General features: G+C 40.6%; 2 protein-coding genes and 1 long non-coding RNA gene across 3 annotated transcripts; 2 read left to right on the plus strand and 1 right to left on the minus strand.

The window, feature by feature from the left end:
- Window positions 1-24,592: 24,592 nt before the first annotated feature.
- On the minus strand, window positions 24,593-28,472 carry LOC113273903. Its single transcript, XR_003322662.1, has 8 exons — window positions 28,339-28,472; window positions 28,142-28,215; window positions 26,920-26,997; window positions 26,153-26,311; window positions 25,652-25,775; window positions 25,219-25,535; window positions 24,921-25,032; window positions 24,593-24,800 (listed from the first exon to the last, which is right to left on the minus strand). It is a non-coding gene; the product is annotated as an uncharacterized LOC113273903 (long non-coding RNA).
- Window positions 28,473-48,180: 19,708 nt separating this feature from the next.
- On the plus strand, window positions 48,181-53,253 carry LOC113275606 (serine/threonine-protein kinase prpf4B-like). The gene is made up of 12 exons (XM_026525143.1): window positions 48,181-48,663; window positions 49,065-50,386; window positions 50,478-50,653; window positions 50,768-51,021; window positions 51,113-51,181; window positions 51,270-51,342; window positions 51,503-51,659; window positions 51,754-52,045; window positions 52,215-52,329; window positions 52,432-52,595; window positions 52,814-52,888; window positions 53,020-53,253. The coding sequence occupies exons 1-12, from the start codon at window positions 48,319-48,321 to the stop codon at window positions 53,206-53,208; spliced, it is 3,231 nt and encodes a 1,076-aa protein (XP_026380928.1). The 5' UTR covers window positions 48,181-48,318; the 3' UTR covers window positions 53,209-53,253.
- Window positions 53,254-60,667: 7,414 nt separating this feature from the next.
- On the plus strand, window positions 60,668-62,699 carry LOC113274520 (the record flags this gene model as incomplete). The annotated part of the gene is made up of 4 exons (XM_026523885.1): window positions 60,668-60,760; window positions 61,485-61,693; window positions 61,892-62,226; window positions 62,473-62,699. Coding segments are annotated over 4 exons (864 nt in total), but the record flags the coding sequence as incomplete, so codon positions are not given.
- Window positions 62,700-72,089: the final 9,390 nt, after the last annotated feature.

Below are 72,089 nucleotides of genomic sequence, written 5' to 3' on the forward strand. Positions count from 1 at the left end.
TTGGAATTGAAATTTCGCGTACTCGTTTGCGTATTGGCGAAACCCAATTTTGGTCCGGGTATTTCAAGTATGCGCACCCGTTTGCATACTTGAAGGTTAAAGTTCTAAAATCGGTTATGCTCATGAACTTAAACATTTATAAAATAAGGAATGCAGTCTTTGCAAACCGTGGCTATAATGTTCATGAATTGACTCGAGTGAATCAAATCGATTTTTCTACAATTGTGTTCTTGTATAATTCCATGACAATATAGTAATTGAACAACTTTTTAACTAGTTTCATTTGAGTCATTTGAAGTAGTTATGGTTAAGATGAACAAGGTTGATGTGAGAGTGATCATATGGCTAACGTCGATTAACTATTATTGAGTCAACATGGTGTACACGTTTAGGTACGGTTACAAGATAAGTTCTTGTACGGTTACAACAACCTAAATGAGGGTACATTTCATTTGTGTGTAACAAGATAAGTTCGATCTAAAGGTTGAAAGATATTAGCTTGGTTGAATCAGGTTTTTCATCTAACGGTGAATTTTGAATGCTTTGTTACCAAGGTAACTTGGATTGCAAACCCTGATTTGAAAACTATATAAAGGAGAATTTTAGCAACTAGGAAACCTAATCCTCACACTTCTGTGTGTCACTAGTTGCATAACTAGAGTCAATTCTCCTTTAAACTTAGGATTCTCTCGAGACCCTATAGGTTAACGAATTGAAGACTTCATTGGGACTGTGAAGCCAGACCCAACTATTTTCTCTGTAGTTGCGTGATCTGATTATGTTGTTTCTATCGTGTTGAGTACAATTGAAATAATTGGCTCGAGATTAATATCTCCGATAGGCAAGATAAAAAGTAATCACAAACATCTTCGTCTCATCGTTTATGATTCCACAATATCTTGTTTCGCTAGTCGATTAATATTATTGTGAGGTGATTGCTAATACTAGGATGTTCTTCAAGAATATAAGACCGGTTTATCAATTGTTTCCTGTTCACCTTGATTTATCAAAAGACGGAACAAAAACTCTTGGTTATTTCTGTGGGAGACGGGTTTATTCATTTTATAGACTTTTCTGTGTGAGACAGGTTTGTTTATCAAGTCTTCGACTTTGGGTCGTAGCAACTCTTGGTTGTGGGTGAGATCAGCTAAGAGAATCAAGTGTGTAGTATCCTGCTGGGATCAGAGATGTAAGGAACGCAACTGTACCTTGAATCAGTGTGAGATTGATTAGGGTTCAACTGCAGTCCAGTCCGAAGTTCATTGGTAGTAGGCTAGTGTCTGTAGCGCCTTAATACCGAGTGGTGTTCAAAGCTGGACTAGGTCCCAGGGTTTTTCTGCATTTGCGGTTTTCCTCGTTAACAAAATTCTGGTGTCTGTGTTGTTTATTTTCCGCATTATATTTTGTTATATAATTGAAATATCACAGGTTGTGCGTTGTATCGATCAATTAAGAAATCCAACCTTTGGTTGTTGATTGTGATTGATTGATCCTTGAACATTGATTTTTGGTACCGTTCAAGTTTACTCCTCTTATATTCAATCGGGCTCGCAAATTCCTATTTGATGATTGCAGATTGAAGTGAGAGTTAGAGATATAAAATCTTGTATATACTTTTCTCTAGATTGAGTATGACTGTCTAGTTGATTCTCTAGAAAGTATATTGGAGTAAGTCCTCTCAGATTGCCAAACGAATTGTTGGATGTGGTTGTTGTACCCCCGCATTTTCAATGTGAACTCCGGAACTTGTTATTGTCTTAAGGTATCCACACCAGTACACGTACTGAAAAAGTTATGTGAACTACGGAACTCAGTCATGCTATAAAGTGTATATACCGGTACACGTACTTTAACTTAACTGTTCAAGAACTTGTTAATTATTTGTACCTTGTTGTTTGTGGGTGAAAACCGTTTCTGATGTTTGGTAATTTTGGGTGTGTGGATGAGAAACGAATCTAAACCCTAAACAATGCACTGCACGGGAGTACTTTTGATTTGAGAGATCAATCTGTACAATTCTGTCATAAACCAAGAAATGGTCGTTCCAGGCTTGCTTCGGTCACAAAGTGTAGGAGAAGGGTTGGTCTTAGGAAGGGAAGCGAAGAGAGTGTTGAGACCAGAATAGTTGATTCTGAAGGTGTGGTTGTTTATGACTTGTATCTGAAAGTAGAACTGGCTGGCAGAGTGGAAAGCTACCAGGTGATTTCTAGATACTGTGTTGTTGTCGACCAAAACTTGTTGATTGGTGAAAATAGGTGAAACCTATTTATACAAGTCATATTGAAACATACCCTGGTCTTGTAGGAAGTGGAAACGATTGAGTGGTGGAAGAATATAGTAACGTGTAACCGTCAGACGTTATGTTTCCATGATGAAGGAAGTGAATTCATGTAACCGTCAGACGTTACGCTTCCATGATGAAGGAAATGAATTATTTACACCGTTACTTTTCACCACCACTAATTGTCCCACTTCATGACACTTTCTTGTAACGGGCGCATTGCACGCCGCAGACTGTAAACCGCCAGACCAATACCCTGATGAGCATCCCCCAGTTTGTGACATGTTTGATGTCTCGAGTGTTTTTGTGGAAAACATGTAGTACTTTGATACGTGTGGAAAGTCAAAGTCAAGGGACTTACCGCAGGAAAATAGCATGTAAGGCTATTAGGCTCGTTTTGACTGGTCGCCTAAAACCTGCCACAAGTTTGTCAGTTCGGTGGCGAACTTCGGTGGCTGAGATCGCATCTCATGAAGAGGCTAGCCGTTGATTATGGATACCTTGTATTGGCGCCTGATAATGGCGCAGTGGAATTTTGGTGTACGCCAGTGGCAATGTGGCATGGCTGGCATGGCTCGTGCATGCCAGTAGCACGTTGATGGCGCCTTGCGTAGCCATGGCCACTAAATTTAGGCAGCTGGTCGCCTGAAACTCGCCACGAGTCTGTCAGTTCAGTGGAGAACTTGGATGGCTGAGATTGCATCTCATGAGGAATGATGGCCATTGATTATGGCCATATCACATTGTATAGCAAAGTGGCGTCGTTAGCATAGTGGCGCCTGGCGTATCCATGGCATGGCGGCATGGCCAGGGCTGGGATTTGGCGACGTGTGCAAGATTAAGGCTTGGCGGCGTGGCCAAGGCTAGGTGTGACGGACCGGAAAATTACGCCTTTGGCGCGTTGCCCCGCAGGCCGTAACTCCCCCGGTGCGCCATTTTGAATCTACGATCCGGGCCTTAAAGCTAGGAAAATGCAAGTCCATTTTCCCTTGCAAGCATGCTCGTGGAGCATGATGCATCTAACTTAGCTTCCACACCGTTCCAACTTACCCTTGTTCCGCGAAGGGTTTATTAAGAAAACAAAAACTTTCCTAAAACGGCAAAAACGACCTTTTGAGGCCCTAAACGATGGAATTTGGCTAAATTTTGGTGACAATGTGGATCTAGATCAACATGTCTTGATATTTGGGTCGTTTCCCATCAAAATGGACTCCTATTTAGCTAAATTACGACACTCGGGTTTTAGCCTATGTCGAACGCCTTGATAGGAAGTATGAGCATTCAGTGAATGGAATGCAACTTGCTTCATCAAGTCTGGACACAATCATCCATTGCGTCGAGCTACCGGTCCAGATGATATGAGAGGCCAGAATATCGCAATCATCTCACAATTAGATGATATGAGCGACAAAGTGCTCGACCCGCAATGCTGCAACTCATTGTGGATGCCTACATACCCTTTCCTACTCTAAAGGGACCAAGCACAGACCGTAGTTCATCCACGAAGGGACAGAATCTTAACCAACTCGTTTGCAAGGCCGTAGCCCAGCAAAAATGGTAATGTTCTGGTCCGTAGGCCATTCCGTCAAGATGCACAATGATTATGCATCATCGGGTCCGCGGCATATGGCATAGTGATGCCTAAGCATCAAATGCCCTCTTCGCAAGGCTACGCAACTATAAATGAGCCTTAGGTATCATTAATACACTTTCGGCTAAGCTATGAAGCTTACTTGGTACATAGTCCGCATATGCACCTTCAACCAAGTACCCTTCCCTATATATGTCTTAATGGAATTTCTACAAGTATGTTTTAGGGACCAAAATGACATGCCCGCTTCATTGTTCATCGCAATGATTGCGTTACTTTGCAATGATTGTGTTCATTCGCAATGATTGCGTTACTTCACTGTGATTGTGTTCATTCGCAATGATTGTGTTCATTCGCAGTCATTGCGTACAATGATTGCGCAAAACTCCTTCGGCCAGCCCTCTCTAGCCTGATGATCAATGATTGTGCGATATTGGCTCTAGGCTAATAGCATCCATAATGCGCAATGATTACACTGCAAGCTCAAGGCCATCTACCAACCTGGTCTAATGTATCATGATGATGCGAGATTTGGCACCTGGCCAAATGCCAAGCATAATGCGCCATTTTTGCGTGATATTGACCTTAAGAAAATCTACCTCTTACTGAGCATCGGAAGCTTTGAATGAAGCTTCATATCAGGCCATGGTGCATCATTTAGCATGCGTCATGCTAAAAACACTGGGTGTTACACTAGTATTTGGCGTCGTGGCCAAAATTAGGGCTTGGCGGCGTGGCCAAGGCTAGGATTTGGCGTCGTGGCCAAAATTAGGGCTTGGCGGCGTGGCCAAGGCTAGGATTTGGCGTCGTGGCCAAAATTAGGGCTTGGCGGCGTGGCCAATGCTAGGATTTGGCGCCGTGGAAAAAATTAGGGCCTGGCGGCATGGCCAAGGCTAGGATTTGGCGTCGTGCCCAAAATTAGGGTCTGGCAGCATGGCCAAGGCTAGGATTTGGCTTCGTTCCCAAAATTAGGGCTTGGCGGCGTGGCCAAGCCTAGGATTTGGCGTCGTGGCCAAAATTAGGGCTTGGCGGCGTGGCCAAGGATAGGATTTGGTGCCGTGGCCAAAATTAGGGCTTGGCGGCGTGGCCAAGGCTAGGATTTAGCGTCGTGGTCCAAATTAGGGCTTTGCGACGTGTCCAAGGCTAGGATTTGGCACCATGGCCAAAATTAGGGCTTGGCGGCATGGCCAAAGCTAGATTTGGCGCTGTGACTAAAATTAAGGCTTGGCGGCGTGGCCAAGGCTAGGATTTGGCGGCGTGGCCAAAATTAGGTCTTGGCGGCGTGACCAAGGCTAGGATTTGTCGTCGTTTCCAAAGTTAGGGATTGGCGGCATGCCAAGGCTAAAGTGGCTCGTCGCATGTTACTACGGCAGAGTGGCATGTTGGCATGCCGATTAATATGTTGTTGTGGCAGGGCACGCTTGGCTTGCCAGTTAGTATGGTGGCGCGGCAGGGAACGTTTGGCCTTTAATGTATGGTGGCGAGTTTAGAGCGACTTGATTGGTCAAGAATAGGGGTCGACCAAACATAAGGCGCGGCCACATCTCTAATGCTTGTGGCGCATTTTAAAGTGGTCTGATTGGTCGGTAGGAAGGAGAGGGGCCGGATAAGCATGGGCATGGCTACACTTCTGGTGTGAGGGTGAAGGCTTTAGAGCGACCTTATTGGTCGATGGGAAATGGGGCCGGCAAGTATGGGCCCAGTCATAACTTATGTGCGTGTGGCGAGTTTAAAGCGACCTGATTGGTGTAGGGAAATATGTTCGGTTTAGGATAGGGAGTGGGCAATGAGAAGTGGCGCCAGCTGTCCTAACGCGTGGCCACACCTCCCTTGGCTGCTGCGGCTCCCTGTTTTCTGTTTCTTGGCACGGTTTTGTACCTACTAATCCATGGCGGATTAATTTCCTAGTTTTCCTAGGCTTACTTACGACAAGCAAGGTCTGGTATACTGCGCAAGGCGCAAAAGTAATTGATTAAATTCTATGTGTTAACACAGAGTTCTTTAAGTTCATTGCCAGAGAGCATCATGCTTTCTGATTGAATACCTTATGCAAAGACCTTATCCTTGATATTTGGGATTTCGTGCTACTCTGCTGCCAGCGGACACAAATTTTCATGACATATCAACATTAAGGGTTCAGCCGGGGAGCATAGAAAGCATTCAAAGAAACTTATATTAATCGAATATAGGCAAGGCGCCGAAATTTACAGAACGTCTGGGATGGTTGCTACATGCGCCAGTCTGGATAAATTTCATGTAAATATTTTGAATGGCTCAATAAATGTGCCAGTGGAGAGATTGACACTCATGGTTTCTTTTCCTCGCAGAGTGATGTCACGTCAGGTGCAAGGTTTTACAAATTTAACCCTGAGATAAAAACCACCATCAACATTAAGTCCCCTGCTTAGCTCGTTACAATGGCATTGTTACGGGGTAAGCATGATATGGTGACAGACGAGGATAAAAATCTAAAAGGCAAGACATGAGAATATTACCAGGAAAATTCGATTGACCTTTGGCAAGAGGCATGGGCAGTCTACAATCTGTGTGTTGGCGTGCTTCTGTCTTGGCCACGGAGTATAGGTGCCACGTAGTGTTGGTGCAACGAGCCTTGAATACAAAGACGAGTGTTGAGGTGGTGGAGTCGTCAACACTATAATGTATTGAAACAGTATGCATGGCAACACAGTGGTGAGTGTTGAGAAAATTTCACGTCTCAACACTAATAGGAAAAAATGTCGAGGCAGTTTGCCTGGCAACATGGTGGTGAGTGTTGAGGAAATTTCACGTCTCAACACTAAGAGAAAAAATATGTTGAGGCAGTTTGTCTGGCAATACAGCGGTCAGTGTTGAGGAAATTTCACGTCTCAACACTAAGAGAAAAAATGTGTCGAGGCAGTTTATCTGGAAACACAACGGTGAGTGTTGAGGAAATTTGACGTCTCAACACTAAGAGGAAAAATATGTGGAGGCAGTTTGCCTGGAAACACAGCAGTGAGTGTTGAGGAAATTTCACGTCTCAACACTAAAAGGAAAAATGTGTTGAAGAAGTTTGCTTGGCAACACGACGGTGAGTGTTGAGGAAATTTCACGTCTCAACACTAAGAGGAAAAATGTGTTGAGGCAGTTTTCCTTGCAATAGAGCGGTGGGTGTTGAGGAAATTTCACGTCTCAACACTAAGAGGAAAAATGTGTCGAGGCAGTTTGCCTGGCAACATAGTAGTGACTGTTGAGGAAATTTCACGTCTCAACACTAAGAGGAAAAATGTGTTGAGGCATTTTGCCTGGAAACACAGTGGTGAGTGTTGAGGAAATTTCACGTCTCAACACTAAGAGGAAAAATGTGTTGAGGCAGTTTGCCTGGCAACACAGCGGTGAGTGTTGAGGGAATTTTACGTCTCAACACTAAGAGGAAAAATGTGTTGAGGCAGTTTTCCTGGAAACATAATGGTGGGTTTTAGGAAATTTCACGTCTCAACACTAACAGGAAAAATGTGTCGAGGAAGTTTGCCTGGCAACACAGTGGTGGGTGTTGAGGAAATTTCACGTCTCAACACTAAAAGGAAAAATGTGTCGAGGCAGTTTGTCTGGCAACACAGTGGTGAGTGTTGAGGAAATTTCACGTCTCAACACTAAGAGGAAAAACGTGTTGAGGCAGTTTTCCTGGCAACACAGTGGTGAGTGTTGAGGAAATTTCACGTCTCAACACTAATAGGAAAAATGTGTTGAGGAAGTTTGCCTGAGAACACAATAATGACTGTTGAGGAATTTTCACGTCTCAACACTAAGAGGAAGGATGTGTTGAGGAAGCAATACAATAGTGAGTGTTGAGGAATTTACACGTCTCAACACTAAGAGGAAAAATATGTTGAGGCAGCTTTCCTGGCAACACAACGGTGAGTGTTGAGGAAATTTCACGTCTCAACACTAAGAGGAAAAATGTGTTGAGGTAGTTTTCCTAGCAATATAGTGGTGGGTGTTGAGGAAATTTCACGTCTCAACACTAAGAGGAAAGATGTGTTGAGGAAGCATGCCTAGCAACACAGTAGTGAGTGTTGAGGAATTTATAGTTTTATACGTCTCAACACTAAGAGGAAGGATGTGTTGAGGAAGCGTGCCTAGCAACACAGTAGTGAGTGTTGAGGAATTTATACGTCTCAACACTAAGAGGAAATGACGTGTTGAGGAAGCATGACTAGCAACACAGTAGCGAGTGTCGAGGAATTTACACGTCTCAACACTAAGAGGAAAAAAAGTGTTGAGGAAGTTTGCCTGGAAACACAGTGGTGAGTGTTGAGGAATCTTCACGTCTCAACACTAAGAGATTTAAAATTTATTTGACATGCCTAATAGATATAAAATATTTAGTTTAAGGATAGTTACTTAGCTCTGTTTCCGGTAGGCATGTCCTTCGCGCATGATTGGGATTTAGGTGTATCAGGCTCTCCCGTGAGTAAGCAGCGTGACAAAAGTCCCCATGTGTAATTATCCTGAGCTTATTTTCTCGTGGAAGATGTGCTTCCGTTGCATTCACTGGTGAGGCGGTGACTGCGTTTAAACTTCTAAGCCTGAAGAAGGCTTCAGTCCCGAAGTGTAGCTTACTTCAGTCCCCTTTCACAGGAGGCATGAGGGATTCATTATCTTTGCACTGGTGGCTTGACATACTTCTGGCTTGGACCCGTAGTGCCGTTCTTGGCGCTGCAACTTCTTCCATGCACCGTTGATGCTGACGTTGCTACCTTAGTCATGGAACGGTAATGATAACGTTGTTGGCTGGCCCAAACACAGAATTGGAAAGAGGGCGCCAGTGGCTTTGGTTCGTGGAACAATGGAATGCGTTGCAACCCTGGCAGAGATGGCGCTTTAATCTTGGCTGTGCGGAGATGGCGTTGCTGACCTCGGAATAGTGCTGCTCGCTCGGAATGGTGGAAGTTATCTTCAGTTCGTGGAATGGTGGAAACTGGATTCAATCCATGGAATGGTGGAAAATAGCTTTAGTCCGTGGAATGGTGAAAATATGCCGCTGGAACTTTGGCTACCAAACAGTGATGATGGCGCTGGAATTTTGGCTACCAAATGGTGATGATGGAGCTGATGGATTCAGTGGTGGAAATGACACTTGGAAGGCTTGCTGGATGGATCACGGAATGCTGGAGCGTTGACGCTAACTTAACCATAGAGTGCTAGAGCCATGGAGAGTTGGCTTGACCACGGAGTGCTGGAGCCATGGAGAATTGTAGGGTGAGCGACTGGTGTTCCTCGTGCTTTCATCTGCAGCATCTGGCTCCTCTTCGTCATTTGTTAGCGGTTGTGGAGCGAGCACTAATGGCAACAAAGCAATCTCCAATAGCTATAATAAATAGCAAGGAAATCCAGGAGAACTCAAGGTAGGTGCTCTCGCATGTATCCACCCAACAGTATCATCGATCTTCTCCAGAATGTGTAATAAGGTTCTGACTCCAGAAGAATGAGTATCTAACCTCTCCAATGGATTCCAAAATTTACCAAACTGTATTGTGCTCTTGGTATGGATGGATGGATGGATGAAATAATGTCAGGGCTAATCTTGGAGATTGTGGTTGCATTGTTGGTTTGTAAAGACCCTCAAGCTCGTCAACGCTATTAGACCAGTCAAGAGACGTTTTAGCCGATAATAACTCGATTAGTTTAACGCGAACATTAATTAATATGAATTAATCTAACAATGAACTACATACGAAACTAGCATCATTGAAAAGGTCTCGGAAAGTTATGCGGGATGGACTAATCGAACGTGTCATTCAGATACCGGACGAATAAGATATCAACGGATACGTATGAAGGGAAGAATAATAACTTTGTAACTTAGCTGTGTGGCTGCCCTTATCTTCAACGAGTGTCGTGGAATTTTGGTGTGGTCGTGTCAATACCAGACCGAGGAGATAAACTCGTGTCTTCTTTTCTTCTTCTTTCATTATTCTTCTTATTTCTTCTTCTTCTCATCTTCTTCTCTTTCCTACTCTTTCTGTTTTTCTTCTTCTACAAATTTGAGAGACGAGTTTGAGAATCAGTTAGAGAGAATCGTTTGATGAGCGAGATGTTGAGGGTTTGAATCATTAAGGAGAACAAGTAGGGATTGTTAGGGTTCCTGTTTGAAGTGTTGAATCAGTGAAGAATTGAAGAAATTGGAGTTTATTGATTCAATTGAAGTTCTGAAATTGTCTTAGAGATGAACTGAGAACTAGGGTTTCTGAATCTGGGTTGAGATTCGATTAAAGATTAATTATAAGATTAACTATATATCTGGAAGGTTGATTTGATATGGGTTTATGTCTAGTTATGAAGTTGATGCAGTGAAGAATCAAGGGGTTAGGGTTTCTTCATGTTGTGTTGGAATTCGATTTGAGCAAGAATTAAGAAGATATAGACGGAATTACAAGATGGGTTTTACTGAACTAGAGTTTGAGATTGAAGAACATCTTGAAATTGGTAGTTAGGGTTGGATCTGTTTTAATGAAGATTTGGGGTTATATTGAGAACTGATGCTGTTAATGAGGGTTGTGGAGATGGTTAGCTGAATTATGTGATAAAGAGGATTTGATCTCAATTTCCTGAGATAGATAAATCAAAGGTAATTGTTTTCTTATTCAATTTAGCGGATTTGTTCATTGTTGAGTTTATGTGTTAATTTATGAAGTTGTCGATGATGATTTGAGTTTATGAAAAAGTATCTTTTGGGTTATGGTTAGTTTATGTGTAGTTGAGTTTTGAATGGATTGTAACTCATAGATGAATGTTTGGATTATTGCAGAGAGAATGAGTTTGCAGGTTTGTGATACTGTGTTATTACAGCTGGTATTAAGATCATCAATTCAGTGGTGAGGCTATAGATACTGTATTTGTGTGTGTGTTGATGTTGAAGTTATAGAACTGGCAGAGATTCAACTGGTTCTGTGGCAGTGATGAAGGATGGTTGTGTACAAATGTTGAATATGACTTGCAGTTAGTGCATTGAATGATGAATAAGTAATGGAGTTGTAGATATTTAGATACAAGAATTGAGGTGCAGGGCTGGATGGTGTTGTAGTTGATGGAGTTCGATTGTGAAATCCAGGGAAGAGCTCGTAGTGGTTCTAGGATTGAATGTGTTGAGCCGAGATAATGTTATAGATGATTGATAAGTTCAATTGTTATGGTTGTGAAGGATTAAGTTGATGGTGAACTATAGATGTTGCTGGTGGATATGCAAAGCGAAGATACATTGGTAATTATAGGTGCATAGTCTGTAAAGAAGTGCTGGTTGGTTAAATATGTGTATGGAATGTTAGTATTGATAGTAAGTGGATGATTTGTTTAATGGTATGGCAAGGTTGAGTGAAATATAACTGAAGTGAAGTTGAAATAAGTGTGGGAGTTACATGGTTCATCCTTGACTTTAGGTTATTTGGTACCTAGACTTTCTGATTGCAATGATGATATGATGTGGATGCTTGTATGGTCGAAATCTTCAGGAGCCATTGGGTGAACTAGATGAGTTGAGAGACGTTTTGTTGCCGATGTGTTGCTATCAAGTCTTCAAGGACTTCATTCCAAGCGACGTCCTTTGAACCATCCTATGAATCTTGGACTATTGCATGGAACGGGACGTGGTGAGCAGTCCCCAGTTATACTTCTGTTAGATCCAATGGCGTGGCTGGATATGTGAATGTATCTCTATGACTTGATTTTGGAGTCTTTGATGGTTGTCAGGATGGACTGCAATGAGCAGTCCCCAGTCGCACTTCTCTTTAGTTTCTGAAATTATTTTCTCCGAGCAGGCTTGGGATCCTCCGCGGCCTCATAAAGTGTTGCAAGCGCCTTTTAGACAGAGAGGTGATGATATTCTTACACTACACCCTTGAAGAGTAGATGACCTTGTTGTGGTTATGACTTTGGGTTGACCGTGTCTCCTTTGTAGTGGTTGTTGTTACGGTAAACCTCTGGATGGTATCACCAAACGAGCAGCAACAGTTCTTGGCAGTAGACGTGATCCGAAGAGACTACATTGTCGTGGAAACAAAATAGGTTGGCAGGAATTGCATGGGCGTCCATGGAAGCAAAGGGATTGGCTGGATGCGTAAGCGAGTAAACTGCCCACGGCCACGAGGCTTGGCGGGATGGATGAAAAAGTGGTCACAACTACGAACCTTTGCTGGCTGTGATCACGATCCTTGACAGGGAGGAGTGTCGACTTCTGGATAAAACGTTGAAGCGTAGCGGCTCTTGGAGAGAAACGTTGAAGCGACTTCTGGAGTGAAACGTTGAAGAGGAGCGGCTTCTGGAGGTGAGATGTTGAAGAGGAGCGGCTTCTGGAGGGAACGTTGAAGCGGAGCGGCTTCTGGAGTGAAAAGTAGAAGCGGCTCTTGGAGCGAAGTTCGAAGCGCCAACGCAACACGGCTGAGAGCTTGAAAATATATCTCGGCGCTGCACCTTGGAGAAATAAAAAGTCTCACACACATGCTCCGTCATAGATTACATGGTTTTATGAACAGACTCCACAGAAATCATTAATGCATAACTCCACCAATTGATGTTCGGTCACATTTGGTTTATGACAATCTAACGCCCGAATTCTGAATCCCTTGACTAATCATTCAGATTTTTATTGTTCCGCTCTTTTTGAGTTGTGGCCATGTCCGTCTGAGCCTTAGCAAAACTTCTTGTATTTACATCAAATCAGCAATAGTAATAAGGGGTTGGCCTCCTTTGGCTATGGTGGTCGGAGGTGTAACGCCTGAGGGAACGTTTTCCACGTCGTTGGTGTTGGTGGTATAGTCTGCAGCGCCGCGGGTGTTGATCATGCTGACAGGTGGTACATTAATGTCACTGGAAGGAACGTTGATATCATGGGTGTTTTCAGCGCCGGTGGCATCAGAGTTTGTTGCTGACCCGGACCTGAGCTCTACCATATTGAAAAATGAAATTGGAAATTGGTATTGCAACCGAGAGATTAATCTCCCACTGTGGTCTCCAATTGTTTGTGGGTGAAAACCGTTTCTGCTGATTTTGGTAATTTTGGGTGTGTGGATGAGAAACGAATCTAAACCCTAAACAATCCACTGCACGGGAGTACTTTTGATTCGAGATATCAATCTGTACAATCCTGGCCTAAACCAAGAAATGGACGTTCCAGGCTTGCTTCGCCACAAAGTGAAGGAGAAGGGTTGGTCTTAGGGAGGGAAGCGAAGAGAGTGTTGAGACCAGAATAGTTGATTCTGAAGGTGTGGTTGTTTATGACTTGTATCTGAAAGTATAACTAGCTGGAAGAGTGGAAAGCTACCAGGTGATTTCTAGATATTGTGTTTTTGTCGACCAAAACCTGTTGTTTGGTGAAAATAGGTGAAGACTATTTATAAAAGTCATATTGAAACGTACCCTGGTCTCGTAGGAAGTGGAAACGATTGAGTGGTGGAAGAATAGAGTAACGTGTAACCGTCAGACGTTATGTTTCCATGATGAAGGAAGTGAATTCGTGTAACCGTCAGACATTACACTTCCATGATGAAGGAAATGAATTTTTTACACCGTTACTTTTCACCACCACTAATTGTCCCACTTCATGACACTTTTTTGTAACAGGCGCATTGCACGCCGCACGCTGTAAACCGCCAGACCAATACCCTGATGAGCATCCCCCAGTTTGTGACATGTTTGATGTCTCGATTGTTTTCGTGGAAAACATGTAGCACTTTGCTACGTGTGTCAAGTCAAAGTAAAGGGGCTTACCGCAGGAAAATAGCATGTAAGGCTATTAGGCTCGTTTTGGCAGGTTGCCTAAAACCTGCCACAAATTTGTCAGTTCGGTGGCGAACTTCGGTGGTTGAGATCACATCTCATGAAGGATAGTAGCCGTTGATTATGACTACCTTGTATTGGCGCCTGATAATGGCGCAGTGACGTTTTGGTGTACGCCAGTGGCAATGTGGCATGGTTGGCGTGGCTCGTGCATGCCAGTGGAACGTTGATGCAAGTGGCGCCTGGCGTAGCCATGGCCACTAGATTTAGGCAGCTGGTCGCCTAAAACTCGCCACGAGTCTGTCAGTTGGGTGGAGAACTTGGATGGCTGAGATTGCATCTCATGAGGAAGGATGGCCATATCTCGTTGTATAGCAAAGTGGCGTCGTTAGCATAGTGGCGCTTGGCGTAGCCAAAACATGGCGGCATGGCCAAGGCTGGGATTTGGCGCCGTGGCCAAAATCAGGGCTTGGCGGCATGGCCAAGGCTAGGATTTGGCATCGTGGCCAAAATAAGGGCTTGGCGGTGTGGCCAAGGCTAGGATTTGGCGCTGTGGCCAAAACTAGGGCTTGGCGGCGTGGCCAAAGATAGGATTTGGCGTTGTAGCCAAAACTAGGGCTTGGCGGCGTGGCCAAGGCTAGGATTTGGCGACGTGGCCAAAATTAGGGCTTGGCGGCGTGGCCAAGGCTGGGATTTGGCGTTGTGGCCAAAATTAGGGCTTGATGGCGTGGTCAAGGCTAGGATTTGGCGTCCTGGCCAAAGTTAGGGCTTGGCAGCATGCCAAGGCTAAAGTGGTTCGTGGCATGTTACTGCGGCAGAGTGGCATGTTGGCATGCCGATTAATATTTTGTTGTGGCAGGGCACGCTTGGATTTCCAGTTAGTATGGTGGCGCGGCAGGGCGCGTTTGGCCTTTAATGTATGGTAGCGAGTTTAGAGCGACTTAATTGGTCAAGAACAGGGGCCGGCCAAACATAAGGCGTGACCACATCTCTAATGCTTGTGGCGTATTTTAAAGTGACCTGATTGGTCGGTAGGAAGGAGAGGGGCCGGCCAAGCATGGGCATGGATACACTTCTGGTGTGAGTGTGGCGGCTTTAGAGCGATCTGATTGGTCGATGGGAAATGGGGCCGACAAGTATGGGCCCAGCCACAACTTATGTGCGTGTGGAGAGTTTAAAGCGACCTGATTGGTCGAGGGAAATAGGGCCGGTTTAGGATGGAGCGTGTCCAATGGAAAGTGGGTCCAGCTGGCCTAAGGCGTGGCCACGCCTCTCTTTGCTCTCTGTTTTCTATTTCTGGGCAAGGTTTTGTACCTACTAATCCATGGCGGATTAATTTCCTAGTTTTCCTGGGCTTACTTACGACAAGCAAGGTCTGGTATACTGCGCAAGGCGCAAAAGTAATTGATTGAATTCTATGTGTTGACATAGAGTTCTTTATGTTCATTACCAAAGAGCAGCATGTTTTCTGATTGAATATCTTATGCAAAGACCTTATCCTTGATATTTGGAATTTCGTGCTACTCTGCTGCGAGTGAACACAAATTGTCATGCCATATCAACATTAAGGGTTCAGCCGGGGAGCATAGAAAGCATTCAAAGAAAATTATATTAAGCGAATATAGGCGCCGAAATTTACAGAATATCTGGGATGGTTGCTACATGCGCCAGTCTGGATAAATTTCATGTAAATATTTTGAACGGCTCAATAAATGTGCCAGTGGAGAGATTGACACTCATGGTTTCGTTTCCTCGCAGAGTGACGTCACGTTAGATGTAAGGTTTTATAAATTTACCCTGAACTAAAAACCACCATCAACACTTGTACATCAACTTACCATGCCGATTATCTTCGTATGCACATGAATTATTTCTCCGAAATAATTTTCATTTTAATAATCTCTAGAAACACCATAAACATATTTGATCACTTGTTTGTGACTCGAGTTAAGTCTTAAGAGTTTTTATGAAAATGCTCAAGCTTATTTTTCAGTTGGCTAGTTTCGACTAACCATTCATGAGCGTGTCTTTTGTACACGGTTCGGTTACAGTTCATCCTTTCCAGAGTGTATATCTTGTTATGTTAATCAGATTCAAAGATTCATCTAACGGTGGATATTGTTTGTTTGGTTCCAAGCTATCTTAGCTTAAACCTATAGCAAAATATGTTTTGAATGTCTACAAAAGGGGAACCTCAAACAACTGGGATCTTTGAATCCCGACACTACTTTTCTTGGTGTATCCTAGTTGTAAAACTAGAGTCGTCCTCTTCTTAAAACCCTTATAGGGTTTAGCGACTACAAAGACTTCATAGCGATTCGTAAAGTCAGGTCCAGCTATTGTTTATCTGATAGCTCGAGTATCCTGATCTCGTTCAGTTATTGAGCTGCTCGCTTGAACAAGATAGATAGTAATCTTCAAAGTTTTCTTCTTCTCAGACTTTGTTGATTCCACAAGTTTAATACTTGTGAGGTGAATAATAATTGCATAAGTCCGGATTTTAAGGTTAGCTAGACTTTGTCTATTGCCATATATTTCCAATACCATGATCTACGATCAAAAAGTAAATCACTTATATAGGCTTATCCGTGAGAGGCAAATTGGTTTAAAGTCTTCAATTGAGTTGAAGCAACTCTTAGGCTGTAAAGGACGTCAGCTAAGGGAATCAACTGCGCGGAGTCCTGCTAGGATTCAAGAGGTGTAAGGAGCGCGAGTGTACCTTAATCGGTAGATACTTGGTTAGGGATCAACTATATTCCAGTCTGAAGTTAATTGGTAGTAGGCCAGTGTCTGTAGCGGCTTAATACAGTTTGATGTTCAATCTGGACTAGGTCCCGAGGTTTTTTCCGCATTTGCGGTTTTCTTGTTGACAAATTTTTGGTGTGTGTTAATTCTTTTCCGCATTATATTGGTTGTGCGTTACTTAGTCATAGTAAATACATCCATCCTTGTTTGTTGGATACGACTTGATTGATTACTTGGGAAATAAATCTTTGGAGTCACCCAAGTACTCACACACGTAAATCATGTTTACGGACTAGTTTCTGTAAACTTTCTGATTATGAGAGAAAGAGATATAACTCTAGATACTATTCCTTGATTGAGATTCATTAAGTTGAACTCTCAAAATTGTGTTTAAGTTTGTCCATATAGATTGCCTAAGAAAAAGATGGTGGTTGGCACCCGCATTTTCAGTAACGTATATTTTATTATGGTTTAATAAAATTGATTCAAGGTGAAATCAAAATACCCATTAAATACCCGGAACCGGTAGATACCCGACTGTTTTAATGGGTCCGGTTCTTGATCCAATAATTTTAGTACCAGACTCGGAACCGTTAGGACACAGAACCGGCAAAAATAATAGGGTCTGATTCCGGGTAGTATGATATCCGGAGGTACCCAAACCCATTGGAAGCCCTAGAGGGTCTTGACAAGCTAATTGGGTTTGCCCATTTTTTGACACTGGGTATAGCCTATATGATAGACGTATTTTATCAGCTAACTTACAATAGGTAGTAAAAAAATATTTTTTGGGGCCTCTGGGCAAGGTGTTAATAATATGGGTCGGGTTCCGTGTAGGACCTTAGATATTTATCTGAAATTATTTAGTTAATAAAATTATATTTTCGTTATCATTGGCGATTCATATTACATATAAAAGATATAGGGCTGAACATGGTGTCGGTTAACCGTGGGAAACCAACCGAACCAGACCAATAAGCAAGAAACCGAACCAAACCATTTAGATTTGGATTGGTTTGGTAAAAAATGTTGAAAAACCGACATTACTGGTTTGGTTTTGGTTTGACCTGAAAACCGAACCAAAAACCATTGGGGAACGATTAATTTTTAAACTTAATTTCTACCGTCGATTTAAAAGTATTAGATTCTACCCATTAATTTAGAGGATAAATAGAAACCCTAAATCTAATATTTCATTATGATACTCTCCCTCTTTCTCTTTCTCCTTCTCTCAGCCGCCTCCCTTCTCCACCCCCAACTACAGCTGCTGCAACTCGACTTTTTTCTTCCCGTCTTCCTTCTTTTTTATTTGTCAATATCTAAATTAAGATATATTATATATCTTCATTTGATCTCTAGAATTAGAGTAAGCTTTAACTATTCTTGATTTTTTTTTTGTCTGTATATTTGTGTAAACCAATACTATCGGCAACTACGATTTTTTTATCTGTAAATTTGTGTATTTTTTTTGGTTTGACATAAATATTGGTTAACCAAAAACCACTGGGACAAACCGAAACCAACTGAAACCATTTGGAAACCGAACCAATGGTTAATGGATTGGTTTGGTTTAGATTTTTAGAAACCAATAATATTGGTTTCGGTTTTGGTTTGGCTAGAAACCGAACCAAAACCGACCATGAACAGCCCTAATAAGATATATTGGAATCCTATTGAGGATTAATTGTGTTCACTGCCTACAAACTGATTGATTGATGTGTCAATGAGATTGATGTGTCAATGAGATCAAAATCATTAAACTTCTGGAAAGGAAAATATAGTTCACAGTCAACGATGAATATGGACAATTCATCTGCAAGATTGTAATATTTTATTTTCTATTATAGAATGATATGTCTCAGTCATTAGATTGTAAAACTGAATAGAATATTAGTGTATTTGGAATAAATTGAACAAGATTACCTGGATAAAAGTATAATTAAAGTGTCACATCATTATGTGTGGATGACTATTATTAGCACGAGTTTTTAATCCAAAGTGAGTAATGAACTCAGGCAGTCAGGCTCACTGATGCTATGTGCTTTGATTAGTCAACATGTGAGACCATGTATGGTGAATAACCTGACTATTTGGGTCATCCCGTGTATAGTCTAGAAAACATGTATCCACATGATGAAATCTTTCATTTCTTATAATAAAGATAATCAATCCCTTCAGATACTCGACAAGTTGATCACCTAAAACTATTATATAGATATTGTTTTAAAATTTATGCAGATTATTTTGAGTTAAGTAATTATGATTATTAAGTGTCAAGTAGGTGTGACTTAAGGAGAAGATGGATTCATGGATATAGACTTTGGTGGTGATATTTACATCCAACGGGATACGTGATTGATTTGGCAAGAAGAGCTATGGTGCAATTAGCCAATTAATAATAAGTAAAGACTTTATTCTAAAGTTTCTATTTGGTGGTAATTCTATTTTTCTGGTGGACTGAAATATAATTTATTTGATTGAATCTAAGCTATTGATCCTAACCCTAGTATCTAAAATATGACTATATATACTTTAAAGGAAAAGGGCTTTGTACGTTTTGGGGAGACCAAATAGAATACCTAGATTTTTACATTTTAGGAAGTAGAACGAAAATTTACCATTAGCCTCTAGTCTCTTGTCTTTTATATATCTAGAGGTAAAGAAAATGAGGAGCTTAAAAGTTCGGAGAAAGATTTGTCAAAATATTTTTGGAAGTATTGCGCTTGGAGTTCTCAAGATCCATTTAATCAGATTTAATATTATTTCGATATTCAAAACCAACAGAGAGATTAGATAAGTAAGTTTGATCATGGTTCCCCCTCTCCCCCCACCCCGCTCGTGAAAAAGCCTAGCCTTAATCGAAGTCCAATATTTTATGGATCTTGATCAAAATATCTGTGATGCTTCATACATGAACTCCTGCTTAGACATCCATAAACTAAATCCGAGAACTCGTAAACCAGGACTAACTCATGTCAGACCTGATCTTAACAAAAGATACAAAAAACTCTTTTACATGCAAGCCCAATCTATGCACTTATTGTTTTTCAATACTTTTAAACCATTAGCTCGTCGCTCGGGTTAAACCAACTGGTACAAGATCAGTCCATTATCACCCATGGACTAGATAATCAACAACTATCGTCCGAAGCCTTTTACAATCAACAAGAAAAACTTAAGAGGCATGATGATCTAAAAATAAATAAATAGAAGATCTTCTCCAATCCAGTTATACTAAATTGATAACACTTATATTTCAATTTTTTCAATCACATGTGCATGTAGCATCGACTTTTCTGGTTTATCTTTAAACTTAGTTGGGGAAGAATTTAACCAGTTGGGATCAAACTCTATCTTCAAAAACTTGTCATCTAACCCAACCCTTTAAATAACTAGATTTTACCCGGGCGTCTAAATATTTGTAGAGAAAAGTATGTTTTGGTGCTAGTGGACTCTTAGGGATTCAAAATTCGAAGCATGAATACAGGACTAGATATTTTGTAGAGAAAAGTATATTTTGGTGCTAGTGAATTCATAGGGATTCAAAATTTGAAATATGAAATAGGAAAATAGGCAATGAAATATTAAATCACTAAAATTGGTAATATCAAAGTAATCAATTAGTAAAATTTAAAACAGGGAATTGTAAAATTAATTGTAAATAATAATTATTTTGTTGGTTGAACTTGGAAATCTAGTGTCATTAACCAAATTAGAAGGTTTGCAAGAGAATTGTGTTACAATTGGAATCATCCTAAGACAAGCCGTGAGAAGAGTTTTTTCTTCCAAGATGAAAAGTAAGTAACATACTCACGAGGTAGGAAAAGAAAAATAATACGAATCAAAACTGAATACAAAGAATACAAACATTAGATCAAGTGGATCATTGATTTCATAGCACTTTTAAGAACCCCACAAATCAAAACAAAAATTCATCGTGAGGAGTATGAACATGTTAGTAATTAATAACTAAGATTCTAAGTTTTTAGGAGTTACTTACTCCCTTTTATCATGTTTTACCATTTGTCCTCTTTATTGGTTGTTTGCTCGATCGAATAATGACTGGGTTAATCCCCTGCAAGCATATCCAGACTATGAGTCATGATGCCAATCGGCGTGCATAAAATCTACGTCGAAATAGAAGATTTTAAACAAATAGAGATGGCGGATGATGTCTCTATCCATGACTTTACTTGATTTGTTGGTGTTGTGTGAAGATTAGGGCTACGAAACAAATAAGAGAAATTGGAATCAGTAACAAAAGAACAAAGAAACGTCATTAAAACAATATAACAAAAAAAAAACATTCCAACATCGAGCAGCAAACTGTTCGCGGGTGAAAACTGTTTCTATCGGTTTTGGTAAATTCGTGTGTGGATGAGAAATGAGTCTAGACCCTAAACAACGTACTGCACGGGAGTACTTTTAATTCGAGAGATCAATCTGGACTAAAACAAGAAATGGTCGTTCCAGGCTTGCTTCGGTCACAAAGTGAAGGAGACGGGTTGGTCTTAGGGGGGGAAGCGAAGAAAGTATTGAGACAAGAATAGTTGATTCTGAAGGTGTGGTTTTTTACGACTTGTGTCAGAAAGTAGAACTGGCTAGCAGGATGGAAAGCTAGCAGGTGATTTCTGGATACTGTGTTGTTCTCTGACCAAAACTCGTTGCCTGGTAGAAATAGGTGAGACCTATTTATACGAGTCGCAACAAAACGTACCTTGGTCTCGTATGAAATGGAAACGATTGAGTGGTGGAAGAGTAACGTGTAACATTGGGATTTATGTATCCATAATGAAGGAGGTGGATCCGCTCACGCCATTACTCTTTGTCATTACTAACCGCCCTGTTTTATGACACTTTCTTGTAACGGGAGTATTGCACGCCGCACGCTGTAAACCGCCAGACCAATACCCTGATGAGTATCCTCCAGTTCATGACATGTTTTGATGTATCGAGTGTTTTCGTGGAAAACATGTAGCACTTTGCTACGTGTGGCAAGTTAAAATTGAGAGGCTTGCCGCAGGTAAATAACATGTGATGCTATTAGGCTCGTCTTGGTTGGTCACCTAAAACTTTCCACAAGCCTGCCGGCTTGGTGGAGAACTTCGATGGCTGAGATTGCATCTTATGAAGAAGGGTAGTCGTTGATTGTGGCTACCTTGTGTTGGCGCCTGATAATGGCGTAATGTCACCTTTAGGGAATGCCAGCGGCATTGCGGCATGGCTTATGCATGCCAGTGACACGGTGGTGTAAGTGACGCCTGGCGTAGCCATGGTCACTGGATTTAGGCGGCTGGTCGCCTGAAAGTTGCCACAAGTCTGTCAGTTTGGTGACGAACTTGGATGGCTGAGATTGCATCTCATGAGGAAGGGCAGCCGTTGATTGTGGCTACCTTTTGTTGGCGTTTGGCGATGGCGCAATGGCATTTTGGTGTATGCCAGTGGTAAGGTGGAAGGGATGGCATGGCTCGTGCATGCCAGTGGCACGATGGTGTAAGTAGCGCCTGGCGTAGCCATGGCCACTAGATTTAGGTGGCTGGTCGCCTGAAACTTTCCACAAGTCCGTCAGTTCATTGCCGAACTTGGATGGCTGAGATTTATAATTCAGGAGAGAGGGTGGCCGTTGATTATGGCCATATCTCGTTGTATAGCGAAGTGACGCCTGGCGTAGCGGCATGCCAGTGGCGTAGCCGTGGCGTGGCCACGCCTGTTGCGTTGTAGCATGGCCAAAACTAGGATTTGGCTCCGTGGCCAAAGTTAGGGCTTGGCGGCATGGCCAAGGCTAGGGTTTGGCGTCGTGGCCAAAGTTAGGGCTTGGCGGCATGCCCAAGGCTAAGATTTAGCGTCGTGGCCAAATTTATGGCTTGGCGGCGTGGCCAAGGCTAAGATTTGGCACCGTGGCCAAAGTTAGGGCTTGGCGGCATAGCCAAGGCTAAGATTTGGCGCCTTGGCCAAAGTTAGGGCTTGTAGGCATGGCCAAGGCTAAGATTTGGCGTCGTGGCCAAAGTTATGGCTTGGCGGCGTGGCCAAGGCTAAGATTTGGCGCCGTGGCCAAAGTTATGGCTTGGCGGCGTGGCCAAGGCTAAGATTTGGCGTCGTGGCCAAAGTTAAGGATTGGCGGCATGGCCAAGGATAAGATTTGGCGGCGTTGCCAAGGCTAAGATTTGGCGCCGTGTCCAAAGTTAGGGCTTGGCGGAATGGCCAAGGCTAAAGTTTGGTGTCATGGACAACGTTATGGCTTGGCGGCGTGGCCAAGGCTAAGATTTGGCGTCGTGGACAAAGTTAGGGTTTGGCGGCATGGCCAAGGCTAAAGTTTGGCGTCGTGGCAAAAGTTAGGGCTTGGAGGCATGGCCAAGGCTAAAGTGGCTCGTGGCATGTTATAGTTTAGAGCGACTTGATTGGTCAAGAAAAGGGGCCGGCCAAACATAAGGCGCGACCACACCTCTAGTTCTTGCGGCGCATTTAAAGTGACTGGATTGGTCGGTAGGAAGGAGAGGGGACGACCAAGCATGGGCGTGACTACACTTGGTGTGAGTGTGGCGGCTTAAAGCAGCCTGGTTGGTTGATGGAAAATGGGGCCGGCTAGTATGGGCCCAACCACGACTTATAGGAGCGTGGCAGATTTAAGGCGACCTGATTGGTCGACAAAGGAGTAGGGCCGGTTCAGGTAAAATGGGGGCGTGGCCAAGTGACATGGCCACACTTTTGCTCATTCTCCGCGGCTCCGTTACTCTTTGTTTTCTGATTTTGGGAAGGACTCTGCGCCTATTAATACGTGTCGGATCAATTGCTTAGTTGCTTAAGCGTAATTTTGACCAATGGGGTCTAATATACTACGCAGGGGGCAAAACCCTAATTTCTGCAAATTAGTGAGGTTCATGAGTTTTTTGTGAGTTATCATAATTATTGATTGCATTTTGTGTGCTGTCACCAAATTCCTTTTTTACAGAGTGCAGTGTGCTTTCTGTTTGAGCATTTCGTGCAATGGCCTTAACTTTGGTTCTTGGAGATCCGTGCTACTATGTTGCGAGTGAACATAAATCCGTCATGCCATACCGACATTAAGGGTTCTTCCGGGGAACGTAGCACAGGAAAAGTACTCAGTGAGTCTTATGTAGGCGAAGTGCCGAAATTTACAGAGTGTTTGGGATGGTTGCTACATCCGCTAGTCTGGGTAAATTTCATGTAGATATATTGAACGGCTCAATAAGTATGCCAGTGGAGAGGTTGACACTCATGGCTCTGTTTCCTTGCAGAGTGACGTCGCATCAGATGCAAGATTTTACAATTTCAACCCTAAGCTAAAAACCACCATCAACATTAAGTCCCCTGCTTAGCTCGGAACAGTGGCATTGTTGCGGGGTAAGCATGAGATGGTGACAGGCGAGGATAAAATCAAAACGGCAAGTCATGAAGAGATTGTCAGGAAGATTTGGCTAACCGTTGTCGGAAGGTATGAAGAAGTTGTTATCCTTGCATTGCCGGCTTTGCATAAATTCGGCTTGGCCTTGGGGTGTTGGCATCAACGTTGCCACTTTGGCTACTGATCGATAGAAGTGGCAGTGCGAGCTAGCCGTCTATGGAAAGGTGGCTGGCGCTGCTTTCACTACACCAAATTTTGGGATTAGAAACAGAATAAAACCGTTACGAATCGGGGTTGTAACGGCCTTCGCCTGTTTCAAAAGGGCGTATTACAATTTTTTCGCAACGACAACGGGGTCGTTACGAATTTTGTGTCACAACGGCGTTTGTAACAGAGATGAGCCGTTACGAAATGCCAGGTGGTAACAGCTGAGAGCCGTTACGACTTTTTTGTAACAACCCAGTCGAAACATGTAGAAGACGTGGCAGTTTAGTAACAGACCAGACCTTGACGACTCAGAAACTTGAAACAGGTTTTAGACGTTACGAACTTTTTTGTAACACCAAAAAATTACTGCCAGGCAACATTGACCTGGTCAAAATAGGTCAATATTGACCAATTTTGACCAGGTCAAGGCTAACTGGCAGTTCATTTTCCACCGGAAATAAGCCCAAATTCTAAATGCAATACCCTGCATACACCTTTCAATACATCATCATCCACACTCAACAATCTATTCATATCACATTCATATAAAAAAATAATTGAAATTTTTGTAAGTACCAAATTTTACTGAAATTTCTCTAAGTACCAATTTTTTTTTTGTTAAGTATCAGATTTCTAAGGGAATACATGGAAGGTTCCAAATTTCTAATGGAAAACAGAAACTAACTGCCTACAAAACTTGAATAACTGCAACTTACAAATCTTGAAGCTGCTTTGTTCTCCACCCTTTCTGATCAAATAGAGCATCATTCGATTAACCACAACTAAGCTATATATCCTTTGCAGGCTTGGTTTGTTGAAAGCTTGGGCATCAAAAAACTCGATGTAGGCAGTAGGCAATCCTGCATAATACAACAAGTTGCATTATTATGACAAGTAAACTGGAAGAAATAATGTTCAAAATACGCAGCAAGTAAATGCAAACAAGCATAGGTGTAACAGCAGATAGAAAATTTACTAACCACTGGAAAAGGTTGGAAACAAGATTCTCATTCTAGCCCATCCACTTTGAGACCAGATATTAGAAGCTTCTCATAAAAATTATCGTCAGCTGAGCCAGGCAACTCGCAAAGTCTGCAATTACAAAGTCAATTACAAATAAAATGCAGACAATGAGTGCTAAAACTACAGGACAATGAGTCAATAACATAAATATAGTAAATAATTGCACAGGACAATTCCAACATCTCTGAAGGTCGCTGCATACTTGTTAGCTCTCACAGTGTTTGCATCTGGCTTAAGAATATCATCGATACATACCTTGGCAAGATGTATAGGTATAGGATCTCCATGAAACTGATTAGATAAATAACCAGTACATAGCTCACCAGTTGCAACTACTTCACCCTCGTAGTCCAGTAACGAACAAAGAGGAAAACCACGTACTCTTGATGAAGCTGGTGATTGAGTACTCCCAACAGGTGAACTTGACGCAGCTGGTGATATAATATTCCCAACAGGTGAACTTGTCGCAGCATGTGAACCTATTTGAGGTGAAGCGGAAACACCGCATGGAGTATGCGAGGCTACATCTCTTGAGGTGTTGGGCACGTTCGAGCCAACTGATAAATGCAATCCTGCAAAATGTAACACCAATTTATTTTGTATCTTAGATTTTTAGATATATAATGATAATGATGCAATAAGAGAGACAGACAGTGCGAGAGGAACAGCATAAGAGAGAAAGACTTACGAGAACCATCCAATCCCACAGCCAAAACACGGAAGCGGTTTATCATAAAATCCTAGAGGGTGGTCATCTGAATCTTTGATCAAGGTATATCTACCTTTTTCACGATCACTAAAATCGCCAGCATCTGCTGCATCCAATATGATAGACATTGCTCAAAAATCTAATATACACTTTTCTGAAAGTATCAATGCCTATAGAGTGATAGCACTATAAGATTAGTTGTCATGCAAACAAGTATAAAAACATTAAGGTAAGACTTGGTTGTTGCTCCAAGTCCAGATCAGTTTTCTATTCTAAAGCTGGCACTGTTTTGAACTGTCCACACTTCTAACAGACACGGCGCATGGAACATAGACAACCTCAATTAAAAACACGTATTGAAATGATCTATGCTCATCCAAAAGTTTGTTTTCAAGAAAGCAGCGTGGTCAGAACTAAGGGATTCGCACTGCCCAAACTCGGATGAAGGGGATGAAAACAAACACAGATACATCAACATACCTTTTGACACTGTATATCTAGTAGATGGTCTCAGAAGCTCCAAAACTTCTGAGGATATAGAACAACAAGATAGTATGTAAACATCTATCAAGTGAAGCTAATGATGTCCATCAAAGAAAATCAACGCACGCAAATGCAGCCATGTATATGGAGTAAGACCTGCACAATGCAGTTTGATTATAACTCACTTCACTTTCAATCTCTAACGCTCTTGTAAACAGCACGAGGGTCTAGGTTTCGGGGTGTATAAAACAATCACCCTTGATTCAGATTAAACACCCAATAGCTCTTTAGAAAGATAGCAAACTCCTCTATAATTTTCGTTAAGACAACATGTACTAAGTCAAGCTCTAGCATACCTATAAAAGACCATAAAGATGCCTACTCACTGGAGTTACGAGTAAATTCCAGATTTCATGATAGACTCTAAAATCAAACAAAAATCTCTATAGATTGGTAATTCAATGTGCTGTAAACCCTACATAATAAACTAAGGCCAAAACAAGTTGTAAGTTGTCATACTCCTTGAAAACAAAACTTCCAAAGTGCAGGACATTTGATACACAAGCTGGCACACTTCAAATTACATAATCTTAACTGCGAAATCGAATATCGTGCTGGAATTCTTGTTCAAAAGATAACTGATACTTGACAGTAACAGTCCTAAGCTAGATTAAGAGACATATATGACAAAATCTCTGAAAAGCATAAACGTAATTTTGTAAAAGAGACATTAATGGTTGCAAAAGAGTAATATAAATTCCCACCTCAACTCCAGCTACTCAAACCTCAATCTTCGTAGTCCGCCAACTGAAATCCTGGGACACCTAATCATACAAGACAACCTGCACAGTGCAGTTTGATTAAAACTTGCTTCATTTTCTACTTCTAACATTCTTGAAAACAGCACGAGGGTCTAAGTTTCAGGGTGCATAAAACATTCATCGTTGACACAAAATAAATACCCAAAAGTTCCTTAGAAAGATAACAGTCTCCTCTACAATTTTCGTTAAAGCGCCATGAACTAAAACGATCTCTAACCTATCTATAAATGTTCATAAAGATGTCTACTCACCGCAGGTACAAGAAAATTTCCAGATATGATATTAAACACTAAAATCATCATAATTTAATCAACTCAACTCCAATTCAAGCAAGATCAGTCTCTGGAGATTAGTAGTTTCTAATTCAAGTTGTAAGTTGTCAAAATCTTTGAGAAAAAGAACCGCCAAGAGTGCCAGACAGTTGCTATACAAGCTGGTACCTTTCAAAATTGCATAGTTTTAACTGCAATATCAATTGTCGTGTTGGACTTCTTGTTCAAAAGATAGGCTAACACTTATCAGTAGAATCTTAGGCTAGTTTAAGATGTATAATGTCAAGATTTCTGGAAGAAAAAAAAAGAATTGGCTAAGAGTATTGAACAACAGATATTGTAATAGGTATGTCTTACATTAGTAGCTCAGAACAGTACACTTAATAACCCAATTGGTTCATCTTTCAAAGAACTGAATTTCACGAGAAGAACCTTATATCAGTTCATTACTTTAAGTGCCCTAGAATCGTGTCGAAATGTCACCTGACACAGTTCATTATCTGAAGTATTGCTGCGAATTTCAGTTCAATCAATTCTCATATCAATCTAAAAATTACAGTATCATGTGGTATCACAACAAATTTAATTCCAACACTTAGCATAGTTCCATTCGAACCAGCAACAAAAAATTATAAAAAAAAAAAATTCAAAAGAAATCTAAGATTCTTGGTGTTCAACCATTTCTAAGGATTCTCTAATCACATCAATATTTAGAGTTCCATTTCTATCATGATTCAGAGTCAGGCAGAGATGAAATCAAATTCTACAGAAACCCTAAAATCTCAATACTTGATCAAACAACAAAATTGATAACGCTTTAGGGACATAATCGTTGAGCAAGTTATATACTTTTCAACTGTTTGAGAATATGAATAATCAAGGTTGAATCTTACTTCCAATCTTCAATCAGTAAGAACATAAGAAATCTATTTCTCTCACCCTTAAACTCCCTATCGATCGACAAGTTCTGCACACCCAAAAACCTCACTTTCAATCACTTAGGTTCATAGAAATGAAGCCCTAAAAAACAGATCGATTAAAAAATAAAAAAAACCTAAAAATCGAAAAACTTGTAACGATTAACACTTACACAGATCGATGATTGAAAGGTATTGAGAAGATTAAAGAGATTTATGTGATGTTTCTCGGCTAATACGATCGATGATTGAAAGTTATCTAAACCCTAGTTTTATCGCCTGAACATACGCAGAGCAGAAGAGAGAAAAAAGTTGGATGAAAGTCAAACTCGATTTATGTCCACTGCTAGCTTATCCATGGAATTCACGCATGTGAATGGCACACTCGTGGGAGGAAATATCCTCTCGTATAACCAAGCGTGGGTGCAAATATAATGCAAGGCGTGTGAGTCGCACACGCACATACTCATGGTGTGACGACCCAAGTGTGACCAAGCGTGTGAGTCGCACGCCTGTAAAAAAATTCGTAATGGCTTGACTTGTTACGAATTTTCAAAAATTTAGTAACGGCTACCCCCTGTTACGAAACTTTTGTAACGGCCATTTGTAACGTCTTCGTAGCCGTTACGAATTCCTGTTACTAATCCAGGAATTTGGTGTAGTGTTTGGTAGGCTGATTGATGGCGCGAGTTTGGCCGCGTTCTGTTGGCCGGCTATGGAGCAGAAAGGTGGCGCTGGCTATGGAGCGGCGAAGATGGCGCTGACGCGGAGCGGAGAAGATGGCGTTGTTGGCCTGCTATGAAGTGGAGAAGATGGCGTTGGCTGTGGAGCGGATTATTGGCGCTAGCTAGGTCAATGCCGTTGTTGGATAGCTGTGGAGAAGAGAAGATGGCGTTGGTCGTGGAGCGGGAAGATGGCGCTGCTTTGAACGACTAAGAGGCGCTGCTTTGGCTGGTGAAGATGGTGCTGCTTTTAACGGCTAAGATGGTGCTGCTTTAGGCTGGCGGAAACTGGCTTCAGCCCATAGAATGGTGGAAACTGGCTTCAGTCCGTGGAATAGTGGAAACTGGCTTCAACCCATAGAATGGTGGAAACTGGCTTCAGTCCGTGGGATGGTGGAAACTGGCTTCATTCTGTGAAATGCTGGAAATGGCGTTGCAACTTTGGCCACAGACTATTGATGCTGGCACTCGGGGCGTTGGCGCTGGCTTGACCACGGAGTGCTGGAGCCACGGAGCATAGATATTAACAAACGTCTTGTTTGGATATGGAGCATGAGTGTGGTGCGCCCAGTCATCTATTCTCGTTCATGGAGCAAATGGAAATCCTTCTTCTATTCAAACCCTTGAAACTCTGTTCTTATGAAAAGGGGTATCGACCCTCTTATGTTTTCTTTTTGTTGCTCATCTGGCTCTGTGCTTTCATCTGCAGCGTCTGTCTCCTCTTCGTCGTTTGTTAACGGTGGTAGAGCGAGCATTAACGGCAACAAAGCAATCTTCAATATCTATACTCAGCAGCAAGGCGATCCAGGAGAACTCAAGGTAGTTGCTCTCGCATGTAGCCACCCAACAGTACCATCAATCTTCTCCAGAATGTGCACTAAGGTTCTAGCTCCAGAAGAATGAGTATCTAACCTCTCCAATGGATTTTAAAATTTACCAAACTCCATTACGCTCTTGGGATGGATGGATGAAATATATGCTCAACAATGATCATGTCAGGGCTAATCTTGGAGATTGTGGTTGCGTTGTTGGTCAAAATCTTTTGGAACCATTGGGCGCGGAATAAATGAGTTAAGAGGCGCTCCGTCGCCGATGTGCTTCTACCAGGACTTCATTCCGAGAAATATCCTGTGAACCATCTTCTGAATCTTGGATTATTGTATGGAACGGGATGTTGTGAGCAGTCCCTAGTTATACTTCTGTTAGATCCGATGGCGTGGCTGGATATGTGAATGTATCTCTGTGGCGTGCTTTTGGGGTTTTTGATGCACGTGTACGGCTTCATGTTGAGAAATTCTTGCAGCTCGTAAAACTTCGACGGTGACGATGTTGAAATCGGAAATAACCTGGTTAAGGGCAGTGAAGGCATCCCATTCTGGTATTCTCCATGTGTAATTATCCTGAGCCTATTTTCTCGTGGAAGATGTGATTCTGCTGCATTCACTGGTAAGGTGGTGACTGCGTTTAAGCTTCTAAACATGAAGGAGGCTTCAGTCCCCAAGTGTAGCCTACTTTAATTGCGTCTCCTTGAATCCACGCCTATGGGATTTGATAACTTATCATACTCCCCTGGATGTGATGCTGGGATGCTTGGAATATCACATGGACGAAACATTCTGGATAACGAAGAGGTAGAAGTGAGAGAGTTATGTCGTTAATTGTGGCTCCCTATGTATCTTCAAGAAAAATGTTTCAGCCGCGTCCCTGAAGCTATCTCATGAATGCTTGATTGTTGTCGGGGATGAACCGTGATGAGCAGTCTCCAGTCGCACTTCTCTTTGGTTACTGAAGTTGCTTTCTATGAGTAGGCTTGGGATCCGTCGCGGCCTCATAAAGTGTTGCAGGCGCCTTCTAGACATAGAGGTGATGATATTATTACGCTACACCTTTGAAGGGTGGATGACCTTGTCGTAGCCATGACTTTTTGGTTGACCGTACGTGTCTTCTGAGCTTTGACAGTGAACGGATCTCGTGTAGAGCCTCAGCCCCCAAGTGTGGTTTACATGTTTCCATCTTGTATGGTCGGTGAGTTGACCATGACAAAGACACCATCTTGCATCCGTACTGGCGACTCTATTACTTCTTCCACGTGAAACCAAAATATGGAGAAGTATGGATTACCTTTGTAGTGGTTGTTGATATGGTAAATCTTTGGCTAGTATCGACAAATGAGCAGCAACAGTTCTTGGCAGCAGATGTGATCAGAAGAGACCACATCGTGGTGGGAACCAAAATAGGTTGGATGGAATTTCATGGGCATCCATGGAAGCAAAGGAATTGGATGGATGCGTAAGCGAGTAAACTATCCATGACCACGAGGTTTGCCGAGAAAAATATGGCCAAAACTACGAACCTTGGCTGGATGTGATCAGGATCCTTGACAAGGAGGGGTGTGGCGGATACAACACGATTCTTGGAAGAAAAGAGGCGTTGAAGCGGCTTCGGCTCTTGGAGAGGACGTTGAAGCTTATGGAGCAAAACGCTGAAGCTTCGTCTTCGGATCCTGGAGCAGCTTATGGAGAGAACGCTGAAGCGGAGCGGCTGCTGGAACGATCATTAAAGCGGAGCGACTTCCGGAGAGAATGTTGAAGCGGCTCCTGAAGGGAAATATCGAAGCGGCTGCTGGAGAACACTCCAGTGAGGGCGCGATTAACCCTTGACCTCAAAAAATGACTTGATACGATATGTCATATGGGAAGACGGCACAAATAGTGCTGGTCGACAAGTCATGTTTTTCTCCTCATGGGAAAGAATACGCTTCTTCTGTTTGATTTTCCCTTGCAACTCTCAGAGCCTTGACAGTTACAATGTTGAAGCCGGAGGCCGCGTCAACTAGCGTGCTGTCAAACTCGACATCCTTCAAGTGAACAGTGGTTGGAAGTCCCCAGTTCCATCTATCAATCGTGCTTTCCAGGAGATGTTGGGGTTTGGGAACGGCTTCCCTGGCTGGAAACAGCTGCTTTCCTGATGTAGTGCGGTTGAGGGTGCCAATATGTCTTGAAACTGCACCTTGGAGAAAATACAGAATCTCACATAAATGTTTCATCATAGACTACACGATTTTGTGGGCGAAGTCCCAGAAATCATGCAAACGGGAAGAGGGTCTCTGTGAACTCAAGAGGGTTGCTGATTTTCTTTGCCTCGATTTTGGAGAAGTCATTCCTGATCTTCGCGTGTGATGAAATTGGATTGCTGATTCCTTTTTACTGGGCGTTCAAGAGCAACGCGAGCCTCTTCATCTATAAACGTGCATCCTGCTGAAGTGTCTGCGCCGTATGTTAAAAGTATTCCTTGTCAGCTCCATCTGGGGCTGACGTGACTCTTGTGGTAGCCACTCCTTTAGTGTCTTGAGGAAAATAGGTATCTCTTTCTGAGTTGTAGCCATGTCTGTCCGAGCCTTACGAGAACCTTTTGTCTTTCCATCAAATCAACAGTGGTAAGAAGAGATCGGTTTCTTCTGGTTCTTCCAGTCTCTCGTCCTGATGGTGGAGTAGCAGCGACTCTGGTGACGGTTGAAGCTGTCACACTTGAAGAAACGTTGAGGGTGGCGGCAGCGGCTCTGGCTCTGGTGATCGGAGGTGTAACACCTGAAGGAACATTTTTTGCCCCGCTGGTGTTGGCAGGTGGCGTATTAATGCCACTGGAAGGAGCCTTAGTGCCGGGGATGATTTCAGCGCTAGTGTTCTCAGGGTTTGTTGCTGATCCGGACTTGAGTTCTACTATCTTGAGATTGGGGTTGAAAAAAAGAAATTGGAAATTGATATTGTAACCGAGAGATTAATCTCCCACTGTGGTCTCCAATTGTTTGCGGGTGAAAACTGTTTCTGCCGGTTTTGGTAAATTCGTGTGTGTGGATGAGAAACGAGTCTAGACCCTAAACAAAGTATTGCACGGTAATACTTTTGATTCGAGAGATCAATCTGTACAATCCTGGCCTAAACCAAGAAATGGTCGTTCCAGGCTTGTGTTGGTCACAAAGTGAAAGAGACAGGTTGGTCTTAGGGAGGGAAGCGAAGAAAGTGTTGAGACCAGAATAGTTGATTCTAAAGGTGTGGTTGTTTACGACTTGTATCAGAAAGTAGAACTGGCTAGTAGGATGGAAAGCTAGCAGGTGATTTCTGGATACTGTGTTGTTCTCTGACCAAAACTTGTTGTCTGGTGGAAATAGGTGAGACCTATTTATACAAGTCGCAACAAAACGTACCCTGGTCTCGTAGGAAGTGGAAACGATTGAGTGGTGGAAGAGTAACGCGTAACGTTGGGATTTATGTTTCCATAATGATGGAGGTGGATCCTCTCACGCCATTACTCTTTGACATTACTAACCGCCCCGCTTTATGACACTTTCTTGTAACGAGCGTATTGCACGCCGCACGCTGTAAACCACCAGACCAATACCCTGATGAGTATCCCCCAGTTTGTGATATGTTTTGATGTCTCGAGTGTTTCGTGGAAAACATGTAGCACTTTTCTACGCGTGGCAAGTTAAAATTGAGAGGCTTTCCGCAGGTAAATAGCATGTGATGCTATTAGGCTCGTCTTGGCTGGTCGCCTAAAACTTGCCACAAGCATGCCGGCTTGGTGGCGAACTTTGATGGCTGAGATCGCATCTTATAAAGAAGGGTAGCCGTTGATTGTAGCTACCTTGTATTGGCGCCTGATAATGGCACAATGGCACCTTTAGGGCATGCCAACGGCATTGCAGCATGGCTCGTGCATGCCAGTGGCACGGTCACTGGATTTAGGCGGCTGGTCGCCTGAAAGTTGCCACAAGTCTGTCAGTTTGGTGACGAACCTGGATGGATGAGATTGCATCTCATGAGGAAGGGAAGTCGTTGATTGTGGCTACCTTTTATTGGTGCTTGGCGATGACGCAGTGGCGTTTTGGTGTATGCCAGTAGTAAGGTGGTAGGGCTGGCATGGCTCGTGCATGCCAGTGGCACGATGGTGTAAGTGGCGCCTGGCGTAGCCATGGCCACTAGATTTAGGTGGATGGTCGCCTGAAACTTGCCACAAGTCCGTCAGTTCGTTGACGAACTTGGATAGCTGAGATTTGTAATTCAGGAGATAGGGTGGCCATTGATTATGGCCATATCTCGTTGTATCGCAAAGTGGCGCCATTGGCATAGTGGCGCCTGGCGTAGCCATAACATAGCGGCATGCCAGTGGCGTAGCCGTGGCGTTGTGGCGTGGCCACGCCTGTTGCGTTGTAGCATGTCCAAAACTAGGATTTGGCTCTGTGACCAAAGTTAGGGCTTGGCGGCATGGCCAAGGCTAGGGTTTGGCGTTGTGGCCAAAGTTAGGGCTTGGCGGCATGGCCAAGGCTAGGGTTTGGCGTTGTGGCCAAAGTTAGGGCTTGACGACGTGGCCTAGGCTAGGATTTGGCATCGTGGCCAAAGTTAGGGTTTGGCGGCATGGCCAAGGCTAAAGTTTGGCGTGGTGGCCAAAGTTATGGATTGGCGGCGTAGCCAAGGCTAAGATTTGGCGTCGTGGCCAAAGTTAGGGCTTGGCGGCATGGCCAAGGCTAAAGTGGCTCGTGGCATGTTATTGCAGCAGAGTGGCGTGTTGGCATGCCGACTAATATGTTGTTTTGGCAGGGTGCGTTTGGCCCGTCGATTAACATGGAAGCGCGGCAGGGTGCGTTTGGACTTTAATGTATGGAGGCAAGTTTAGAACGACTTGATTGGTCAAGAAAAGGGGTCGGCCAAACATAAGGCGCGACCACACCTCTAGTGCTTGTGGTGCATTTAAAGTGACCTGATTGGTCGGCTGGAAGGAGAGGGGCCGACCAAGCATGGGTGTGGCCACACTTGGTGTGAGTGTGGCGGCTTTAGAGCAACCTGATTGGTTGATGAAAAATGGGGCCGGCTAGTATGGGCCCAACCACGACTTGTAGGAGCGTGGCAGATTTAAGGCGACCTGATTGGTCGACAAAGGAGTAGGGCCGGTTTAGGTAAAATGGGGGCGTGTCCAAGTGGCATGACCATGATTTTGCTCCTTCTCCGCGGCTCCGTTACTCTTTGTATCTGATTTTGGGCAGGACTCTACACCTATTAATCCGCGACGGATCAATTGCTTAGTTGCTTAAGCGTAATTTCGACCAATGGGGTCTAATATACTGCGCAGGGTGCAAGACCCTAATTTCTGAAAATTAGTGAGGTTCATGAGTTTGTTGTGAGTTATCATAATTATTGATTGGATTTTGTGTGTTGTCACAAAATTCCTTTTTTACAGGGTGCAGTGTGCTTTCTGTCTGAGCATTTCGTGCAATGGCCTTAACTTTGGTACTTGGAGATCCGTGCTACTCTGCTGCGAGTGAACATAAATCCGTCATGCCATACCGATATTAAGGGTTCTGACGGGGAACATAGCACAGGAAAAGTACTCAGTGAGTCTTATGTAGGCGAAGTGCCGAAATTTATAGAGTGTTTGGGATGGTTGCTAATCCGCCAGTCTGGGTAAATTTCATGTAGATATATTGAACGACTCAATAAGTATGCCAGTGGAGAGGTTAGCACTCATGGCTCCGTTTCCTTGCAGAGTGACGTCACATCAGATGCAAGATTTTACAATTTTAATCCTAAGCTAGAAACCACCATCAACATAAACATAAAAAATTAAAGTTGTAGACCGATTCAAGCTGATCTATAATCCTGGTTAATTAATAAACTAATATTATATCAAGATACTTTTTTTTAATGTGATATTACATCAAGATACATAAAAACTAATTGAATTTTACCTTGTCTGGACAAAATATTGAAATAAATTTTTCTTAGAGATTTAGGAAGATGAGCTCAATTGATTTCGGGCAGAGCTTTTTATTGGAGATTTTTCTGATTATGCAAAGGTTTTTATTTGATTTAGGGTTGTTGAAGAGCAATCGTGGTTGTTTTTCTTTTCTTGTGAAATTGATATTTAGGAAAACCTAAAAGGAATTAATATTATGTGAATCAAATAGGGTTTAGTAGAAAAGTTAGGCGGTAAACAAAGGGAATTGGGGTTGAAAATACCAAAAATTAGTGGTGTGAATAAACAGGATGATCGTATTGGCTGAAATATACTCTGGTGGGGCCAGAAGCTCTAAAAAGAGAGCTTTGTTCAGCTTTTAACCACAACATAGAAAATTCACCTGAAATCATATTATTAATTATGAAAAACTTATTCATGGAGTTAGACATTACGTAACTAATCTTATCGCACTGCCAAATTCCAACCCAAATGATGATAACAAAAAAAAATGGCTAAAGATCAATTGGTAGCAAACTTTACTGGAACTACCGATGATACCATGATTATCCCATAAATAGCAAAAATGTTTGAAAAATTAAAGCATAATTAAGGCGTCGACAAAAATGTTTCAAGTAATTGTTTTGGATATTAAAAAACGGAAAATGGGTCATTTGTCCAAATATTTTTAAATCACGGTTCAAATGGACGAGTAAAAAATAGTTTGGGTGAAATGGCCAAAAAAAAATAGTAAGGATGAAACTGGTTTCATCCTGACTTAAATTTAAAAAATAGCAAGGATGAAACTGGATACATCCTGTGTGAATTAAAAATAAGAAAAAATATTTGAAAATGGGCACGATGAAACTGGTTACATCCTGCCTATTTTTACATTTTTGTCCATTTAAACAGTATCAAAATCTAACTGTCCATTTCACCCAGGAATTGTTGATTTTGGTCTTTTTAACCAATTTTGTGATTAAAAAACTGCTTGTTATCGTTGGTGATTGATGTATTTTGTCGTACGTGCAAAACTTTTGTCAAGTTTGCAGTTTTTTTTTGTGTGTGCATAAGGACGACAAAGGTGGCTCATGAATTAGCATCCAATGCCAGTTAATGCTCATTATCATGCACTAGTTATATTTACGGACATCAAGAACAGAATTAAAAGGGTTAAAATAAATATTACCTGGGTTCAATGCATAGAATTAACCAATATCATTTACCTTATAAAATTTGTTAGTGGACTAGTGTAACACTCCGAATTTCTAGCATGGCGCATGCGCAAAGATGCGCCATGGCATGAGATGAAGCTTCATCTCAAGCTCCATTGCGTGTTAAGAGAACATTGACACATTGCGAGTATGGCGCCAAGTAAGGCGCATTGCGAAGGTATATTGTCCAAGGGACAATATCACACCAACAGGGTACAAGTTGTAAGTTGTATTGGACAATAGCCAATCTCGCACGAAAGGTGTTTTAGGCCAGTTGGGTGGCTGGCCTAGAAAAAAGTAGCGCCACAATGGCACATTACGCAGATCATTGGCCTATGGCCAATATTGCAACATTCCAGAGAGGGCTGGTCTTGGCAATGTACAACCATCACTGCTGAACATTGTAGTGGGCTATGGGCCAAATACGGAAACACATCCATCACGGCCCTTCACTAGACCCAGCTCAGGAAATGTTCAACCATCATGGCCGAACGTTGGAACTAATCTGTGAGCTAAAACTGAATGTACAACTATCACGTCCGTACATTGTATTTGGTCAGGGTAGTAATGTGCAGCCATCACGGGCTTGGGACTTGGTGAAGTCATTGTGTTCCCCTAATCTAAGTTGTAAAAATGTCAAGTTAACATATATAAAGAGGGGTAGTTGGTTGAAGGTGCATATGCAGACCATGCACCAAGTAAGCTTCATAGATTATCCGAAAGAGTATAAATGATTTATAGTTGTGTATCCTTGACAATGGAGCATATTAAGCATGGGCATCACTATGCCATGCCGCATACCAAATATGCATCACTTGAATGCGTTTTGATACAGACTAGACCATAATCATCATTGCTTGGCCACGACCTTGCAAACGAGTTGTCTTAAGCTTCCGTCCCTTCGAGGATGAACTACGATCTGTGCTTGATCCCTTTAGAGTAGGGAAGGGTACGTAGGAAGTTGCAACGAGTTGGAGCATTGCCGATCCAACACTTTGTCGCTCATATCATCTAATTGTGAGATGATTGTGACATATCGGCCTCTCATATCATCTGGCTCGGTAGATCGTTGCAAGAGTTGATTATGGCCAAACTTGATGAGGTAGGTTGCATTCCATTCTTTGGATGCTCATACTTCCTATCAAGGCGTTCGACCTAGGCATGTACCAATGGCGCATTGGGCATAGCCTCAAAAGTAAGATATATTGATATGCAAGTTAGGGGAGCTTGCATAAGCCTAAGGAACGTATGGCATGAGCATGATTGATGCACCCTTGGCACGATCAAGACAAGTGCATGCTATCAGTAATGTTTAAGCTAAGTGAAGAGGGGATATTAGGCCTTCAATGGTCTATGCGTAATTTCAGGACATGCCTTATGCCTAAACAAGACTCGGAATCCAGTGACGCATGTAATAATGCGACGGCCATAGCCTTCAAGGCTTTAAACCTTCCGTAGAATAAGGGTAAGTTGGAAAAGTGTGGAAGCTAAATAAGATGTATCATGCTTGCAACTTGCAAGGTCAAATGAACGTGCATTTTCCTAGCTTTAAGACCCGGTAAGTAGTATCATCATGGCACACCAGGGAAGTTATGGCCCGCGCGCCTAGACACGCTAGGCGTAATTTTCCTATCTGTCGCAACTATTTTGGCCCCTTTACAGATCTGTTGGTGTCTAACATGGACATGAACTATATAGTACGACTTGGAATCTGATTAGTAATGTATATCTTTCTTAATTGTTACTTCTAAAAGATATATTTGGCCAATTAATTATGTGTGATTCAACATGTTGTAATTGAGTAAAAAGCTTGGACACTAATTGTATCAACATTGAGATCGTGGAGATTAGAGTTCCATATTTTCGTTAAAATGATTTTATTTGTTATTCCACAAATTTCTACGATTGATCCAAGTACAAAATCTAATGAACCCAAACTTCATACTACCTTTGTTTCTGTAAAAGTAACTTTAGCCTAAAAGCGAATGTATTGTTGTACCATTGGTTTGAATGCTATAATCCTAGCTCATTTTTAAGAGATGCTATATGATGTCGTTTTCGTCTGAAATTGGCTTTCGCATGAAGATACTTTGTATTTCTATCCGCATGATATAAAATATCATCTCTGGATTTTCAGCACAAATAAAGATCATCCATATCATACCGGTGAGCTGATTCAAGCTGAAGATTATCATATGACTCAAATACTTCAGCATTATTGAAATTTTGGAGTATTAATTACTTCTCGTGTTTAACCGATGTAATTTGCTTTCGAATATCCCCAAGAGTTTTCCTACTCCAAGTTTGTAAGGCTTGCTGGGTAATTTATAGTTTAGCAGCTATATTAGCGCTTGCTGAAGTACTATGACCAACTGTCCAAAATTGTTTTATTATGGAAGTATACTCTGGATACTTAGCCAATGTTCATACAATCTGAATGGAATATACATGTGAGTTGCTTAAGGATGAGTGACTAATAATAGAGGCGCATGATTAGACCCAAGGAAATCAAATTAAAAAGGTAAGCTTGCAGATAAACAAAAATCTCTCTAGCTTGTGAAAGCTCTATCCAATCCCACCTTGATTAGATGATTTCCTTGTATATAATTTGACTAAGTATAAGGATCCCCAGCATAAGGAACATCAGTAAAACTTATTTGGTTAATGATTTATAGAGGAAAATAGTTTTCTGATTTAGAGGTGTCTGCTCCCCCGATTTTTCCTTTTATGTCAAAGTACAGTTCACATACCCTATAATCATCCAAGGCAATGTATACTAAGTACTTAAAGCCTCAATAGCCGACCGTTGAATCTTTCTTATCATTTACGTAAACATAACGCAGTGTCTAACCCCAATGCTCTGTGGGAAAATCAGACTAATCCTCTTCGTTATGATACCACAACTCGGGGATTTTGGGTTTGGAATGGGATTACCAAAGATTAGAGATTATTAAATTTTTGTTGTTTACGAGGTGGCACTAGGGAACACATAAGTATCTGGGTGATAAGTGGATTCCTAATCACCCTGATCTTGTACCACGACTTACTCTTTATCACTTACATGAATACAGTCCTGGCTAGTTTGGGGCGTAGTGTGATTATTTGGTGCCTATGATTATAAGACAAAAAAGAATATTTTGAAGTAAAATGGATAATCCCTATCCAACAATTTTACTAAACGGTAAAACTACTCCTGATTAATTAGTGCTAATTTGGGTGATTAAATGATGTTTAATCAAGTTAATCCTGAAATCAACTACCATTAATTCATCATCAAAACTTGAAAAAAAAGTATTTTAAAAAAAAAAAAAACTTGAACCACAATTAGTTGATGTTAGTGCAGTCATAGACCGATTTTTGGTTGAGTTTTTTCAATTGACGAATAAAGCCCGAAATCGGTTTTTGTTAATGTACACATAAACCGATTACTATAAACGAAGTTTATAAAAGTCCACATGATCCGATTGTTACATATTTTTAGAAACAAAATATTCATTACATAGTCTAATTAGCACATTACATACATATGCCAATTCAGTATGCAAATTCTGGAATGTGACAGATCAAATGTTCGTTCATGAACCTCCTTGCACGACGGTGCAACACCGCTTATTCCTTGTGGTGAATGAACTTATTTTCCCCGTTATGAATTCGCCATAGGCCCTTGAATCGTTCCATCTGTGATTAAATTATTTATTCGATGTTGTATGCAAACATTCAGTATGCTTACTTTAACATACTCTCGCAACAATATTTTATGTATTGGAATCGAAAAGATAAGTCTCTCCATTTATAGTTTTTTGGATTCGTGGTGCGTTCATAATAGAACTCTTTCACCCTCTTCCAAAACATTGAATATAGTTCGTTGGGACGTTCGTGGAAGACGGGGATGAACAATTTTACGAGCTGCATCTTCTTCCAGATCCCATTCTATTTTCTAGGCTCAGGGTGTGATGTGGGAGTGGCTCAAAAAGGTTGTCTTTATATAGAGAAGGACTCAACGACTATTTTTTTCGACATCAATTCACACAATCGGATTTTAGGAATATCCACATAGGCCGATTCTAGTATTGCAAATTCATATAAAATCTGCCTCGCCATAATCGAGTTTTAAAACTGCACATGTAATCCGATTCTTGGCAAAACAAAGTTACAGAAAAAGTTCCAATTTTCCTTACAAGAATAGGATTACATGGAATGCCCACATAAACCGATTATGAAGGTATTCGAAACTGGATTTTACATTGTTACACGTAAACCGATTGTGAAAGAAAAAATTGCAGAATCCCATAATGTTGGCACACAAATTGTAGTTGGTTCTTTTGTCGCCTCCTAAGAAAACACAAGCAATTTTTAAAACAAACCAGATTCAGTCATTCATAAACTAGTGAACATAACAAACATAATTCGAAAATAAGTTTAAATATAAGTTTTGACTCCATAGTTATCCATAGTTAAAGACATAAGTTTGGAAAACAAAGAAGCCATTCAATCATCAAAATCCACACCACGAGCACGACCACCTCGTCCTCGTTTAGAAGGTTGGGCGCTGCTCGATGCACCTTCAGACTTCCTTTTTTACGGTAGTTTTCGTCCTCTTTTTTTTTTGTCTTCTCGACCACCTCCGTTTCCCCAAACTTTGCACACGCTTATACATCTTCGAGACTGTTCAATTCATTAATCAACTTTTCATTGGCCTTAACATTTTTCCCTTTCCTGATATCTATCCTTGCTTGGGTTATCAAGTGCCCGACTCGTCTTCTCTGTTTCCATTTTAAACAACAAACATTCAACAAATCATGCTAAAACCATTAAAAAAAACGTAATTGAGTAACAATACGCACCAGGTATTCGAGAGATGTATCTTTGTCCTCTATCTTGGGCATCTCATCTACTCGTATCACTTGAGTATGCGAAATGTTGAGGTACCACGGCATGTAACCCGAAATTGCCTCATTATTTGTTTTCAAATGACCATCCATATCATTTTTGTACCTTCTCTCATCCCAGTATTCACATGATGGTAAAGGGTGGTAAACAATCTCAATATCCTTATCCAGTGACTTGCTCTTGGCCCCGTTGATTTTAAACTTCTTGTGCTCCTTTGGAATTTTTTGTACGTATCTGCATTGTCTTTCAACTCTCTTTGGGTTGTATATTACATGTCCTCTTGGGTGAAACAAAGGCCCAAAATAACGTTCTTTCTCGGTGCACCCAACCATCTTTCCTTTTCTTTTAGTTGATACTTCCTTGTAAGGGTCAAAGGCAACATATTTCGTCGTCAAGTTGTCCAACTGGTGTCTCAACTTCAGATAATCCTTATTTTGGGACTTTTTCTTACTGTTATAGGTGTACTTGTCTCCATAAAACCTATCATCCCATTGCTTGTTCAGAAAAGCCTTTTCAGCAAATATTGGAAAGTGCAAATATATCCACGCATGCAGAAAAGTCGTGTTCCCTCCGATTTGGTTCCTTTGAGCCCTAGAAGCCTTTCTCAACTCGTTCAACGAGTGAGCAAGGATGACAGAGTCCCAAGAGTATTCGTGAATCTTGTCAAATGGTTGCAACAGTAGAATAATGTTGGCGCTCACATGGGCACCGAAAATGTCGGGGAAGATAACAAATCCCACGATGTAGAGGACATGTGCATTGGTCGTAGCGAAGTTATGTTCCTTGGTAACCGCTTTTACCTGTGCACGAAGCTTCTTTGTTTCCATGAAGTTGTACCTCGAGCAAGCGAGACTGAATATCCTCTGCTTTGTTGTGCCTACTAGCATATCTGACTTGGTCTTCTTCTCATCCCATTGGAACACATCCTTGGTGAAGGCATAAATCTTGCCCCACTCAAGCTCTTGCGCGTAGTCTTTGTGATTCACGACTTTACCTTCTATGCTTAGACCGGTAATGAACTTCGCATCATTTGGAATTATCGTCAATTCACCAAACAGAAGATGCAAAGTATCTGTTTCCCCGTAAAATCTCTCGGCAAAAGCGGAACAAAAAGGTCTGTCGTAACCAAGAACCAAATTGTCGACCACGGGCAACAATCTCGTAGATTTTGACTAGCTCGATTACTTCCTCGACTTCTCCAATTGTTCATTCTGGTTCATACTCACTGACGTTCCTGGATTCATACAATGAACGACATCCTTATGATCCTATCAAATAAAACAAATCTGATAGAAAATAATCAAAACACTAAACGGATAATAAGTTTTATCTTACACAGCATAAGGTTTAGGTAGTTACTATGGTATGGAAGACGATAACGTCCCAACTCTCTTTATACCCCCATAAAAACTTTTCTCCATCACCGGGTAACTCGTAAACGGTATCAGTAGGACCGCGAGGAAACATATTAAGTGGGTGGGGCATGTGGTCCCCTTTCTTCTTCTTTGGACCATCATTCTTACCATTTGTCTTACCTTGTTCTTGAATGTATCCTCCTTGGACTGGTTCTTGAACTTCTCCTACTTGAACTTGTTCTTAAACTTCTCATGTCTCTTCATCAATTGTATTCTCACTTTCTTCTTCATCACCTCCATTCTCAATTTCTTCTTCATCACCTTCATTGTCACTTTCTTCTTCATCAACTTCCTTGCCATCACTTTCTTCTTTATTGATATCCTTGCCACCACTTTCTTCTTAATTAAATTCCTCCTCACCACTGTCTTCTTCAACAACTTCTCTATCACCACCTATTTCTTCAGTAGGTGTAGCAAAAGCAGATTCTTCTTGTGTTGGTTGCTATGCTTGAGGTGGTGGGTCATTGATGCAGATCCTTTTGGATTTACTTTCCGATCCCCTTCGGTGAGAAGCATTCAAATTTTTACCACCCTCTCGGCGAGGCCCCAAACTCTGAGGATAATCAAATTCATTTTTCCTATTATATTTCTTTTCGACTTGGTTTTGTTGCTTTCCCTTGTTTGGCCTGTATAATACGGAGATAAGCGACAAACAACAATGAAATTCAATGCATATTTTTGAATTCTAGGTACACAGTCGGTTTACTCGATGCACATTTTAAATCCGATTCCTAATATAACACATCAACAATCGGTTTATATAAGTGATCGTGTAATCTGATTCTAACCAAAAAAAAAGATACAAAAAAATTGGGCATTTTTTCTTAAAACAGTCGGTTTACTCGATACACATATAAAATCCGATTTTAACATTGCACATCAACAATCGGTTTTTATAAGTGCTCATGTAATCCGATTATGGGCTAAGCAATTTGAAACCAAAAGGCTACACAATCGGTTTTTTTGGACACATATGTAATCCGATTCTAACAAATAATTTTTACAGAAAAAAGGTTATGCCTATTGTAATTGAATTGGGCTATGTAGTCATTAACATTATCTAATTTTGGTTCAAATTTCTCGAACCAAAAAACACATGCAGCATAATTGGTCTTTCTGGGCATGAACATAAACCATTTTTATATATAATCGGTTCACCGGTACATTGACATAATCCGATTCTGATAAACCCAGAAAAAATTGAATTCAAAATTTTCAATTTTTGCGCGATTGCATGTTACTAAAACTTAGTTTAGAGGATTGGGTTGATAGAAAAGTACCTGATTCGACACATTTCCTCCTTTAGTTGTACGATCAGAGACGGTTGTTCCTACTTAACCGTTATGTTTCGAATCGCTTCAATAATTCCGGGATGATGCTCACTAGGAAATTTCCTGTTAGTAGCATTTTTTACTCTTGTTTGGTTCGACTTTCATGGAAAAAAGAAAACGATTAATCCTTTTTGGATCGTCGATATTCGACGATGTTTTGGTTTCACAAAAAAAAAAGGAAAAAAAAGAGAAAAATCAGTTTATAGGGTGAATGAGAATGAAACTGATTTTGGTTTTAGGTTTAGGTTTAGGTTTTATTATTAGAGAAATTCCTATGGTATTGTTCAAATGAATTTTTTTGTTGAGCCAGGTGGATGGCCAAACAGGTTTCTCCATTGTGGGAGCAGAAATGGGCGGTTGATCATCAAGCGTCAGGACTAGCGACACATGCTCGCGTGCGTTGCTCAAACTCGGGGTTGGAACTAAAACCGCGGGCGTTTGGGACATAAACGCGGCATTTATTCCTCTCACGTTGGCGTTTGAAGCAAAAACGCCAATGGATACTTTTTTGAGAATCAACTTTTTACCTCTATAAATTACCATCATCTTCAAACAATTAAATCATACCAAAATTCACTTCTCTTGAATTTTCTCTTCCGAATCTATTTCAATTTTTTAGTTTTAATGGCTGAAAAGGCGATCACATTTTTTTGCGATGCAAAACTTGAAGCTGTTGTTTCTAAGATATGTGAGAGTTTTTAAAAAGATTGAAAAATTTAAGAGGGAAGTGCAAGTTTTTGAAGTTGCTCCAAGAAAATGTTCCGCTAAAAGGCAAAGAAGAGCTCTAGTTTTGAAAATTACCAACAAAAAATGCAAAAACAAAGGCGACACTGTCAAGGAGCGCATTGAATGGAAGATACGTCAAATGAAGATAAACAGGAGGCCAAAGCTTGTACTTGATTTTTATTGAAGTTGTTTAGTACTTTTTATTATTGTCTAAGTTTATATCTTGTAAAAGAATTGGCAGTAATATCAATGAATGAAAATATTTAGATTTTAAAATAGATTTCCACTTCTGATTAAGCGAAATTTATTATAATTTAAACTTGCAAATAACATCAAACTACATTTTAATAAACCACAACAAAAACACCAAACTACACCAAATCTAGCGACATTCTCTCTTTAGAGTTCATAACATTCAAAATGCTTAAACTCTCTTCCGGTTTCTTCAGTAAACTTGGTCTGAGCGAAGTTTTTTTGTAAAACAGATAAACAACAAGTTCAGATATTTACGATGCAGTTGATCAGTAAGGACAAAGGTAAGATACTCGCCAGTTCTTCGTTGGATAATTCAGAATTGCTACGGTGAACCATCCAAAAAACTTTTGTATAATGTTTGACTTCCTTAGTGATGAATGCAGTTCTTAGTTCTAGGCTCTTACTGTTTCTTATGGTTTCGTTCCGCGATGCTACAAAATATCCCAATACTCTTTCCCAGAAATAGTTATTGTTTACTGGTCTTATCATACAAGTAACCAACATCGAACAAGAGTAACATCTTCTTCCATTGTAAAGATCGGGAGAGACATTCGAGTGCAGTATAGATGTGTTTGAGATGAACCATCTTTTAGAATCATAAAACATGCTTCGTAACAAAAAGGTTTACCATGAGCTTCCTCCCAATTATCAAGAGCTGTTTGGATCACTTCATCTTCAGTTACACCGATGAACTTTTCTCTATCAATTTCCATTACCAGATCAAGAAATGGATGGACTGCAATCCTAATAGATTGAAAACGAGCACGTAATCAACGAGCATCTCGGTTTCCTGGGTTTCCCATCAGTGGGACGAACATTGTAAAAACGTTCTCCTAAAAAGAACTGCATTGAAAGCCCATTCCAATGATTACCCTATGAAAAAAATATGCTTTGCATATAGTTATATTCTCTTCTTCAGTAAACTTGGGACCACAATTTCTAATAGACATTTTTGCAGAGCGAGAGAGATTAAGAGTTTTAGAAAAAAAGAAGAAGAAGAAGATGTGAATTAAGAGATGGGAAATTAATAGGTCGAGAAAGAAAATCGAGCCATTGGAAATTTAGTCGTTGGCGTTTATAGTAAAACCGCGCGGCTTTCCTACAACCGCCCGTTTGAATTACACACGGCTGTTTTTTTTTTGTTATAAATACAACACTAGGTTTTATTCTCAACCAAACCAACAGATTTCTTTCTTAAGCCAACAACATCCACTATGTTTTCTAAAGTCAAAGCGAATCAAATACTATGTGTCGAAGTAAAAGAGGTTTGTCCATTATGTTTCATGGATAACCACAGTCTTATGCAATGCCATTGGATGTATTCAAAGTGTCGGCGGGAAGGTTTTTCACGTATAAGAATGGTGATTGAATCACAACCGGAAAAGCTCAGGTATTTTCAATGTCAAGATCCCAATTGTCCAAAGGAACCACATATGCTAGATGATACTGTTAAGATTAAATAAGAAGAAGAAAAGATTGCAACACTATGCAAAAACTTCAAACTTAAAGCCAAATTGAATAAGGAGTTATTACACTGCAAGCATTGTGGATATGGAGATCACGAATACAAACATTGTCCATAGAGAATCAGTAGATGCTCAAACCCCGGTTGCAAGACTTTTATGCATTTCCTAGGTGTTTTTTGGTGGAGTGGGCTGATTAAAGTTGAAGACAAATCGATTCACTATGGTATTATGTTATTTTGTTGTTTATTTTGTGTTATTACGATTATCTAAAACCAAACATGTGGATGCCTTCACATTTGCACCGTCAATATCATAACTAATTTAAAATTTTCTTGGATTAAACACTGCACCATCAATCTCATAAATAAAAACATACTGCATTGAACAACCGCATCATACATGAGAATAAAAGAAACACATTAGATTAAAACAACTACTACATAGGCGTTAGTTCTCGTCGGGTGGTGGAATTCCTAGAGCGATGTAGGGATTGTATTTGTTGAGCACCCTAAGAATGTTGAAACAAGCGTGGAAGTCGAAAGGACGACCGTCGTGAGATATTACCCACATCGCTAGAGTTTTGGGTTCCACTTCATGTACAACTTCACCGTTGAGCCTATTTCTGTGATTCTCCATCAGTAAAGTGATGAATTCCGATACAAGACGACTAATTGAACTAAAAAGATGTGACAATAAGTGAGGATCACGCTTATTAATGTTTCCCGTTTCAGCGACGAACATTTCATAAACTTTCTCCCACAACGTCGATTGGGATACATTCATACTAATATCTACAACATCTTGTGTGTGAAAAACGTAGGCTCTGCAAATAGCTAAATCCTCTTGTTGAGTAAATTATTCATATTGTACTAGACATCCACCAAGCGTATTTTTCTAGAGAGCAGTGCTATCCTACACAACTTTGCGGGTTGACTTCTCTTGCAAGCGGCTTTTAAACGTTAGATCAGATATGTTCCACATCTAAAATCCATATATGAAAGCCTTGAACCCTTTGGGGCCCGTGGTGGATCCTGAACTGAATGCGAATAATCAATCGAATTGCGAATCCAACCGTTTATTTGATGATCCAACGTCTTAGAAACCGCTTGACCGAGAAGTTATCCAGTAAAGCCATGCTTGTTTGGACTAACAAACAAACAAGTTGTATAGAATCGCTAGTCGGTATCAAAGTATCATATAATATCATCCGACTCGAATAAACAACTCGTACATAAAGAGATAGGACGGACATACTTCCTAGAGAAAACGTAAACACAGTATACCCCAATCAGAAAGCATCCGAAAAATCCCTCCCGCTAAACTTGTTTTCGCGATTTTCCTATTCCTTTTCCCTCTTTCTGCCCAAACCCTAACCCTAGAATTCTGAAAACTCTCTGCAATTTCCATGGCTGGAGACGAACAAGATGTTCGTAAAAAACACCATAGATCTTCTGAAGATGGATTAGAAGAAGATTCGAAGCGAAGGAAACACAGTCACCGTAAGAGTAGCCATCGCCACCACCACCGTCATCATCGACATCGTAGTAGTAAACATGACATTGATAAAGAAGATGTTGAGGATCTTGTATCTCAAAATCTTCCTGTTGTTGATGATAAAGAGGAAGGTGAAATTCTAGACGAGGAAGCTGAGGAAGGTGTTTTTGATGGGAAGAGAAAATTGGATTCTGATGTTGAATCTGGTGAAATTGATCCTCAGGAACGTGTTGAGAAACTTGATGATCGAAATCTGGTAATAACTTTCCCTTTTATCGGCTTGTTTCTTTCATTCGTTTTATTTTGAGTTCTATTTAAAACCCTAATTTTGTTGATTTTGGGTATTTTCTTGTGTGTCCGATCAGAAAATAGATATTAATATACTCCCTTTTATACCTTTTGCAATCCGTGATATTTGAATCGCATTAGCTAGTAAGGCAAGCATGGGATTGCTAATTGCTAGTTAAGTCAAACCAAGATTACACTGTGATGCAATTGCAGGCTAAAGTTTAGATAGGCGAGTTATGAAGAGTGATGCCGTATAATAATTTCGTAAGACCTGCTTACAAGCTTATAGAACTTAATATTGATATGCACTTTATAGTCTTTGAGTTGATTTTAATTGCATAAATATTAATGTCATTGCTAATTTTTCAGGGGACCAGTGACGCACACAAACTTTCTGATGAAAAGGCAAAGGAAATTAGGCGTAATTGCAATGGGTTTTTGGAGCATGGTGAATCAGCAATTGACAGGCACAAAACTGATGGGAGTGTGGTGAAGAGTGTGGATGATGAAATTGATACTCAACAGGATTCAAGGATTGAAATAGTTGAGCACAGGGAGAAAAAAGTGAAAAGGCGAAGCGATGACACGTTTTCCAGATATGGGTCCCCAGATCGTGTCAATGGTTATAAAGAAGACACATCCAATGCTGGTGATAAGAAGAGCCATAGAGGATCAAGGTCTGCAAAAAATGGTTCCACTAAGGACAGGCATGCTGAATCAGATGTTAGGAAAAGTCGTGGAAGGTCGAGATCTCCCGTCACTAGAGAAGAAGCTGACTCCAGAAAATACAGGAAAGTAGATGATAGCTATATTAGTACTGAACATGTTAGAGATTCTGAAGACGATAACGCGTTGACTTTGAAGAGACATTCAGATTCAGTTGATGGTGAAAGAAATGGTTTAGAGAGTGTGGAAAAGTCTGTTTCTCCCGGAAGCAACAAGTACAAATCTGTTGTACACTCTCCATCTTATGATAATTACCATGACGAGGCCCATGTCAGGAGCAGATCGGTGTCCCATGATCATTTTGAAGATACCAGTGGCCGAGTTAAGCTGCGTGATTCACCAGAGAAGGCTAAAGATGAATCTGACCATGAAAGAGTAGGTAGACATGGTAGAGAGGACAGGCCTAGGAATAGAGAACGGGGTAGTAGTTATTCTAGACACAGTGGACGGGAGAAGAGGCATGGCAGCCGAGACATCCAAGAGAAGGATAGAAACAGTAGCCAAGACGTACGCGAGAAGGATAGACATGGTAGACGAGACATGCGCGAGAAGGATAGACATGGTAGCAGAGACATCCGCGAAAAGGATAGACATGGTAGCCGAGACATCCGCGAAAAGGATAGACATGGTAGCCGAGACGTCCGTGACAGGGAAAGGCATCGCAGTAGGGAAACTCGAGAGAGGGACAGAGGGAGGGAGAGGGAGAGGTATGACAGTCAGGTGGCTCGTGATAGGGACAGAAGTAGGGACAGAGGAAGAGAGTGGGAAGGACAAAGGCTGAGAGATACAGACAGGGGTAAAGATATTGATAAAGACAAGGACAGGGGCAGGGATAGGAACAGGGAAACAGAAAGTAGTAGAGATGGTTATAAGGACATTAGGCGTACAAGACATGAAGAATCAGAAGATCACCATGAAAGAATAAGATTAAAAGGTTCTGAGGTTGGTGAAGAGAATCTACAAAGGTACAATTCCTCTTATTTAATTGTGATAATTTATCTATGAAGGCGTCGCGAAATACTGTCATACAAATTGTATTGTCTTTATGTGTTTCAGGGATGCAGAGAAGCAAGAAGATGATGAGGAAATTGGACTGAAACTTCCTGAGCAAGAAGAGGAAGACATTGCCAGAATTAAGGAGGAAAGCAGAAAAAGAAGGCAAGCGATTTTGGAAAAATATAAAAAACAGCAATTACAACAGGTTCAACCTCAATCTGAAGTCCCAGAAAAAGGTAGCTTCACTTTAGCGTCACTGTAATTATGAATTTCTATATATGTATTTAGAAGCATATTTTGTTGGTGTCTGGTTCATATTCGTCTCTTATATTTTATTTACCTTGAACCAGAGCCAAAGGCTTCTCTTCATACAGACAAGCTTCCAGAACAGTCTTCTCTACCTGCAAAAAACCTTCCAGAACAGTCTTCTCTGACGAAGACTGCCATTAGTCTTGTTCCTAAACTTCCGAGGAGTACGAATGATGACTCAGATGCTGATGGTGCTGACCCAATATTTTCAGTAGGAAAATCGCCTGCACAGAATGGAACATCAGTTTCTGAGAAGACTCAAGGTGCCGGGGGACTGGGTGATGGCACTCCAAAGGTTAGCAAAATTGTTCACGACTCCGTGTCTCTTGGGTGCTGTAATATGTGGAAACAAAACTAATTTTATGTATTTTTAAAAATGTTTGCAGAGTGAGAGATCAACAGACATGTTCAGTGATGACATTTTTGGAGAATCGCCTGCTGGGGGTCGTAAAATGGTAACATAAACATGGATAGTTTTCCTCGTGTTTCTTCCGATATTGCAGTAAAAAAACATTCTGTTCATTTGATTTCCTGTCTTTGCAGGGGAAAGGAGATGGTTTGCAAGTGGAAAGAAGTGGCCTTAATGATAATTGGGATGATGCGGAGGGATATTACAGTAAGTATACTAGTATATGATCAACTCTTCCTTTTTTGGGTCTTTATATTTCTAGATTCGAGTTTGGTTGTTGGTTTTCCATTTTTATAAGCACATGTTTTGTTCTTGCAATATTATGGGCTTTATTTTTGTCCTGATGGTTAGGACATGATCCCTACAGGTTATCGATTTGGGGAAATACTCGATAGCAGATACGAGGTCATCGCTGCTCATGGCAAAGGTGTTTTCTCCACTGTTGTTCGCGCGAAAGATCTTAAGGCTGGGAAGGATGATCCTGAAGAAGTTGCCATAAAGATTATACGTAATAATGACACTATGTAAGTTTTATATGGTTTTCTTCAGAAAGGAAATCATGCTTTCAAAATTTTGCGATTGTCTGAAATATTGTTGTAAATTGCTCTTTATGAATAGGTACAAGGCTGGTCAAGAAGAATTGATTATACTGAAGAAGCTAGCTGGAGCAGATCCAGAGGACAGACGGCACTGTGTCCGATTTCTCTCAAGTTTCAAGTTTAGGAATCATCTTTGCCTAGTTTTCGAATCACTCCATATGAATCTTCGTGAGGTTTTAAAGAAGTTTGGTCGTAATATTGGCCTTAAGCTGACTGCTGTGAGGGCTTACGCCAAACAGTTATTTATCTCGCTGAAGCATCTAAGAAATTGTGGCGTTCTTCATAGTGATATAAAGCCAGACAATATGCTGGTAGGTTAGCTTGCCTTCCCTTTTTCTTGGCGTGTGAAGGCTCTGATATTTTAAAAATGCTACTGTGCTTGTATCCTAGCAGCCTTTATCTGTTTACTTCCATTCAGGTAGTTTTGTAGTTTTTTTGTCTCTTTTCGATTAGTGTTCTCATGTGCTGGTTTATTTTCAGGTTAACGAGGCTAAGAATGTACTAAAACTTTGTGATTTCGGTAATGCTATGTTTGCTGGGAAGAATGAAATCACACCATATCTAGTCAGCCGTTTCTACCGTGCCCCTGAAATAAGTGAGTTTCATCTTTGTATTCCGCAGTAGAAAAGTACTTCTGTTTGCTACATCCCTGCGGTTCTTTATTATGTGCTTACATTTATTTATTTTTCTCTTGCAGTTCTTGGTTTGTCTTATGATCATCCCATGGATATCTGGTCAGTTGGGTGCTGTTTGTATGAGCTGTACTCTGGGAAGGTCCTTTTTCCTGGGCCATCAAACAATGACATGCTTCGGCTCCACATGGAATTGAAGGGACCTTTTCCAAAAAAGATGCTTCGAAAGGTTTGTTCTCATATTTGTTCATCCTTAATGAAACTAATATTTTCTTCTGATTGGGGAGCTTGAATCTGTGAGAACGGCATACCCTTCATTTTTATCTACATCTTGATTCGTTTAATATAGCTGAATTGAATTTATTCCTTGGTTAGATATGCCATAACCTTCCATGTTCACTTCCAACAGTATTTGCTCATATAATTTTGTTATTACTCTTCTTCCAGGGAGCTTTCACCGATCAACATTTCGATCAGGATTTGAATTTCCATGCTACAGAAGAGGATCCTGTTACGAAAAAGGTGAACATTAGTTTCCTGTATATTGAGCAATTGCTAATGAGTTCCTTCGCTTCAGATGATAGAGTTACATGCAATTAAAGTGAACATAACACATGCAATCATTGATTGAGGCTTATGATTTGTTTTTGTAGGCAATAAAGAGGCTACTTGTTAACATTAGGCCAAAGGATATGGGCACAGTTATTACAGGGTCGCCTGGGGAGGATCCGAAGATGTTAGCCAATTTCAGAGATTTACTGGAGAGAATATTTGTGTTGGATCCAGACAAGAGGATGACGGTAGCTCAAGCATTGGCTCATCCCTTTATCTCGGGCAAGTGACAAAGACAGCTGGTTTTCTGACTCCAGACTGCTGTCGAGCTACATACATGTACATTATCATCTTGATTTTATATTTAGTTCTCTAATCAATGGGAATTTATTTGTCTTTGTCTTTGCTGCTCTGGCTCAAGCACTGGACATGTTATTGCCGTGGAATAAGAGCGAGAAAGATGATGATTGGTCTGGAGACCTTCTCCTCGGCGGTTCTTTCAGTGGGGGGTGTTCTGTTTCTATTGTAAGACAACTCGCCGAAGGCGATTTTATCTCTTGTAACATTCTAGATGATGGCCTTTATGTAGATTTGCAGTTTTCTTGTTTTATTTACTGTTTTTTCTTCTCTTTTCGTTTGGGGTTTATTTACTTTAGTTTGAACTTGAGCTCCTGCAAGTTATGCAGGTGTTAATGCATTAGAAAATCCGTAACTTGACATTCAGTGATGCTGGATATATATGACATCTTAGACAATTGGTTCAATATTTTTTGCTTTACTGGGATGTGGTGTACTTCCTTTATATATGTTTTTAGTTTTATTTTTTATGTAATGAATTATTCTTTGTCTGCATTAATGTTTCTTTGGGTTCTGGAGAGTCTAATTATATCTTTCATTCAGGGTTTCTTCCAGCTATGAGGCAACCAGTTCAGTGCTTTAGATGCTTAGAAGGCAACCAAAAGAAGGTACCCTGGTTTGCTTATTGGGCAACTTACTGTGTCACCCTTAAAGTATATGACAAATTGACATGTCTCAACTGCTTAACTTTTGTAGTATATAATGTAGGATTTTTCTGAGGCTTTTTACTTCAAATGATTTCCCTCTAGAGATTGTGGTTGTCCTTTTGTTCAGGAATGGCTATATGTTTAGTTTGTATTTCGTTTTTTTGTAAAGTATGCAGTAAAATGATCGCCAAATCGTCATGCATTTAGTTAGATTTATGCAACTAGAGATATGTCTTTCTTAGTGTGTCCCCGCTTTTACTTCCATTTTTAATTAAACCATCATATCTGATCCATGCTTTGGTGGTTATGGAGGCTTTTGCATTGGAGATGGATGGTTGCAGGCGTAGTCGTGAATCTTTAAAGGCGAGTTCTAATTTATTTACATTATATAATAATTTTTATCGAGTAAGTTCATAGTAATTTGGATATTTCTTTGTTTAAAACATTGATAAATTCTAATGCAGCTTGTTGTTTTCTTTCTAGGTAATGGTTTCCAAGTTGTTGGATGGGTGTAAGTTCTCTATTTCAGTGTTCTCTTTTTCCTTTTCCCTTCTCCCTTCTCTCTTGGTCGGGTTAGAATTCCACTATCAAACCCCCCCATTCTTCTCGGCTAATTCTCTTTTTCCACCGCCCTTAGAGATTATAGGTAACTTAGCTGGCTATATCCGTGGTATGATCATGTTGTTCTTAGATTTATTTTTATTAGCTGGCCCAAATCTGTGGTATGATCATGTTCTTAGATTTATTTTTATTTTGATGGTTTGGGTTCTGCTGTTACTGCTTTGGATTTATATTGTTGGTCTTATTGTCGGAAGTTGGTGGTGTTGATTTGGTCTGTGCATCATCGAGCATTAATTTTCTTCTGCACAAGCCGTATTCTCGGCTTCCTTACCAGGTAACACTTATCTCCGTAGCAGAACAACACCATGAAAGTTACTTTGCAGAGACAAATTAGGTTTCTTTATCTGGCTAAATTTCTTTACCATTCTGTGGCAATTGAAGATGCAACTGGCACGGAACGTATTTACTCTCTTACCCTTCTCCAACAGGATTAAAATCAGAACTTTTAAGCCCCAATCCTTATTTTTCAGACCTTGTTTGTAGATCTTATCACTACAATAATAATGTTTCCATACTCGCAATGAGATGTTCAAAACCCCCTTTAATACCCTTCACCCCATACCTAAAACTGCACACAATAACTATTTCAGGCTCAGGTCTTTGCAATTCAATCTGTGGTTACTCAAATTTATGAGTTGTTTCCCGGTAAACCTTTGCTTAAGTACTTAGTTCATCGTTGTTCTTTTTTCTCACAAAGTCCAAGCTCGCGATTGGTGAAAGTCAAGGTTTGAAAAACACCCGTTTTTTACAAAAAAAAAAAACACCCGTTAAAACGGTTACACCCATATACTGTGGCCGTGAGGGTCCCCGAACCCCGTGCCTATAAAATGCCGATACATAAGAAATAACGACAGTCTTTTAGGACCGTTTTTCCGTAACTGTTTTTCTAAAATTGAATTTTAGATTTTTTTCACCTAAATAACATTTTAACGTAAGTTTTTTAGACCATTTTTCTCGTTTTCACATCTGTTATAATCGTTTTTTAATAAAAAAGAATATAAACTTTTTATATTTTAAAAATAAAAAAATAATACTTTCCATTTTAGATGATGTTTTAGGATTATTTTTTTGTTCCACAATACTCGAAGGTTTTCATATTTTTCCACAAAACTTCCAATAACACCCTAATATTTTGTCTTGGAACTATAAATTTATTTTTAAATGCACTAATAATAATTAATGTTTGATGACTTTTCTCAACGGTATAGATGGAAAATATTCATATTTCTCTCCATTTCTTAATCTGCGTGAAAACTCCAAAAACATCATGTAAAGTGGAACGCAGGGAGTAATATATAGAAAACGTTATAATAACGTTATTAGACCTGTCATAACTGTTTTCACGCACGTTGTAACCGTTGGATAGGAATTTCAAATCATAATTTTTTTCATTTTCTATTTAATCGTTGTAACGCCCGTTATTTTATAATAACATATAAAAAACACGTTTTTTTCCTAAATAACACGATTTTTGCCTGAAACGTGCTCACACCCGTTAAAACGTGTTATAACGGTCACGCTCTCAGTAGCCGTTTTTCAAACCTTGGTGGAAGTAGCCAAGCTAACCAATTTCCTGATCTTCTCGTGAACGGCAAGTTATGTTTCTACTCCCCCACTAGATGTTCTTAGAGTATGCTCAGCAACTTTGAAGTATATAGTTTTTGCTTGATTGGTGGTTTCCTTTCCGGAGTATCTTATTAAAAATACCTTGTTATTTTGTTGGGGAACTCATGAAGTTTTATTTGTGAGGAGTTTTTGTTTGTGCTTCTATTTGTTTAGTTTTGATTTTTATGAAGTTCAAGTAGGGCTGCACAACGGGTAGGGTGGGTAGGATATGGTCTATACCCACCACCCTACCCGTTTACCGGCGGTTAAGAAAATCTTTACCCGCCACCCTACCCGCCAAATAATGGATAGGGTAGGATACGGTTAAAAAACTGGCGGGTAGGGTAGGGTTGGCGGGTAGGAGTAGGGTATGTGCACTTCTAGGTAGGGTGGGTAGGATATGGCCTATACCCGCCACCCTACCCGTTTACCGGTGGTTAAGAAAATCTTTACCCGCCACCCTACCCGCCGAATAGTGGATAGGATAGGATACGGTTAAAAAATTGGCGGGTAGGGTAGGATTGGCAGATATGGGTAGGGTATGTGCACCCCTAAGTTCAAGTACTATTTATTTTGGACCTTCTTATGTGCAGCTGTGGGAACGTTCTTTAACATCTTTGAATTATCTTCAAGTTGTGAAGGTGTTGTAGATTTTTGGCGCCGCCGACGCGGACCTGTGCTTAGGTAGATTTTTTTTTTTTAGGTTTATTATCTTTTTTTCCTTTTTACGTTTTTTTTTGTCTTTGATTTGCAGGTTCGAAGTGGAGTACTAAGGACCTTGGAAGGAAAAGCTTAAAGCGAGAGGAGCGAAAGAGATTTTTTTTTTTGTTTTATATATAGAAAAGAGAGAAAAAAAAAGAGAGATTTTTATAAAAAAATTTTTTTTAGGTTATTTTTTTCTTTTTCTTTTGCATTTTATTTTATTTGGACTTTGGACTGGACTCTTGGACTTTATTATTTTTTAAAAAAAAACCCTACGGAAGGGTAGTTAAATACAAACTGTGTGCAGGGAAGGACGGTGATTACAATATCACCTCAGCCCCTCGGGTTCGCACACGACATATGAGTCATGGCCGAGTCGACGACAACGGTTCATCCCCTGTCTGGTACGGGAGGTAAGTCCAATCGAAACACTCGCGAATCTCCTGTTAGCGAGTTACTGTATTTCTTAAGGTGATCATTGATTGAGGACGAATTTGGACTGTCTTTATTTTCCTAGTAAAGGGCAAGGCCTGGCCTAAACAAGATAAGGGTTCGGATTTCATCACCGCTCCCTTCTTGCCCGCTTTAGGAGAACAAAACCTAACGCGAACCCAAGCTTTAAAATCTGATTAGAAAGAGACCTATAGGGTATCGAGTTTGTTAGGAAATTTTTTTGAAGGATATTGGTTATTCTTTTAGCATACTTCGAAATTCATGACGGTTTCTGTGAGTTGAATGCGTGACTGCGTTGCCTTGTACTGCGGTGAGGCCTTGGGTATCAAAGCTCCACTAAGCTTCCCTCGCCTCGATTCAACTTACTTTGACTCGGATTGATTCCAGAGGGGTTTGCTTAAATTGTAACGAATTCCCTTTCGAGATATAGAAGCTAGTCTAGAAACAATCTAAGTGAGCCATCATGCTTGTTGTTTGCTAGAAATCTCTAGGTTTGCTGTGGTAAAGTCGAGTCAGCCTGCTGTGTGATTGCTAGAACCTTCCTGTTAGGATTTTTATTTTTTTTGATTTTTTTTAGTGTATGCCCGATTTTGTTAATAGGGCTTGGAAAAGAGATACTCTAGGTCGTCGATTAGTGATAAACCTAGTAGTTCTTGTGGAGGCGGGAGCTCGAAGACTCTTCTTTAGAGAGCCCGTTTTTGGAAACTTCAGTTTTGAGAATCTGCGTCTTTGTGAAGAAATTTCTCCTAGTCCTTTGGTAGTGCCAGAAATGGCAACTTTAAAAGCTTTATTGAACCCAACTAGGACCTCTCGTCCGTCTTGTATCAAGTTAGCTGAAACCGAGGCAAATTATGAACTCAAACCTGGGACTTTACAGATGCTCCCAACCTTTTTAGGAAAAGAGAATGAGAACCCCTATTTTCATGTTAGGGAATTTGAGGAAGTATGTAGTACTCTGAAAATTAAAAACCTTAGTGATGATGCACTGAAACTTAGGTTATTCCCCTTTTCCTTAAAAGATAAAGCCAAATCTTGGCTGTATAGTTTGGATTCTGAGTCAATTGAAACCTATGAACAACTTACATCTGCCTTTATACATAAGTTTTTCCCAAGGCACAAAACATCGTCTATTAGGACACAAATTTGTACTTTTGCTCAACAAGAGGGAGAATCTTTATATAGGTATTTAGAAAGGTTCAATGACTTAATTTCTCAATGTCCTCATCATGGTTTAGAGAAGGTTAGGTTAGTTCAGATCCTCTACGAGGGTTTAGACTATTCAACAACGACCATGGTTGAGTCCTTATGCACAGGTGGGTTTGAGAATAAAACTGTTGATGAGGCGATGACATTTTTGAATGAAATCGCCAATAAGACCCAACAATGGGAAAATAATAGGGAACCCCAGAAAACAATTCTTCTAAGTAGAGGAAATGTCAATAGGGTAGAAGGATCCTATGAGTCAGATGCTAAAATAGCAGCCATAGCCAAAAGGTTAGAAGCGTTGGAATTAGGTCATTCTAGTGGTACTAGTGGTAGAATAGAGCCTTTTTGGGAAGACCATACTGTTGAAGAGCAAGCCAATGCTCTTTATAACAACACTAGATTCGATAACCGTCAGAAGTTTGACCCTTATTCAGAAACCTATAACCCTGGCTGGAGAAACCATCCCAACCTTTCTTGGTCTAAGGGCCAGAATCAAGGTCAGTCTAGTAACTCTCAAGCTCCCCCAGGTTTTGGCTATCCTAAGAATCCTTCAGCCCCGGCACAGTTTCAGAACCCTTCGGATAAGAAGATTATGAGTTTAGAAGAGTCTCTTGCTTTGTTAACTCGTAACACTATGGAGTTTCAGCAATCTGTTGCTCAAGGTATAGAAGAAAATAAGAGAATAGGTCAGGCTAACTCTCAGGCTATTTCCGAGTTGAAAACCCAGGTTAGTCATATAAATGAGTCTTTAGGGAAAAGGTAAGTTTCCTAGTCAAACTCAACCCAATCCTAAAGCAGAGAAATCGTACAATCATGTGAACTCTATTACAACCCTTAGGAGTGGAAAGAAAGTTGACAATAAGGTTGCCATGCCTGATAGTGAACATGTGTAGTTCACCCTTATGAGCCAGAAAATGAGGAACTGATAGAGTCTCCAAAGAGACCAATGAGGGTCCTGATGAGCCCGGCTTTGTTCCCAGAGCCCCGTTCCCCCAGCTGCTAGTTCCGACTAAGAGGGAGTCCAACTTTAATGATATATTGGAGGTTTTTAAGCAGGTTAATATCAACCTTCCGTTATTAGATGCAATTAGGCAGATTCCCTCTTATGCCAAGTTCCTTAAGGACTTGTGTACGCGAAAGCGTAAGCTCAGTGTCCAGAAGAAAGCCTTCATAGCTAGTCATGTGAGTTCTATTATTCAGAATACCACTACTCCTAAGTATAAAGACCCAGGGTCCCCTACCATTGCTTGTACAATAGGTAAGTACCGTGTTGAGAAAGCGTTGCTTGACTTAGGAGCCAGTGTGAACTTACTGCCATACCATGTGTACCTTAAGCTAGGACTTGGTGAGATGAAACCTACACAGATGACACTTCAGTTAGCTGATAGGTCCGTTAAAATTCCTCGTGGTGTGATCGAGGATGTTCTCATAGAGGTCGACAAGTTTATATCCGGTGGATTTTGTTATCCTAGATACCCAACCTATCCCTGACCCAGAGAACCAAATACCAGTGATTTTAGGTCGCCCGTTTTTAGCTACATCCAATGCGATCATTAACTGTCGAAATGGTATTATGAATTTGTCTTTTGGTAATATGACTATTGAGCTGAACATTTTTAATATTAGTAAGCTACCCTCTGAACTAGATGACTCGAATATAGAAGAGGTGAACATGATAGGAACATTAGTCGAGGAGTCATTACCAAACACTTTGTTAGAAGATCCATTAGAGAAATGCCTAGCTCACTTTGGGATTGATTTTGATGATGATAAGGTGATTAATGAGGTGAATGCTTTGTTAGATTCAACCCCTTTGTTAGATACTAGTAATGGATGGAAACCTAAGTTCGAACCACTACCAGTTTCTAAGTCTACCCTAGTTCCTTCTTTAGAAGAGCCTCCTAAGTTGGACCTAAAACCATTGCCAGATACCCTGAAGTATGTGTTTTTAGGCCCGTCTGAGACTTTACCTGTGATTGTTTCTTCCGACTTGGATAGAGATCAGGAAAGTAGGCTAGTAACCGTCCTTCAAAACAACAAGGAAGCTTTAGGGTGGACCATAGCAGACATTAAGGGTATAAGTCCTACTGTTTGTATGCATCAGATCTATTTAGAGGAAGACACCAAACCTTCTAGGGAGATGCAACGTCGACTAAACCCCAATATGAAAGAAGTAGTTCGAACTGAGGTTCTTAAGCTATTAGATGCAGGCATTATCTACCCTATTTCAGACAGTAAGTGGGTCAGCCCCGTTCAGGTTGTTCCCAAGAAATCTGGTATTACTGTAGTCCAGAATGATAACAATGAGTTAATCCCGACCCGAGTGACCACGGGTTGGCGTGTTTGTATTGACTATAGGAAATTGAACAAGGTCACTAGGAAGGACCACTTTCCCCTTCCCTTCATCGACCAGATGCTAGAGAGATTAGCTGGACATAGTCACTACTGCTTTTTAGATGGCTACTCTGGATATAATCAGATCGTTATTTCCCCAGAAGACCAGGAGAAAACCACTTTTACCTGTCCCTTTGGTACCTTTGCGTATAGACGCATGCCTTTCGGGCTATGTAATGCCCCTGCGACTTTTCAGCGTTGCATGATGCATATTTTCTGACATGGTAGAACGGTTCTTAGAGGTCTTTATGGATGATTTTTCAGTGTTTGGTTCGTCTTTCGATGAGTGCTTGCATCATTTGTCATTAGTTTTGACTTGGTGTAGGAAGAAGAATTTAGTGCTTAATTGGGAGAAATGTCACTTTATGGTTCGTTCAGGAATTGTTCTAGGGCATATTGTATCTTCAAAGGGTATAGAGGTAGATAGAGCCAAAGTTGACCTTATTAAAACTTTACCGGTCCCAAAAACCGTAAGAGATATTAGGTCATTCTTAGGGCATGCTGGTTTTTATCGTCGTTTCATTAAGGATTTTAGCTTGATGTCTAGACCTCTTTGCAATTTGCTTGCAAAAGATGTTAAGTTTGTCTTTGATGATGCTTGTTTAGAGGCTTTTGAGAAGCTTAAGTCATTACTCACTACCGCCCCCATAGTCCAGGCACCCAACTGGAACCTACCCTTTGAGATCATGTGTGATGCTTCAGATTATGCTATTGGTGTTGTGCTAGGTCAGCGAGAAAATAAGTTACTTCATGTGATTTACTATGCTAGCAAAACTCTGAATGATGCCCAGTTGAACTATACCACTACCGAGAAGGAACTATTAGCCATTGTGTTTGCCTTAGACAAGTTTAGACCCTATCTCTTAGGTTCTAAGATCATCATATATACTGATCATGCTGCTTTAAAATCTTTTGTCTAAGAAGGATACTAAACCTAGATTGATTAGGTGGATTCTGTTGTTGCAAGAGTTTTCTCCAGACATTAGAGACAAAAGGGTGCCGAAAATGTTGTAGCAGATCACTTGTCTAGGCTAGTTGTTAGTTCCCCAGATGATTCCCTTCCTATAAGGGATAGCTTTCCTGATGAACAATTGTTCTTTGTTACCCAATTACCTTGGTATGCGAATATAGTGAACTATCTTGTTACTGGTCGAATGCCCCAACATTGGGGTAAACAAGATCGTTCTAGATTTTTAGCCGAGGTTAAGCACTTCTTTTGGGATGATCCTTATTTGTTTAAGTATTGTCCAGACCAGATTATTAGGAGATGTATACCTGAGAGTGACCAGTCCAGTATTATTTCCTTTTGTCATGATCATGCTTGTGGGGGTCACTTTAGTGCTAAGAAGACTGCTGCTAAGATATTGCAGTGTGGATTCTATTGGCCTTCGTTGTTTAAAGACTCCCATAGTTACTGTGTTACTTGTGAACGTTGCCAGAAATTAGGAACCATTTCCCGTAGGAACATGATGCCCTTGAACCCGATTCTGATTGTTGAGGTCTTTGATGTGTGGGGTATTGACTTTATGGGTCCGTTCCCTAATTCTTTTGGTAACCTATACATCCTTGTCGCTGTAGACTATGTCTCTAAGTGGATTGAAGCGGTTGCGTGTAAAACCAATGACCATAGGGTTGTGATAGAGTTCTTGAAAGAAAATATACTTACACGTTTTGGTACACCGCGAGCTATAATTAGTGATGGAGGGTCGCACTTTTGTAATGGACCTTTTAGGCTTTTAATGAAGAAATATGGTATTACTCATAAGGTAGCTACCCCGTATCATCCACAGACTAGTGGTCAAGTTGAGGTTTCCAATAGGGAGATAAAACGTATATTAGAGAAAACAGTTAATCCTAATCGGAAAGACTGGTCGTCTAGGCTTACTGATGCCTTATGGGTTTACCGTACTGCGTTTAAGACTCCTATTGGAATGTCGCCTTATCGGCTTGTTTATGGCAAGGCATGTCATTTACCTGTTGAGTTAGAACATAGAGCTTATTGGGCTGTTAAGCAGCTAAATTTTTCACTCGACAAGGCAGGAGCCCATAGGAAACTCCAGCTCAATGAGTTGGAAGAGATTCGTAGAGATGCGTATGATAGTGCGAAGGAGTATAAGAACAAAATGAAACTTGTGCATGATAGGAATATTCTAAGAAAGACATTTTCTCCAGGTCAAAAAGTTCTTCTGTATGATACCCGCTTACATCTTTTCCCTGGGAAGTTGCGTTCTCGGTGGACGGGTCCTTTTTATTGTTCGCACTGTTTTTCCTCATGGAGCTGTTGAAATTAAATCACCGGATGGTAGTAGTTCTTCGAAGGTTAACGGTCAGAGATTGAAACCCTTTTTAGAGCCCTTGCCTACAGGTGATGTTGAGGAGGTCCCTCTGGAGGACCCTGTTTACCCTTGATTGACCATCGAGGCGGATTGTATGTTGTATATTAGTTTTTGATTTTCTTCACCCAGGTACCATCTTTCCAACTTCTCCTCGTGTTATGTTACTTTTGGTACTGCTCTTTCATTAGAAACATTGAGGACAATGTTAGATTTAAGTTTGGGGGTGGAGAAGAAACTTTTGTTAGTTTTAAGTTGCAATAAATAAACTCCAGAGCCTAGAAATTTACGCCTAATAAGGATAGCACTAACCAATCTAAGTGGATGGAAACATTTTTGTTTTAGGAGTTGAGGAACAAATCTGACTAGATGGAAACATTTATAGAGTCTATTCATAAAAGCACAGAGCTCAGGTGTTAGAAATAACATGATAGTTTCGCCATATCTCGTCGAGTCCTTTTCACTTTCCTTTTATTTCAAGTGATTTGGTGGGGCACACGATTCAAGTTGTTACCTTTGCTAGGGTGAAATAGAGTGACTGAGTTACCTTTTAAAAAAAAAAAAAAAAATTTAGACCAGACCAGTAGACCAATCGGAATAAATACTAACACTTGGATAGCAATATGTGTGTGTTCTCCCTGTCTCCGTCGCCTAAACAAGCGTGGAATGCAGGATCCACGGGAATTACCATGTAATCTGCTGACAAGAAACATGCGCTTGGGTCCACAAGGTCCAATCATGTTGTTAGTTCTTAAATAAATGTGTGTTTAATAAAGTCGACCACTGGTACCCTTGTATATGCCAGTTGTGTTGACCTAGAGTTAGGATTATTGACCACTGGTTCCTTTGTATATGCCAGTGTGTTAATATTAGTCAGACCGGTATCTCAGTCATTTAGGTTAGGTTCACCTTGGCAGAGGCCTTCAGACAGATATGGGAAACACCGTTCACTTTTCAACCATCTACATTTTTCTTTTTCCATCTTCTTAATCTTTTCATGTGATTAGTCTGACTCTGAGTATGATGTCCATCGTGAAACTATCTTAGTAGAGCTCTGTCACTTATATGAATTTTAGTATGCTTGAGTGAAAACTCGTGTACAGTAATTGGAATTTCGCATCAGGGTACTTCCTCCTATAATTAATAAGTATGCCAATCAAGGAGATTCTTTAGTGCTTTCCAAGATTTTGCGTAGATAGTTAGGGTCTGGAGTAAAGGTTTTGTGGGTACATCTCTGGTAAACCCTCCGGAGATAACACTCCGCCACTAGGGCCACCTAGGGGTTCAAATGATTTTCCTTTCTAGAATAAATTTGCTCGAGGACTAGCAAATAATAAGTTTGGGGGTATTTGATAGACGCATTTATGCGTCTATTTTCATCTCTTTTGTGTATTTTGTTAGTACTCGTTTTCGTCCTTATTATGGTGTTTTGTGTGTTTGTAGGTATTTTTTTGGAAATAAATAATTTTGGAAAAATTGGCTCGAAAAATTATGCGGAACATCCCCGGAGGACATTTGTTATTCAGACTCTCTACTTTGGATAAGGGGCACCCACTTGATAAGGGGTGACCACTTGCTATTCGCACCCCTGAACTGGATAGGGGGAGGTCATCTTCTTTGTTTGAATTTGGTTTTGGCGGGAATACTTAATGCAGACGCTGTTGATTTTGGGTCGGATTGTTGGAGGGATTTCAGCGAGATTCAATCGCTAGAAACGGTTGGGCTGGGCCTGAATACACTAGACAGGGTATATGCAAGCGATTTGATCGAGTAACTTGGGCCAGAAATCCGAGTTTGGAAGTAAACAGGGGACCGAGATATTTTAGAAGATTATGTTAATTACGGAAGCTGTGTGAAGATTGGGAGAAGATATTTGGGAAGATATTCTCTCATGATATTATACGAACAATTTAAGACAATCCAGAGACGCGTAGAAGAGTTAAACAGGGAAGAAAATCCCATATCCTGCATGAAATACAAAGAAAATATTCCCCACGTTAATGGAGATTTCTGGGAGTTATTGTGAAGATTTGAAGGCATTAAACAGTATATAAAGGCTCTTTGGGTCAGCTAGCGAAGTGGAGAGAGAATTGGGAGAGGTTTAGAGCACTACAAGGCAAGAAAATTGAAGTTGCAGAGATTCTGGTTCTGCTGCTGCTGCTGCTCGAGGAGGAAGAAGAAGAGGAAGAACAGACTACCAAAGGCAGTTGTTTACCAACAAAGACAACGACTGTCGTTCGTGGGTCATAGTTTTTCAACGACAACAACACTTTATCTCTATCGTTGATTCTGGACGCCTTCTGTGGGTCGCAGAATCCTGTTTTATATCATTTTCTTGTCTTTCTCTTCATTGTAAAACACTTTTGAGCATCAATGAAATATTTTGAGAGGTTTCCCAACATGATGAGCGGCTAAAATACCTGGTGATTGAGGCAATGGAGGATCTATTCACTCATGTTTGATTGGTAATATTTTTATTTATAATTTCGTTAATTATTTATTTTATTTAATTCACTTGGATAAAAATATTAAAAAAAAGGGATAAAATGGTTTTCTTAATTATTTGTGAATCAGTTTGATGTTTTATGCTTAGGATATATTCTTTGATAAATCATGCTTAAGGATTACAACTTAATATTTGGACAATTTCCATCCTGATCAAACTGTTATAGTTGATTTACCTATTCAGAGGACTTATGGATTGGGTTATATAAGGGTCTGAGTTAAAAAGAGATGTTTTTTCAGCCTTTGAGGTTTGGTACTCGTGCTGCAAATTGTAGAACGGGTTAAACTGAATCTATTTAGATTTTAGACATCCCTGACCTGTCTAGATGTGAAGTCTTTGCATCCTAAAATTGCACTTTGGTCCTCCTTGGGCCTGGAAGAGAATGAAGACAATTCAGTTGAGTAATGAACAACAACAGCAACAAGAACCTACGTCACAATCAGAACATGATCAAGTTAATACTCCATCAAAGATCTAGTTCCAAATTCCAATACCACAATACCACAGAGTAGCACTAATATCCCATTAGCCTAACAACGTTCTCTATTGGCGCACTATCTCTTTTCTTGACCAGCTTTTGACAGCTTTGGGTAATTTAATCTCAGGCCAATTTTGTTTGGTCCTATTGGTGTGTATTAGCTACTGCTTATATAAATGTTAAGTACTGCTTATATAAATGTTAAATGATGTCTTATAAAGTCCCAAGACTATTAATATATAGAGTTTTTATAGACAACAAACAGGTGAAAATAGCTCCGGATACGAAATTTTATCCGAACAATCAATTTGACAGTACCTAACTTCAGTGGATAGGACCGTAGAACCTTGGTCCTTGGGATTCATTATTGAAACTCAGGTGAGGACCAAGAGGGAATTAAAAATGAACTCTTAAGTCGGACACTCTACCCACTTCAAACTGTTTCAACACCTTTTTTGGGTACCCAAACTTGGCCGCCAAGGAGGTGTACAATCTCAATGTTAAGTTATATATGCCTTTACCACACGACCACCTTAGTCGATTCATCTTGGAACTAACATGGGACCCTCACTGGGTTTGCAAATCAAGCTCATAACTGCAAGTCAGGTATTACTCTAATGGAAACAAAGTTGCTTATGGTCACTTTCCAACAGTGATCAAAAACATTGATGATCAAACATGCACAATATTAATATTCTAGATTGGAACAAATTTGGTGTACCGGGTTCAACAAGATTTTTTTTTTCCTGATTGTGTCATATGGCCAAACTTTACAGCCATGATGCTTACTGAAAACAAAGATCAGGAATCTGTAGCGTACCAAGTATAACTACAAGATGGATTCAAGGGTAACTAGCGACAAGCTGCCTTCTCTCTGATAAATAGAACCTAACTTCAATTGAAGCAATTTAGTTTTTCATTACATGAGTTTCAGGAGAGAAAAATGATTGGTCTTTCATAGACCAATCCCTAATAACTGCATCAACAACTATTATTACATCATAACTCTGTACTAAACTCGAGGAATGACTCTAAGGATTAATCCACCCTAGTTGAGCTTAGTTACACCCCATTCAATAGTTACCCAGAAATACGTATGTGTAGTGAATCCTGTGGAACATGACACTGTCCCTCCCATTTAGAGATCCTTGTCCTCAAGGATAAAATCTGGAAACTGAGCTTGGATGTGAGAAGCATCCTCCCATTGTTGAATCTGCTGGATCTGAATTGCACCACTGCACTAGGACTTGGGAAATTTGAGAAGTGCCTCTGACAGTAGTTCTAGTATCCAGAATAACAACAGGTTCAATCACAAACTGTCCCGCATGGTCCACCAATGGTAGCTGAGGTGATAGAACTGCCTGTAACCCTATTTTCTTCTTCAATTGAGAGACATGAAAGACTGGGTGTATTCTAGACCCCACAAGAAGTTTCAGTTTATAAGCAACAGCTCCAATTCTTTGTAGGACTTCAAAGGGACCAAAGTATTTGGTAGACAATTTGAAATTCCTTCTTATAACAACTAGAGTTTGCATGTAAGGCTGGAGCTTCAAGAATACCAGGTCACCCACCTCAAAATTTCTGTCAGATCTCTTTTTATCTGCAAAGAATTTCATTCTGCTCTGGGCCTTCGAGAGTTTTTCTTTGAGTAATTGCAGCATAATTTCCCTCTTTTGTAAATAGTTGTCTACAGTGGCAACAGAAGTAGAAGTAGGAATAGGAAAAACCAGGTGAGGTGGAGCATACCCATATAATGCTTGAAAGGGAGACATCTTCAAGCTGGAGTGGTAGTTGGTGTTAAACCATCGTTCAGCTAAGGCTAACCACTGTACCCGTTGTTTAGGATGAGATCTTGTCATGCACCTCAAGTATCGTTCAACACATGCATTTTTTCTTTCAGTCTGGCCATCAGTTTGAGGGTGGTAGGCAGAGCTGAGCTTCAATGTGGTGCCTAAAGTCTTGAATAGTGCTTGCCAGAATTGGCTGATGAAATTTTTATTTGTCACTGGCAATGGAACTAGGAAGTCCATGGAGCTTGAACACATGAGAAAGGAACTCCTTAGCAACTGTAACAGTAGTGAATGGGTGGCCAAGAGAAATAAAATGACTATACTTAGTCAGTCTATCCACAACTACTAAGATGACATTCCTCTTAAAAGACATTGGAAGTCCTTCTATGAAATCTAAGGAGATGTGTTGCCATGCAGTGTAAGGTATAAGAAGGGGTTGGAGTAGACCACCTGGAAGTGAGTTTTATCCCTTATTGCATTGGCACACATCACAAGTGGTTACAAGATGAATGATATCAGTCTTCATATTAGGCCAAAAGAAGGCGGTTCTAGCCACCATTGATGCCAGAATGGCCTCCTACAACAGAGGCATGTAAGGCATGTAATATGAATGATCTGAGTGTAGTACCCGAGCCAATATAGAGTCTCCCCTTGAATATTAAGATGCCATGTGTATAAGAATAGTTGCCCTGAGTTGGATTCACAGTGAGTTGGGTAATAAGTTGTTGGGCAGCTAGGTCTGACTCATAGCTAGAATGAATGTCTTAGACCCACTGAGGCTGAGATAATGACAATGTTGAGTAAGATGCAGTAGGCAGTCTGGACAAGGCATCAACAACCTTATTATCTAACCCCTTTTTGTACTTGATAATGAAATAGTCAAAACCCATCAATTTGATTAACCACTTTTGCTGTAATGCAGTAGACAATTTCTGGTACATTAAATACTTCAAACTCTGATGGTATATATGAATGATAAACTGTTGGCTGCTTAAATAGTGCTTCCATTTTTGAACAGCCATGAAAATGGCCAAAAATTCTTTCTCATAGTTAGACAAAGCTAATTCCTTAGGACCCAACGGTTTACTGAGGAAGGCAATGGGTTTACTATACTGCATAAGCACAAAACCAACCCCCGTTGAACAAGCATCAATTTCTAGAGTAAATGGCTGATAAAAATCTGGCAGGGCCAATACTGGTGCTGAAGTCATGGAATGCTTGATAGAAGAGAAGGCATGAGCGGCAGCATCAGTCCAAGAAAAAGAGTCCTTCTTGAGCATATAAGTTAGTGACTTGCAAATATTACCATAGTCTTTAATAAATTTGCGTTAGTAACCTGTAATCCCCAAGAATCCTCTGAGATGCTTCAGTGCTTGAGGCTGCGGCCAATTAACCATTGCCGCAGCTTTGTCAGGGTCGGAAACAACACCATTGACAGTGATAATGTGACCATTCTAGTTGTGGCTGAGCAAAGGCACATATGGACATCTTGGAAAGTAGAGAATGCTTCCTTAATAATAGTAAGGATAATGTAAGCTGCAGATGCTCCATATGGGATTCACTGGATGGACTGTAAACTAAGATGTCATCGAAAAACACAAGTACAAACTTACGAAGATATGGATGAAACACCTCATTCATGAGGGCTTGAAATTTCGCAGGGGCATTAGTAAGCCCAAATGGCATGACCTTAAATTCGTAGTGGAAATGATGAGTGCGAAAAGCAGTCTTGGGAATGTCAGGTGCATAAACCCTGATTTGGTAGTAGCCGGAACGAAGATCTATCTTTGAAAACACCACATAACCATTCAACTCATCTAACAATTCTTCTATAAGAGGAATTGTAAATTTATCTTTGACTGTCATGTCATTGAGTTTACGATAATCAACACAAAAACGCCAAGTACCATCTTTCTTCTTGACTAGGAGAATAAGAGCAGCAAATGGACTATGGCTGTATTGGATCACACTAGAGGATAGCATTTCAGAGACTAAAGACTCCACTACATACTTATGTACATAAGGGCACTTATATGGCCTTTGAGAAGTGGGGTCAGACCCAGTTTTGAGTGACCTAGAAGGTGGAAGTCTAGTGGGTTCTGCGAAAACATCTGTAAAAGTCTCTAAAAGTGCAGAAACTGCAGGGGGTGGTGGGAGGATAATGGTTGTAGAAATAGAGAAAAATTGGCCAATAAGGGTTGGGGTATTACTCTTAATAAACTTCTTCAAGGAAGAACCACTAATTAGACTCAGAGAAGATTTAGAAGAGGTACCCTGAAGTGTGATTTGACCGCCTTGATGTATAAAAGAGATGCGCAGTTGACCGAAGTTAAAAAGAACATCACCAAGTTGGCACATCAAATCAGCTCCCAAGACAATGTCACATTCACCTATATGAAGGGTTCATAAATTTGCATTGAATTAATGGCCTTGCATTTCCCAATTGAGGTGTTGGCAGATACCCTGGTTGATTGTGCTATCCCCATTAGCAACTGTAACAAACATTTGTCTTGTTGGAGATACATGAAGACCCAATTTGGAGGTTAATGTAGAATCAATAAAACCATGTGTACTTCTTGTATCAATAAGGACAACCACGGGATGCTTGTTAAGATGACCAGAACATAGTGGCAGGAGCAATATTTCTTGTCAAGGCATGTAAAGAAATCTCTATTGTAGAATTAGAAGTTGAAGGAGAGGTATCAGCAACTTATTTATTGGACAATGATCCATGCTCTTCTATGTATTCATCAACAATCAACATAAACAGTTGTTGAGTTTTACATATGTGACCCTGTCTATAAAACTCATCACAATTATAACAAAGCCCTTTATCTTTCCTAACCTGCATTTGTGCATGAGTTAGTCTCTTAACAGGAGGAAGGGAATTGTCAGGTGAAGTTTTAGTGGGAGTAGTAGGGTGAGTCACAATGGGAGTTGTGGAGGAAGTATTGGTCTTAGAAAATGTAGAGGATGGAGAGAAAAAAGGTTTGATGGTAGATGGTGGGTGGGAAACAGAAAGTGGTGAGGGTGCAAAGGATTTAGAGAATGATTTAGTTGGTTTAGGCTGATGATGCATAGAAGCCTGTTGCATTCTATCCAGATAAAAAGTTGTTGCAATATTGTCAGGTTTGAACATTTGCACCACAGTACGGATCTCCTCTTTTAAACCACTAATGAAACTCAAGGTATAAAAACTTTCAGGTAGATAAGGATTGTTAGCGACCATGAAGCTTTTATAGTGTTCCCAGAGATCATAGTAATCCTCTACAGTGGTAGTTTGGTAAAGTTTATTGAAACTACCTACATAATTATCTTGAGCAATATATTCAAATCTAGCACATAAATCATGAACAAAGGTATCCCATGAAATGAATTCTTTACTCTGTTGATAGTTTAAAAATCATGGATCTACTGAAGAATTGAAATGAATTGCAGCCATATCAACACGTTCATCATCATGAAATTTATGTAAATTGAAATACCGTTCACATTTAAGAACCCAACCATGGGGATTAGCACCATCAAATATTGGAAAATCTACTTTGGGGGTACGAGAGAACTTACGAGATTCATTGTGAGAGAGACTATGAATCATCCGATGAAATCCTACAAATGAGTTATCCGAAATTGGTTGAGGAATCTCAGATGAAGAAGGATCTGGTGGAGGAGGTGAATTCGATTGTTGGGGTTGCGCAAACTCAAGCAAACTAATAATAAAATTCATCTTGGTACCCAAGGATTGGATCTCAAATTTAATCTCAGTGATTAGCAATCCTTTCCACCAGTGAGCAACAATGGTGGAAATTTTCTGAAATTTTTCTTTGGTGGCCATGGTTACAGGTTCCAGGATTAGAATATGATACCAATTATAGCGTACCAAGTACAACTACAAGATAGATTCAAGGGTAACTAGCAGCAAGCTGCCTTCTCTCCGATAAATCAGATCCTAACTTCAACTGAAAGCAATTTAATTTTTCATTACATGGGTTTCAGGAGAGAAAAATGATTAGTCTTTAATATACCAATCCCTAATAACTGCATCAACAATTATTATTACATCATAACTCAGTACTAAA

Source organism: Papaver somniferum, chromosome 4 (assembly GCF_003573695.1).
Source record: "Papaver somniferum cultivar HN1 chromosome 4, ASM357369v1, whole genome shotgun sequence".
In the NCBI taxonomy this organism is placed as follows: Eukaryota; Viridiplantae; Streptophyta; class Magnoliopsida; order Ranunculales; family Papaveraceae; genus Papaver; species Papaver somniferum.

Coding starts and splice junctions, on each gene's coding strand:
- LOC113275606 (XM_026525143.1), top strand. CDS start 48,319: ATGGCTGGAGACGAACAAGATGTTCGTAAAAAACACCATAGATCTTCT. Junction 51,022..51,112: donor TGGGTGATGGCACTCCAAAG/GTTAGCAAAATT, acceptor AAATGTTTGCAG/AGTGAGAGATCAACAGACAT. Junction 51,343..51,502: donor TGATGCGGAGGGATATTACA/GTAAGTATACTA, acceptor TGATCCCTACAG/GTTATCGATTTGGGGAAATA.